This window comes from Medicago truncatula, chromosome 3 (genome assembly GCF_003473485.1).
Source record: "Medicago truncatula cultivar Jemalong A17 chromosome 3, MtrunA17r5.0-ANR, whole genome shotgun sequence".
Classification (NCBI taxonomy): Eukaryota; Viridiplantae; Streptophyta; class Magnoliopsida; order Fabales; family Fabaceae; genus Medicago; species Medicago truncatula.
The window spans coordinates 51,486,580-51,558,668 of NC_053044.1; the positions used below are offsets into that span (position 1 = coordinate 51,486,580).

General features: G+C 33.8%; 5 protein-coding genes across 6 annotated transcripts; 2 read left to right on the forward strand and 3 right to left on the reverse strand.

The window, feature by feature from the left end:
* Nucleotides 1–2,676: 2,676 nt before the first annotated feature.
* Nucleotides 2,677–7,083, reverse strand: LOC11432333 (far upstream element-binding protein 1). The gene is made up of 5 exons (XM_003603091.4): nucleotides 6,512–7,083; nucleotides 5,425–5,514; nucleotides 5,256–5,327; nucleotides 4,975–5,094; nucleotides 2,677–3,997 (listed from the first exon to the last, which is right to left on the reverse strand). Exons 1-5 carry the CDS (start codon nucleotides 6,983–6,985, stop codon nucleotides 2,936–2,938), a joined length of 1,818 nt encoding a protein of 605 aa, XP_003603139.1. The 5' UTR covers nucleotides 6,986–7,083; the 3' UTR covers nucleotides 2,677–2,935.
* A 5,000-nt stretch (nucleotides 7,084–12,083) lies between these two features.
* On the reverse strand, nucleotides 12,084–16,017 carry LOC11431403 (NADH dehydrogenase [ubiquinone] iron-sulfur protein 7, mitochondrial). Its single transcript, XM_003603094.4, has 2 exons — nucleotides 15,534–16,017; nucleotides 12,084–12,641 (listed from the first exon to the last, which is right to left on the reverse strand). The coding sequence occupies exons 1-2, from the start codon at nucleotides 15,929–15,931 to the stop codon at nucleotides 12,407–12,409; spliced, it is 633 nt and encodes a 210-aa protein (XP_003603142.1). The 5' UTR covers nucleotides 15,932–16,017; the 3' UTR covers nucleotides 12,084–12,406.
* A 17,494-nt stretch (nucleotides 16,018–33,511) lies between these two features.
* On the forward strand, nucleotides 33,512–35,092 carry LOC11430636 (probable transcription factor At5g61620). 2 transcript variants are annotated; one of them, XM_003603097.4, is made up of 3 exons: nucleotides 33,512–33,881; nucleotides 34,058–34,260; nucleotides 34,366–35,092. In XM_003603097.4, exons 1-3 carry the CDS (start codon nucleotides 33,614–33,616, stop codon nucleotides 34,591–34,593), a joined length of 699 nt encoding a protein of 232 aa, XP_003603145.1. In that variant the 5' UTR covers nucleotides 33,512–33,613; the 3' UTR covers nucleotides 34,594–35,092. The 2 variants fall into 2 exon arrangements, with proteins under 2 accessions (XP_003603145.1, XP_024634370.1); XM_024778602.2 differs by having other exon boundaries at nucleotides 34,058–34,132; nucleotides 34,366–34,729.
* Nucleotides 35,093–44,114: 9,022 nt separating this feature from the next.
* Nucleotides 44,115–48,094, reverse strand: LOC11432334 (zinc transporter 4, chloroplastic). The gene is made up of 4 exons (XM_003603101.4): nucleotides 47,861–48,094; nucleotides 47,711–47,765; nucleotides 46,929–47,602; nucleotides 44,115–45,316 (listed from the first exon to the last, which is right to left on the reverse strand). Exons 1-4 carry the CDS (start codon nucleotides 47,873–47,875, stop codon nucleotides 44,861–44,863), a joined length of 1,200 nt encoding a protein of 399 aa, XP_003603149.3. The 5' UTR covers nucleotides 47,876–48,094; the 3' UTR covers nucleotides 44,115–44,860.
* A 7,039-nt stretch (nucleotides 48,095–55,133) lies between these two features.
* Nucleotides 55,134–60,724, forward strand: LOC11434269 (uncharacterized). The gene is made up of 7 exons (XM_003603103.4): nucleotides 55,134–55,544; nucleotides 55,632–55,731; nucleotides 55,833–55,953; nucleotides 57,248–57,369; nucleotides 57,489–57,610; nucleotides 60,063–60,222; nucleotides 60,329–60,724. Exons 1-7 carry the CDS (start codon nucleotides 55,379–55,381, stop codon nucleotides 60,354–60,356), a joined length of 819 nt encoding a protein of 272 aa, XP_003603151.2. The 5' UTR covers nucleotides 55,134–55,378; the 3' UTR covers nucleotides 60,357–60,724.
* The last annotated feature ends 11,365 nt before the right edge of the window (nucleotides 60,725–72,089 follow it).

A 72,089-nucleotide genomic window follows, 5' to 3' on the forward strand; every position in this document is an offset into this window, starting at 1 on the left:
CGGTGGCTTGAGATGGGCTGATGGCAAATCTTGGTTGCTGTTAGTTTTTGTTTATGAATTGGAAACAAATGATGTTTTGTCATAATTGAGTTCATGGTGAACTGTAGATTGTGATGTGATGTTGTGTTTCTTACCTCCATTGCTTCTCTCTTGTTGTTACTGTTCTAGATCCAAAGAGATGGTCTCTCTTGGTGTTCAGTTCTTAATACATGTTTTGGTCCTTAACTTATTTTCGGATTTTATTTTGGTCCTCTAACTATAAAGTGTCTCAATTTGATCTCTTATGTTTTCTCCGTTACCTCTTTTGGTCTTCTCCCTTAGGTTGTTTTCAAAAATAGTTAACCCTTGTCCACATGTCATTTAAGATTGGAGATTAAGGGTTAGATTTAAAAAGTATACAATGAGCTCACAACATACAATCATTTCTATTTTTCTTGATTTTCCTAAAAATATAAATTTAAAATCACCATCAATCTACATCTTTTTATATATTTTGAAAATAATTTGTATCCAGATTTTTAAAAATTAAAATATTTTTCAGAATTTTGTAGAAAAAAATAAAAAAAAATCTGACCTTTTTTTTTAAAATTTCGTAATAAAATTATTTTTTTTCAAATTTTGAAAAAGATTTTATAAAATTCAAGAATAACTTTTTTTTCATATTTTATAAAAATCTGAATTTTTTTATATATTTTTCAAAATTAAAATATTTTCCAGAATTTTGTAGAAAAAATTAAAAATAACCTTTTTTTTCGAAGAAAAATATGATCTTTTTTTATAACCTTTTTAAATTCTGAATTTTTTAAATTAAAATATTTTCCAGAATTTTGTAGAAAAATTTGTATCCAGAATTTTAAAAATTAAAATATTTCCCAGAATTTTGTAGAAAAAATTTAAAAAAACATTTTTTTTCGGAAATCTGACCTTTTTTTGAAATTTCGTAAAAAAATAAATTTTTAAATCTTGGAAAAGATTTTAAAAAAATTCTGGAATATTTTTTTGGATAATGTTTTATGTACACACTTTTTTCCATACACACATTGTACCACTTCATGTGAGAGTGTGTGAGAGACAATACATTTGAGTTTTTTTGTGTGTGGGGGGGACCACAAGGACACTTGTCAAAATTGTATGTGGGTGTACAAGTGGTACATGTCACCTAAGGTGGTTTATGTATCACCACTCATTTTTTTTCCTTCTAATTTTAAAATATGAATTTTTTATATATTTTTCCAGATTTTTAAAAATTAAAATATTTTTCAGAATTTTGTAGGAAAAAATTAAAAAAACCTTTTTTTTCGAAAAAAAAAACTGACCTTTTTTAAAAATTTCGTAAAAAAATAAATTTTTTTAATTTTGAAAATGATTTTAAAAAAATCTGGAATATTTAAAATATGAATTTTTTAATATATTTTTTGCTTCAAAAAAATCAGGTGTTAATCATTCACCGTAGGCTACAATAAACCTACATGATCCAACGGTTTCTATTTGAAAAATAGATCAAAAAGTTAAAATGTAACGGAGAGGACCAAAAGAGGTAACGGCATAAGACATAAGGGACCAAATTGAGACACTTTATAGTTAGGGGACCAAAATGAAATCCGAAAATAAGTTAAGGGACCAAAGCATGTATTAAGCCATAAATTTATGAATTTTCCACCTTTTCTGCAGTTTCTTTAATTTTTAATCACTTAATTAAACTTAATTGATTTTTTATTTTAATTTCAAAAGTATATTTTTTTATTTTAAAAAATGGTTTTTAAATAATTAAATTGAAACAATTGTCATGTGGCTGCCAATTGTGCATAATTACACAGTCAGTGAATGTCACGTAGGCAGAAATGCGCCAAATCATCAATAAAATGGGGTCAAGGACTATTTTAAAATACAAAAAATTTTGCAGGGATGAATTTCAAAAAAGAAATTTACCAGGGACCAAAATCCAAACTCGTCATATTTGCAGGGATCAAAAACATATTTTAGCTTGTTATATTTGTTGAAGGAAGTTAATGCAAATTAAATTCGCTAAATAAAATCTATGATTTATTATGTCAAGAGAAAAGTCAAATAAATATAAGTTAATAACTTAAAATATATTTGATTTAAAGATATTGATCATAAACAAGTTATTTAACTTTACTAACAAAAAAAATTGCATTGATGATAATATTTAAAATGTCATGTTAATATAAATAAATAAAAAAACATTTTTTACACTTTTGTAATGCATAAAAAGAGAGAAAACCAATCAAACATATCTTAAAAGAGAGATGATCCAGAAGCAAAGAGGATACGGATTTTGTAATGCATAAAAAAATGAAAACCAATCAAGACTGCACAAATAATACATGGCATTTTTTTTTTTTGACGAAATACATAATGACATGTTGATCATACAGATTTCAGATATGATTTTGTTCGGACTAAGAAAATAACACCTATGCTGCATGTTGAATCAAAAGCTCCTGCTATCATAAGCTACTGCTATCATGTGATATCATACAGAGCTCTACTGAGATCTCCTGAAATATGTAACTTATACATATAAAATCCTTCTTACATTTTCAAAAAACTTAGGTTTATTTAAGTATTCTGTGTTCATTTTAGTAATGTCTTTTAACATATATTCCACGGTTGCACCAAAATTCTGCAAATGGCATGTAACTTCGCAGCTCATTTCAGGAAAATTCTTTCCTTTTGAAATGAAAGATACGGGGATCAAACCATACAACTTTTAAAAGGAAAATGCTAGTCTAACGCTGGATTCAGTACAATTTGTTAGCTCCTATTCAACCTTCCGGAAAATATTCAAGTACCAAAATAAGTTTGTTTTCATCTAGACACTGCAATGCCATATAGATGTTGCTATCAAAATGGGAGGAAAAAAAATTAAAACCACATCCCAAAGGACCATAATAAAATCACAAAAGACAAATCAACTCTTGGGTGAGACTTTAGCAACACCGCCCTGTGGAACAGCCTGTGCAGTTGCTCCATCGCTAGCATATGCTGGAGCCTGAGCATAACCAGCACCATAAGAACTATTTCCATATGACGCTGGAGTCTGGCCATAGCTAGGCTGGCCACCTTGAGGAGCACCATATGATTGCGGACCATACCCTGGTTGCACTGGTGCTCTCTGAGTTCCTAACTCTGGTTGAGCATATCCAGAAGGTGGGGCCTGGCTAGAGGGATATGCTGACTGACCATAGCCTGCTGCTGTGCTAGGTGACTGTGACTGACCATAAACAGGTGGATTTGCACTTGGCTTTTGAGAGGGAGGAGCACCATAACCAGTTCCATAACCAGACTGTGGTTGACTTCCATAGGTCGCTTGGGACGTAGGGGCTACCGCATAACCTGGTTGAGGAGTTCCTTGTTGGTTGGTAGCATAGCCTTGCTGGGCAACAGTAGTGGGTTGGGAAGTTTGGGAGGTATCTGCTTGTGATCCATAGTTTGAAGTGTGCCCTTCTTGGGTTGGATTACTCCCACTGCCATAACTGGGAGCAGAGCCATAACCTTGTTGCTGATCATATGTTTGTGGCTGACCATACCCAGATTGTTGCTGCGCATTATATGCACCATAGCTTTCCTGACCATAACCCTGTCCTGGTTGGCTATAACCAGATGAAGGGGGTTGACTGTAACTGTATGCAGACCCATCGGCTGGCTGTGAAGGACCCCCAGGATTTTGCTGTTGCTGGGGTTGTTGATTGTAATAATCATAACCACTTGCATGAGTAGACTGCTGGTGAGATGGTGCAGTGGATTGGTCCCAGTTGGCGGAATATCCACCGGGTTGCTGAGGAGGATAGCCTGTGTATGGTGGCTGAGGCGTGTTATACTGGGGTGATGGACCAGAGTATGATCCAGGTTGCCCATAGCCATAACCAGCTTGTTGCACAGGAGCAGCAGGAGGAGCCCAGCTAGACGGTGGTCGGGATTGGTAACCTTGCTGAGTATAACCACCCGAGTTCCCTGAATTTCTGAGACGATTCTGCAGAGAGAAACATCACAACCACAAATTAAAAAGGTGAACTTGCCCAACGTACCAAAACATAAAAATATATGAAGCAATAGATGTACACACAAAACGGGTGTCAAAATATGCACAACCTCATTTCCATTGATGCCATTAAAAATTAGTCATAATTTCAATAAGCTCATTGTCAAGACAACCGATATTTTACTCACTACAAGAGCAAGTATGGGAAACTAAAACCAAATATACAGACTGTATTTCACTAAGCCCCAAGTACATTGAAACAATCCTCTCAACCCAATCTAACACGTCAGCCTAAACAAACCATGAAATAAAAGCGAATAAAACTGATTAGCGAGAGCCATTATAATTGAAAGTGAATTCAACGTAGGAACAACAAACACATGCAAATAGTTATTCTTTGTATGTAGATGAGCACAAGTCCCAAGGATAAAACAATGCCAAATGAAAGTTGAGCAAATGACCCAACGATAAGAAATATTTTAAGTATAAGTTCTTACGAACAATCGACAGAAACACAGAAATGGCGTTGTTGAAGAGAATTTCAAACAAAATCTAACAGCCAGGACACAAATAGAGACAATAACCAAGATTCCTCAAAGTGTTGTCTAATTTTATGGCTGACATACACAATCAACAAGTCAAAATTCAAAAGGACATAAGTTAATAAATCATAGTTACTGCACTGAGTTATCACGGTTTCATTTGGCAAGCTTATGCAACCATACTTTAGAAACATGAGCACCTTATTTTTACAAAAGGCAGAGACTAAAAATGAAGAATAAATTTTGTAGGGACTAAACTCAAAAGGTCCATAATTTTATAAGGTAATTATACAAGAACTTCAAACATATTTAATCCTAAAACTAAACATGGTTATAAACCCATAATTTTAAACTTAAAAGAGAGTTGGCACATTCCAGCCAAAAATGACAAGCCAAATAGAACAAAAAATTGTGTTGATAACATACCTCACCAGTGAGGATTTGATTAACCAATTGCTTTGCTGATTCAATTTGATCAGGGGTCCCATCGATTTTTAATGTTCTTTCTGTTGATGTATCACCTGGGGGAGGATGCAAAGGTATCACCTGAAAAAATTGACGATATTAGTAAAAAGGTTAAAATGAATAGGAAATCCAAATCTTGAGAGTCGGGCAGTCAGCTTTTAACAGCATCTAACTTTTAACATAATCATGATTAAGAAACTATATATCGAACAAAAAATGAAGACAAAAGCACAAGAGAGAACCTGAATTCGTGCTCCAGTAGAAGCTTGCATACCCTTAATTGTTTCTCCTCCTTTACCGATTATAAGGCCAACCTAAAGATGCACACAAGAAACCACATCAACCCAATAGAGGATAAACAAAACACTGTCAAAAAACATGCCTGCAACTGCACATATTTCCTCCCCACACCTTATTGTTTGGTATTTGCATCACAAATTCATCCCCCCCAGATTGTGCAACCATCCGTCTAGTGCCACCGACAGAAGCCCCAGCTTCAGCCTAGTTAATAAACAACACGTATCAGTAATGTTTCACAAACAGGTCAAAGTTACACCAATTCCAACATCATTTGAGCATATTAATTCATGAAATACTTAATATTATAGTCACAGAATCAGTAGAAAACAACTCTTATCAGTGATGTCTCACTAACAGTTTACAGTTACAGCAATTCAACATCACTTTGTTAGAGCAAATTTATCGTGAAATATTTCATACTACAGATACAAAATCAGTTGAAACAAGTGATGTTTATCGAACAGATTAAAGTTTAAGCCACTCAAATCATTTTAGCAAATTCATCATGAAATAATTATCAGCAATGTTTTACTAACAGGTTATGATTAATGTCGTCCAAGCTTCATTTGAGCAAATTTATCGTGAAATACTCCATACTGCAGATACAAAGTAAGTTGAAAACAACTCCTATTAGTGAATGTTTCACTAAGAGGTAAAGTCACGGTCATTTGAACATCATTTGAGCAAATTTACCATGAAATTGTGCAAGATTTCAAGAAAACAACTCTCAACCACTGATACTTCACTAACAGATTACAGTTAACAGTTGCAAAATCTGTTGAAAACAACAATTTCACTAACAGTTTACCTTTACCGAATTGAAACATCAGTTGAGCAAAATTGATCATAAAGCACATCATATCACATATACAAAATCAGTTGGATACAACAAAATCAGGCTACGATTGCACCAATTTCTACATCATGTGGGAAATTTATCATAAAACACTTCATATAACGGATACAAAATCAGTTCAAACCAGCTCTAATCAATGATATTTCACTAAGGTAACAGTTACGGTGATTTCAAAACAAGAATTAAGCAAATTAATCACGACATACTTCATATAACAGTAAAAAAAACAGTTCAAAACAACTCATATCAATGATTTTCCCTAAAACGTAACAATTACAGTAATTCAAAAAATATGAATTAATCAAATTGTTATCAGTAAACACGAGTTTAAAACAAACAAACCTCGGCAAGGACTTCATTGATGAGTTTCTCAGCAGAAGAAACAGCATCAGGAGTACCCATAAGTTCAACCATCCTAGTCTGAGAATTAGGATCAGCATCCATATCACGAGTAACTTGAATCTTAGCACCAGATTGCATCTGAAGATACTTAATAGTTTCACCTCCTTTACCAATAAGAACACCAACCCTACCATTAGGTATTTCAATCTTCTTACTAGAACCATAACTACCACCTTGTTGTGAATATTGCGGCTTCAAATCGTAAGAATCAAACCCCGATTGTGGAGCACCGTTATCGGACTTGGTTCGTTTGGGATCGTAGGAGAGTGGTGGAGCGCCGGTGACGCTGAGAAGACGAGCGGCGACTTCTTGAGCTCGTTGTTTGGCGTTTGCGACTTCGAGTTCGATGTCAGTGGCGGTGGGTTGGTCATCGTATTTACGTTTTAGGGTTGCGTACTGTGCTTCTTCCGCCATTGAAACAAACCCTAGAGCGAAGAAGAAATTGAAAACACGGTGTGTGAAGGAATTGGATTAGGTTTTCAGAAACGAAACTCTGAGTGCAGTAGGAGTATATATATATATATATATATATATATATATATAGGTGGCTACTACTGCGTTGTCGTTTTATACTACTTAGTCAATACAAGAGTCACACTGCTACTGGTCCTTTCAGATACTAGAGACTAGGTATAATTATTCGGACTTAAATCTAATTTTTAATCATAACAAAAAAAAAAAAAAAAGAATCCAATAAAAAAATAATAATATAAGAATTTAATTACCATATTTTACAAACATAACGAAGATATTAGGTATATACCCGCGCGTTGGCGGGTTTAAATATTAATTTGTTTTAATTTTTGAAGTTGTGTTGAGTCGAGTTTTGATAAAATTAATCTTTTAAATAAAAAAATAAATTATGTCGTAATGTGTACATTTTTTTTTGAAACATCTAATATTATTCATGTCGAGTTTGCGCAAGACGCATAAAATCCCGTGGTAAGAAACAGATGGAGAAAAGGTACTACAAAAGTGCCACATATAAGCGTAACAGAAGGAAGGAACACACTTTAAGAACCTTAGCAGCAAAAACAGCAAGCACAAACAGTGAGGCTGAAGTATGCATAAAGCAAAAAACGACAACCAAAGAATTAACCAGGACAAAGGTTGCTCCCTCAAAAGCCAATTACGCATACCCCTGCATGACAATCAGCACTGAACTACAATAAGCAAAAGTTCCCGACCAAATTGTCGTCCCTAAAACCAACCTGAATCAAACTCTGTTGTTGCTTTTTTAAAACTAAGCAAAGCAATAGTTTACCAAGAGAACAGCTGCCATAGCGGACAACTCCAAAAACACAGCAGCACAATTAGGTGTAGAAACCCACCTCCCCAAACAAAAACACAACTGCGGAAGCAGCACACTAGCACCCCATCAACAACACTCATTATCTCAACAAACAATCAATTGGGTTCTAATTCCATTCGTAGAACAAACAAGTCGGAGTTTTGAGACTATTGAAACACCACCACCATGACAAAACCTTAATATCTTCCACAATTGACTCCACCTTTTTTGGCTCATTCTTGAATATTATTTGATTTCTTGTTAACCAAATACCCCAAATTGTTGCATGCCAAAATAGCTTAAGTCCTCCCCGGATCCTCTTACACGTTCCACTTGAATTCCAGCATTCCGAATGGACAAACAAGTTTGGAGGAATAATGAAATAGATGACCACCCACTGCATAACCTTATTTCACACTTCATTCACCTTATCACACTGAACAAAGAGATGCTAGAGATTTGTTCATCATTCCCACATAACACATATAAGGTTGAATCTTTCGGAGGCAAAACATTTTTCTAAGAGAAAGCCACCACTTTTGACGGTGTCATACTTTTTCAAATGTCCTCAAAAACCTTCTTCTCCTCCCCATCCCATTTATCCTCAAGAATCAGCAACCCTTCAAGCTTCTTATATTACAACTTTACGAAAAACATACCCCCCTCCTCCAACCTCCAAACCCAACCATCCTCATTATGGTCCCAACAATGTCCTTCCATGTCCTCTTTCAAACTCAAGAGAAGTTCATCCTCCCTCACAAATAAACTCCTCCGCCAAGAGAACAACCATCCATCTCCATCATCCACCAGTCCCCAGAAATCACAAACTTTTCCTTCTTTTTAATTTGAAATCTCAAATAGTCTCGGATATCGAGCGCAAAAAGGATCCCCCTGCCAAGGTACATTCCAAAAATGAGTTCCTCCGTCGTGTCCTACTTTCCTAATCACCTTTAAATTAAACCAATTATTACCCACATTTACCTCCAAATTAAGTATATCATTCCACCACATGGAAGAGTAACGAGGCGAAGACCCCATCCCCCCTCCATTAAGTTGGTGACGTTTGGGTCGTATTTTGCCACAAGAGTATTCTTCCAAATATCATCCTCGTCTTGTAGCATTCTCCATCTCCACTTTGCCAATAAACTCAAGTTAACCACCCTTATATCTCGAACCCCCCATCCCTCCGTTACACTTCGGTTGACACATCGTCTTCCATTTTACCCAACTAATCTTCCGGCCTCTCCTAGCCCCACCCCAAAGGATCTCTCTTTGGATCTTCACAATCTTCCTCCACACCTTAATCAACATCTTCATGAATGATAAATAAAAAAATGGTAACGAATTTAACACCGAATTTAAAAGAACAATTCGACCACCAAGGCTAATGAACTTATTCCCCCAAGAATTAAGTTTCGTAGTCAATTGCTCAAGAAGCAGCTCCTGTAACGCCCTATTTTATTATTTATTATTTTATCGAGTTTAGTGTCTTTTTGTTTAATTTATTTGAATAATGGGGATGTGTTATATGTTAGTAATTATTAGTAGCTTAATATGAGCATTATTAGTGAGGGAATATAATTAAATTAGATTAATGAGGCATAAGGGCAGAATTGGAATAAGAGATATTAAGTGAGAAGCAAACTCAGTTAGTGATTATAAATAGATGAGATCATTAGAGAATTATGGTTACAACAAAACAGAGAGTCAGAATACGTAGAAACTGCTTTTGGGAGAAAAAGAGAAAAAGTGAGAAGTCAGAGAAAGAGAAGAGGAGCAAGCTTGTAGAATCCGAATTCAATCAATCTAAGGTAAGGGTGTAACTAGCTTCTCTAATAATGGATTTATAATTTTGAAATAGGGTTTAACATGATTGTTGTTGTTTGATTTTGATGATTAGAGAAATTAGATTTTGATTTGGAATTGATTGTTAAAAAGGTAGATAATTCAATGAATTAGTGTACAATTTGATGTTCAAGTTGTAGAATAAACATAGGTTGAGTTTCCTATTGAATTTGGGATTTGGGTGGTTGAAAAATTGGGTTTTTGGATGAAAACTAGTTCTTCCCGTAGAGCTGTCTGTCATCGCTCGCCACGGCGAGTGAACCTTGCTCGCCTCGCGAGTGGCTTAGAGGTCAGCCCGCTATGGCGAATGTTCTTCTCGCTTGGCGAAGTGTTCAGTGATAAAATAATGATTTTGTAAATTAATGTTTTGGTCCAAATTTTATATGGTTTTGAGTGCCTTTTCATGTTTATAAATGTTCAGACAAGTTTTGGGATCAAATTTGGGCATAGGGAAGTTAAAAATGAGATTTTTGGGTGAAAAATGTCAAGTTCCCGAGACCTATCAGATTGAGCTCGCCATGGCGGATGATCTTTTTGCCTGGCGAAATGTTCAGTGGCGGACTGCCCTGTTTCGCGTTCTTGCGTCTGTTTCACACGTTTCTGTTTTGAGTTGATCTTCGGTGTAAACATGAAAGTTGTTGATAATTGTGTTATCTTTCCAGCAGTCTTGGTTTGATGTGAATATCTTTGTTGGATGATTTAATATTTATTATATGTATATGTTGATGAATATGATGTTGTTCATGATTGATGAAATAAAGTTAATAGGTCTTTACCCCCTGTGATATAGGGCACTTTTGGTTTTGCCCCCTGTAAAAAAAAATTGAATTTGGTCCTTGTAAAAAAAAATTATTTTGAAAACCCCCCTAAGCCAGCTGACTGTGCATTTTTGCTGATGTGGCATGTTGCGTCACCTTTTTTGGATTACGTAGCGCGCTGATTGTATAATTATTTTTATTTTTTATGGGGTACACGTGTACACAAAAAATTGAATTTGGTCACCTTTTACTTTTGGTTTAATAATTTTTAAAAAAAAATTCACAAATGCCACGTGTACACAATAAAAAAATAAAAAATATACAGTCAACGCGCCACGTCATCAGAAAACGGTGACTCAGCGTGCCACATTCAACGAAAAGGCACAGTCAGCTGGTCTAGAGGGGTTTTCCAAAACAAAAAATTTTTACAAGGACGAAATCTGACAAAAAAAATTTACAGGAGGGAAAACCAAAAATGACTTATATTGCAGGGGGTAAAAGCCTATTAACCCTTAAATAATTAAGGGTATCATTGTTTAACTTCGTACAACGAAACCTTTCTATATTTAATTATTTTAAAGTAAGTTTAAATATTGAATTAACTTTGCATTCAGATCACTAATATCCAATCGAAGTCCAAACCAGAGTACTAAAAAAAAGGTTTAAATATGATAATCATCCTTGTAAAAAAAGAAATTTGAAATATATTCCTGTAAAAAAAAATTTGTTTGAAAAAGGTCTCTGACCCTACTTCATGCCTGACTTGGCATGCTATTCGCTGACGTGGCAGTTGCTGACTGTGCAACTTTTGCCACGTGGCAGTCCACGTAATTAAAAAAAATTAAATAAAAAATTCTGAAAATTATTTTTTAAAATTTAAAAATTATAAAAAATTTCTGAAAATACTTTTCCGAAAAAATAAACTTTGAAATTTAATATTCTCGAAAACTTAATTTTTTGACAAAAAAACTGTTAAAATTAAATTTTCGAAAACTAGATTTTTTTCATTTGAAAATTATATTAAAGTATTAATTAATTTTCTTTTGAAAAAAATATAATATTAAAAAAAATGAATTTTATTTAGAAAATTATACAAAAAAAAAAATTTCAGAAAATTATTTTAATATTTTGAAATTTATTTTCAGAATTTACATTGTTTTTTAAATTTGAAAAACAATTTTCAGAATTTTAAAAATATTTTTAAAAATTTAATATTATGTGGCACACCACGTCAGCGTCATGCGGCAAAAGTTGCACAGTCAATAACTGCCACGTGGTCAAAACCATGCCAAATCAGCTGAATAGTTGAGCCAGGGATCATTTTCAAACAAATTTTTTTTTACACGAAAGTATTTCAAATTTTCGTTTTTTACGGGGACGACAATCAAAACGAGACCAAATTACAGGAACGATTATCATATTTAATTCTAAAAAAAAAAATTACATGTAGGTATTCATAAAATAGTTCGAAGTTTTCCCTATTTGTCGTCATCATCGATGAGGCTATGGGACTCAAGGTCACAGTTACCATCACTGTTTTGTAAACTGTATTGATTTTTTGGCATGGACACGTGGTGCAGGAGGAGGAGAGATGAATGGAACAAAACATCAGTTCCCATTCCAAAATAATCAAAGTTACACCATTAATCTGGAGTAAGCAAGACGGAGACTTATCAAAGCACACATTGTAACTTATGAGTCAAACACGAGTGGTTTGTTTAATCCTAGTACATAAGAAGCATTAATATTATAAGAAACATTCAATTTCTCCAAGACTTTAAGCCCCCAAAAAGCTCCACATAAAACATACAGCATAATACATCATAAGGTAACATATCAACAGAATATCCACCAAACAAAGGGTGATTCATAGCAAGGTAAAACAACCATGAATTGCTTATTATAAAGTAGATTGGTGCCAAGGAATAAACTTAATCGACCTCACTGAGTCCACCAATGGAGGAAGTCCTTGCGCCTATTGATCTTCTTCTGCAGTTGGAGGAGTCCATACAGTAAAGCCTCAGCAGTTGGAGGGCAGCCGGGAACATAAATATCAACAGGAACAATTCTGTCACATCCTCGGACAACAGAGTAAGAGTAGTGGTAGTATCCTCCTCCATTAGCACAACTTCCCATGGAGACAACCCATCTAGGCTCAGGCATTTGGTCATACACCCTGCAATGTTTCGTCAGCATTGACTTGAGAACTGTATATTTAACTGGCTTAATGGACCAAGTCCAAGACAGAATATTAATCAAGTTTCGCGGGTAACGGAATGTAGAAAAGCAAATTAAAATTAATTATTAATTACTAAAGGCAATCAGATGAGTGAAGTTCCACTCCAAATTTTCCAAGTGATTAAAAACAAATTCACAATAGAAATAAACACAATTTTAATATGACAAGGTCGCATGAAATTTTAAAATAAGAGGATCCACTCCTAAATCTCAAGTGATTAAAAACAAATTCACAATAGAAATAAAAAAAAAGAAGTAACAGAGTCCTATAAGTGGAACAGCAATCTGAGTAATGATACAATGATAGATAAAGATGGGCAGGCTAAAGTTTGGCATCATAGAATCATATTTTTCCTTCCGAAAAAGGAAAAATAGTATTATATTAAAATTAAAAAGAGACATAAATCACATTCTTTCTGCAACAATCAGATCCAACTGAACATTTTCGTAGAGATAGAATCCTCACACTTCACATTCAGTGTGAGACAATCATTATCCACATATGAACCTCTTCCGACATGCAGTCACATTCAAATTCAATTGAAATGATTTCTACAACAACATTCGAGCACATAGAGAAGAATGTCTGTTAGCCAACCGTTATGACTTAAGTGTGTATTATTGGGAAGAAAGACCTGTAGAAGGGAATTGGAACCTCATATGGGGGTAATGTGAAACAATATAAACAGGGAGGTAAATGGAACCTCATTTGGGGAGCACATTGTGATTGCAATAACCTGCACACTTGGGAGGTAAATGGAACCTCCTTCTGCTAGTGAAATGGAATGATAAGATATGAAAGAGAGAGGAGAGAACATTCAAAGTTTGAATGAGGATTGGGAAGGTAAGAAAGAAGCAGACTCTTCAAAGAGTCTGCAGACTACAGTGTCTGTCCTCATGTTTTTCTATTTGGTGCTTATCTTCGGTATTTTGATAATATTATTTGATACTATGCCAAAATCAACAGCAGCAGAAGAATCTGTTGTTTTTTATAGTATCAAAACATTGTCATGGGCTTGGTTTTTAGCTAGAACTGAAGCCAGAACATGCTTTAATTTCTCCTCTTGGTGCAATTACCCTTTGGCATGTCTTCAAAGTGGTTAACACTATTTTGTTGTAAACGGATTGAGTACTCCTAGTGATGTATTTTGCTTATAAAAAAAAAAAAAAAAAGCTTTGGAAGATTTCATTAATAGAGCGGTGGTGCTCTAATTCCTTTTCCCTAGCTGTTAGTCTCCGAACAGGCAGAATATATTGAAGCAGCCTATGATAAGATAATAGTCATTTTAGTCCCCGAATGTGTAAAGAGTGGCCACAATTGTCCTTCAATGTAACAAACTTCCAAAATAATATCTGATTATGCGCTTCATTAATCAAAATAGTCCATGACGTTAAAATAGTCCCTCAATGTTGACAATAACTCTTTTCATATAGGGATTGATATGACAACAAGCAAGTACTTATAAATATTGATATGACAGTAAGTATATTGAGGGACTGGTATGACAGTATTAACAAAACATTTTAACGCGAGGGACTATTTTGACAAACGAAATGCACAATCAGGGACTGTTTTGGAATTTCGATACATTCAGGGACTCATTACACGTTCAGGGGCCAAAGTGACAATTACCCCAATGATATATCAACGGTTGATAGATAAAGATGAGCGCCCTATAGTAATTAATAGCAAAATCATATAAACTTCAAAAGTGACATACATCACACTTTTCTTTAACAACCAGACCCAATTGAACATTTTTGTAGACATGGAAAGTTCACATTTCACACCCCTCATATTAAACGTGAGACAATAAATATCCACATACGAACCTCTTCTAACATGCAGTGACATCGCTCAAATTCAATTGAAATGATTTCCACAACAACATTCGAGCACATAGAGAAGACTATTTGGTTGCCAACCCCTATGACTTAAGTCTATATTACTAGGAAGGACAACTGTAGAAGGGAATTAGAAGCTCGTAGGGGGAAACAAGGGAAATATAAATGGGGAAAAGATAATTAGTTCAGGGGAGTGGATAGGAATTGCAATGACCTGCACACTTGGCAGGTAAGAAGCAGACCCTTCAAAGAGTCTGCAGACTACAGTGTTTGTTTTAAGTTATTCTGTTTAGTGCTTATCTTTGGTATTTTGAAGGTAGTGAGTGCTCTAATTTTTTCCCCTAGCTATTAGTGTCCTACAGGCAGAATGTGTTTGTTTTAAGTTATTCTGTTTAGTGCTTATCTTTGGTATTTTGAAGGTAGTGAGTGCTCTAATTTTTTTTCCCTAGCTATTAGTGTCCTACAAGCAGAATATACCGAAGCAATTCATGATAACATAATATGGAATCAAAAGAAACGAAACATTATAATTTTCACAATTAAATCTTATTTGAGAATTGAGCTTATCTATTAGGACAAACACTTGCAAAACTAATTCGGATACGAGCTTATGAAACCAACTCATGACATGTCCATAAGCTGTTTTCAGCTTATTTCCATAACCTCCCCAAGATAGCTAATGAAAACAACTTTCATCTATATGAAGGAAAAAAAAATTGACTTTTCGAATCTTTTGTTATACAAATAGTTTACACACAAGCACTTAAACAATAAGAGCTTAATTATGTTGTTTATCCAAACAAGACCTAAATCAAGAGGGCAATTTAGAGTTTGAACATTCTTCGTCGTAGATTCAAAATACACATTTCTAACAAGATAAACAAATCAACTCTTATATTGGGGGCAAACAATATGAATTACGCCAACAATAAACAAATCTCAATAAGAAAGTAAAAAACCCTAGAAAAGGGGGAAGGAAACATACTTGCGAAGAGCAGGAGCCATCTTATTGGTAAGAGTACCAGCAACAATCATACAATCAGATTGACGAGGACTAGGTCGAAAAATGATACCAAATCGATCCAGATCGTAACGAGCAGCACCAGTATGCATCATTTCAACAGCACAACACGCGAGTCCGAAAGTCATAGGCCAGATTGAGCCAGTACGAGCCCAATTCATGAGATTATCAACCTTCGAGATCACGTACTCCGCCGTCTTCGATATTCCGACGGGAGAGGTAGTCGATGGAGGAGGCGGTGGAGCATAAGGGGTGGGTGTGGTTGATGAGAGAGATGGGAGGGTTGTGTGAAGAGACGCTATGCGTTGTGGTGATGACAATTGTGAGAAGCGTGAAGATGTTCGAGTTAGAAATGCCGCCATGGTTGTTTGTTGCTTCGAGAGCACCGTTCTTTCTCCCTCGTTCTTCTTCTTCCTTCTGTTTGTTGTTTATGGATGGAGAATGCAACAGCCAAACTGTTTTTGTTAGGCGACGTGGTGCACCGTGCTCCATCACTAATTTTTTACAAACCGACCCCCAAACTTTACAATATTGATTTTATGTAGCACATTCGTTAGAGAAATTATATTTATACAATTATTTTTTGATAACTTTTTTTTTTCTCTTTTAAAAAATAATATCAGAGTAATTTAAGTGAATGTCAATGTAAAAAAATTATATTATTTGTATCCAAATTAAATTTTAAAAATAAATATTTTAAGTAAAGAATATTTATAAATCTATTTTATAAAAAATTTAACAATCATTTATTTTTTATATCATTTTATATTTATTAATCGCTTCAAAAGATTAATTTTATCAAATAATTTAATTTTAATATGTCCTTTTTTTACTAAACCAAAACTTTATTTGACTTGGTCACTATTTTTTTTTTTTTAGGAATTGACTTGGTCACTTTTGAAACTTGTATTTCATAAACACTTAGATAATAAACTATTTAGAGTTTATATCAACATTCTCTCTTCAATTCAATCATAAATTATATAAATATGATAAGCAATCCTAACGAAAATAAAAATCTTCAATTTAATCTTTATTATTAACATGTTTAAAATTAATCAGGGTCGTATCTGATGTGGGGCCGAGTAGGACGATTCTAGGCTCCAAAATATAAGTACGAAATTTAGGTCCCAACAAAAAAAAAATTAGAGGTTCATTAGGCCCAAAAAAATTACTTAAATTCTAATGGAATGTGTGGTTGATAGTAACGAGTTTAGTTCTTTGTTGACCCATTTATAATTTATCGTGATGTTAAAAAGGAGGTTCAAATTTCTAGCCTTCCACCATCCCAAACTCTTCCTTCAAAATCAAAAGAAGTTTTTCGAAGTTAAAATTATTGAAAAATTTCTCAAAAAATTAATGTAATAAGAAAGATTGAATGCCATTTTTTATATTGAGAAAGATATGATAGAACATATTGATGTTGCCACAATTATTAATCATTAGTCACTTTGCATCTAAAATATTCATTAGTCACGTTGCATCTATAATTATTACCCAAATTTTGTATAAGCATTTGAATATCAAATAAAAAACTTTATATTTTTTTTTGTATGAATTTTGATGTTTTTACTAGATAATTTTTTAATGTAGTAAAAACTATCCTCTTTAAGGCTGTGTTTGTTAACCCAAAAAAGCTAGCTTATAGCTTGTTGGATTAACTTATAAGCTCGTTAGATGAAAACGTGACGTGTTTGGTAACACGTTTTTTTCATGAGCTTATAGCGTTTTTTAAAAAGTTATTTCAAGTAACTTTTTAGCTTATAGCTGGTAGCTTTTTATATTTTCTTCCAACTTTAACCTTATTAATTTAAATTAATTATTTTTTTAATTAAACAACTATTCATGTTCATCTTTATAACCGCCCCATTTTTTTCCTTAAAAAAAATGTCACGTTGTTTTTTTTTTAAGGAGCACTTTATATATATATATATATTTTAAGGAAATGTTTTATATTTTGCTATAACTAACCTGCTGTACACCACACAAAAAATAACTAGCCTATTTTTTCTTTTAAAGGAAAAAATAACTAGTCTATTGTACGTTGTAAAATTTTATATATTCTAGCTCACATTTTGTTTCCACCTTTCTTTTATTTTTGGGATTCATAAAGCAGAGATCAAAATTGTCGGTGAATTTTTTTTTAGGATTAAAGGTCGAAGAATTTTTTTATGGAGACTAAGACCAAAAGTTTGAATATTTACAGGGATCAAAAACATATTTAACTATAATTAAAAATATTAGAAAAAAAAACATTACAAAAAAATGTGTGTGTCTATATGTATATTAAAAAAAAAAAAATCCTTTTCAGCTATAAGCTATCAGCTATCAGTCATCAGCTATCAGTTAGCTTATAGCTTATTTTTACCAAACTGAGCCTAAGTAAATTATTTTCACACTTTGAAAATTTAAATTTTCCTATGTAATTATTATTAAGGATCCAAGTTATAGGTTCGTCCTAAGCCACCAAATTTTAGAAACGGCTCTGGGACTAATCGACAATGTTTTATGTACTTGGAGACGACTTTCATATACTTTATGAGTATTTGCAAATATGTCTTTGGAAACAACACAACAACATGATCCGGAATAGCAAAGACATCTAACTAAGGGTTGTTACGAAGAAAGTATTTATTGGAAGATTGGCGGGGCGCAAAAGTTTCGTTCGAAGCAAAATGTTCCAACTTGTATTTTTGTTGACGGTGGGAAGAAACTAGATCCAGTTCAGTTCAAATGCAACATCGATGCATCATTTTCAACTCAACTTTTTTTTTTTTGAGCAAATTTTCAACTCAACTTAAAAGAGTTGGAATTAGAATTTGCATAAGAGATGATAACATACGGTAACTTCTTTCTTGCCAAAATGGAATGGTTTTCTTCACTAACATAGAACTTGTTGGTTTTGAGAAGGACTTCAAAATTACGGTGGACAAATTTCGTAAGGAGAAACTTTGAGTTAGGTGTCACTTTACTAGATCGTAGTGCTCTTTTCTTTGAAATAAATTCAAAACTCACATGTTGAGTTTATTAGGAGGCAAGCTAATGAGGCAACTGTCTTGTAAAACAATCACATTTTTAGCTCACATCCATATTTGATTGATATTAACACTTCTATCTTGACGTTATTATTAATGAAGTGATATAAACATCTTTACATAAAAAGTCAAAATTAAGGCGAATTGAAAACAAACAAGTCAAGCTTGCACTGACTTTGTGAGATGTCTCCTCCTGATACTTGTTCTCTTCTTGTTTCATTTTCTTCCCCTTCAAAAATGTAAATAAGTAGAGCTGGATTCTCGATTCGTACATCTTCTATTATCATAATACTCCATCCAAAAAGAAATATAAGCGAATTTTAACTATTTCTCTCTTATTTAATGATAGTATTTCTTAATTGCATTTAATTTTATTCAATTTTGATTTTCTATGAATCAATTTATCATCCACGAAGGATAATTTAGTCAATAGACATAATTTTTTACGAGAAATGTAATCAGCCGTCTTTCTTAAGTTTTACAAAAAAAAAAAATACTATATTTCTTTCTTTCTTTTTTGAGGAAAAAATACTATATTTCTTAAAATGCACAATTTTATCAAATTTTGCTTATTTTCATTCGATTTATTTTTGGGTTGGTCAATTTATAATTATTGAAATTGATCTAGAGATTTGTTTTTTTGACAAAATAAACGATATTCATTCAAATTGATAGAGTATATCGATGCAATGCAAATTCGTTAAAAATAAAAGGTTAAACTGCAGTTTTAACCCTCTAACTTTCACAATGGTGCGATTTTGGCCCCCTATTAAAAAAATGAAAATTTAAACCCCTATGTTTTAGCCCATTTGCAAAAGAGACCTTTTGGTCAATTTTGACCGGGTCAACGCGAAGGTGTCATGCCACATGTGTATTTTCCCATTTATTTTTATTCAAAAGGCCACTTGTGTAATACTTGAATAAAATATATATATATATATATATATATATATATATATATATATAAAGTGTTGGCACGTGAGAGCACGTGAGAGTTCCCGACGGCAAAAAACTCCAACCTTAAAAACCCCCCAATTCTTCAACCCTTCTTCTTCATCTGTTCTTCTTGATCTTATTCGACCATAACCGAACCTTCATTTGTTCTTCTCCATAACCGAACCTTCATCTGTTCTTCTTCAACCATCTTATTCAACCATTCTTCTCCTTTCTTCCACATCGATTCTTCCTCTACCTCCTTTCTTAGTTCCACATCGATTTGTTTTGTGTGTTTGCAGATCGGAAAACAGAAAATGGTTGGTAACAATTCATCTTCAACTGTTTCTGGGTCATCAAGTATGGCCAAATCAAGGTTGGTTTGTTATTGTGGTGTTGAATCACCTCTAGTCACGGCTTGGACAAATGAAAATCCAGGAAGGAGGTTCCATGGTTGTGGAAAGTATTTCCAGAGAAGAAAAATGCAGTTTTTTCAGATGGTTTGATCCAGAAGTGCCTGAGAGGCAGAAGAAATTAATTAGAGGACTTTTGAAGAAGAATGATTCAATGAAGAAGAAGGAGAAAAAGTTGGAGTTAACAATTGTAGTTTTAGGGATGTTGTTGTTTTTAAGTTTGTTTGTGATTTTCATTAAGCTTGGTTAACTTATGGATTGATGTAATATTGGTATGATGTAATGTTTCAGTTATGTAATGTTGCTATGATTTTGATGTAATCTCTGCTATTGGCAAAGAATTAATGAAACAGGTTTTATGTTTTGGCAAAGTTTAGTGCATTATAGTACTTAAATACTTGACATTCAAACGAAGTTAACATAGTATTACTTCACATTCACCAAATACAAAATACATGAAGAGTATTTAACATTAGAGTACTTAAGATGACATAGGTTTAAAAAGTGCATTAACCTTACATAACCATAACCAAAACAAAGAACTTAACCAAAAGATCATAACCAGTACTTTAGAGTACTTAACCTTACATAACCAAAATTAACCAAAATATAAGATAAAGAGTACTTGACATTAAATAACCTAAATTAATCAAAATATAACATCAGTCTCATTGTCATTAATTGCCATTCCTAACTTAATTTTTGTTCACTGATTGTTGAGTCCCCACAGTTGCCATCTCATCACTTTTCCTTTTAGCTCCAGCAAACCTTGACCTTCTAGGCACAAACAAGGATGAATCACCAACAATAACATGCTTACCAGATGTGTTACTGGTTGTAGTAGTTACATGAGCAGCAGTTACAGAACCAGCATGGTTGTTTGTACCAGCAGTAGCAGTTGCAGGTGCATTTGAGTGTTGTGCATTTGAAGCTTGTGCATTTGAAGCCTCAGGGTGTTGAATATCAGTATTATCCTACAATATCACAAAGTGTGTTATATATCAGATCATGTGTTATCTATCAGAAAGTGTTATAACAACAGAAACTGTGTTATTAACTTGTTCCCTCCAGGTTTAATTGACCTATCAGTAGCTGTTTTACCCTTACAAGTCCTCATGTTATGTCCAAGTTCCTTACATCTTGTGAACCTCACAGTGTCCTGATTTCTCTTTCCCTTCTTGCTAGTTGTTGACTTAGGCTCATCATTATCCTTCCTTCTAAGCTTCTTTGGCCTCCCAGGTGCCCTTCTGACTGGAGGTGGCAGTATTGGTGGAAGGTTCACTTCTGGCCATATCTTTCGTCCATTTGAAGGCATGATAAAATTATCATATGTATCCAAGAAAGTTTGCTTCCTGTCATGTGAAACCAACCAAATTATACTTAATTAACCACTTAAATTAAGAATACATAAAGCATATAAAATCACAACTCACCTATACCAATGTGCCACATATTCATCTGGGTTTTGGCTATCGTAGTAGATTACTGCAACAACATGTGGGCAAGGAATACCACTTAATTCCCACCTTCTACATGAACAGGTCCTCTCTTTGACATTAATCACATACATATCACTTCCATCAGAAGCACTAAAGTGAGCATATTCTCTATCACCATGCCAAGTTGGTGACCAATTATTTGCATCCTTCTTAGCCTTGTCAAATATCTTTTTGATCATTGGACAAATATCACCAGAATACCTCAACATGTAATCCCTTAATCTAACTATCATATTAGTTATATAAAACTTTAGTCCCTCAATAAGTGAAATAACTGGTTGCTATCTTAACTCAATGATTGAAGAGTTAAATGCCTCACACATGTTATTGACTTGTAAGTCAGAACATGTGTGAGTCTTGTATCATGCCCTACTCCACATACCTGGTGGATATTGTTTCATCTCATCCCAAGCTACCTCACTAAAACTTTTCAGTTTGTCCATAGCCCTGTTAAAATCAGGCATAGTATTTGCCCTAGCTGCAGCCCACAAAGCTTCTTTTAAGCGCTCACCAGGATGTCTTTTCCTAAAATTCCCAAACAAATGTCTCACACACAGTCTGTGCTCAACATTATCACCAATAGAAGCTATTGTATTCACCAAACCCTTCATCATTACAAACAATACAAAATTAATCTACATAATATTAAGATAAGAGCATAAAAATAAGTAAATAGTTAGAAAATTACATTCTGCTGATCTGATATGAAAGACCATCTTTTGCATTGAATGCCATTCAAATCTGAAAGCAGTAGTTCAATAAACCAGTCCCAACTCTCTTTGGTTTCAGCTTCCACAATAGCAAATGCTATGGGGATCATTTGATTGTTACCATCTTTCCCAATTGCTGATAGTAACTTTCCACCATACCTCCCTTTCAGAAAACAACCATCCAACCCTATCAAAGGTCTGCATCTTTGGACAAAGGCCCTCTTGCAAGCAGCAAAACAAACATATATTCTCTGAAATGCAAAACCCCTAGTTGTCTCTTTACATTTAATCTTCATAGAACTCCCATGATTACTTCTTAAAAGCTCTTCTGCATAGTTTCTAAGATGAGCATATTGCTCTTCACTAGCCCCATGTATCATCTCTAAAGCCTTCAATTTTGCCATATACATCTGAAATCTAGTAAGAATCACATACCAGTTACGCTTACACAAATCTTGTAGTGCCTTAATGGTCATATCAGGTGTGTGTCTCAAGGTTGGTACCAGCTTCTTAGCCAGCAACTTTGTTCTTAACAGTCTTACTCTACCAGTATTAGTGCATGTATGTGCTGAATTATAACTAGACAACACATAAAAAGTTTGAGGTGGAACCCTACTGAATCTCATGTGATACGGACATCCATCACTACACTTCACAATAATTATCATTTTCTCACTTTTCTTCAAGTGAACATTCTTCTTGTTCTGTAGAGCATATTCTTTCACAACATTTTTGATTAACAAAGTAGTTGCAAAAATCTGTCCCTCTTCAAATATCACAGTCTCATCATTTCCAAGAAACTTAAACCTATTGTATTTCTTCTTTTTCCTTTCAATACCATCATCCTCACTTGATTCACAACTTTCTAGAAAATCAGAGTCTCCATTCTCATCTTCAAAATCTAGCTCAGTTGCGGCCTTAGTGTTCCTTGATGCTTCAACACCAACAATAGCCTGACAACAGTTGGATGACTGAGCAACAGGAGTTGGGTTCAAAGCTTGTTTAGGCAGCACAAAAGTCCAGTCCCATTCTTCATCAAAATCACTGTCATCAATTGGCACCCCATCAACACTTCCAATTTCAGCTTCAGACTCATGCTCATCACCCTCATCATCCCCATCACCAACATACTCAGGATCAGATTCTTCTTCCTCTTCAAGTTCAGCTGGTTCTTTCCCTTTATCTAACACAGCAACTTCTTCCTCATCACTCACATACCTACTATCAAGTCCTTCAAAATCCTTATCAGCTTCCACATAAAAATCAGCAACTCCATGATTTATATGATCATTTATGAATCTAATGACATCCCTATCAGTTTTCAACGGCCTAAGACCATCACTCAACTCCCAACCTGGACTGACATAAAACAACTTATACTCACCTTCCACACCAACCTCTCTCACTAGTTTGTCCAAATCTTTGAGGTTTGTCTCATCTATGTCTAACTCACCACCAAATTCATATACTTCACCCTTCTTGTAAGCTATAATAGGGTCAGAAATGAAATAACCTTTGTGGTGAAACCTTATCTTCAATGAATGGTCCTCAACAACCTTACAAAGATTGATTAAATATCATTTAATATTTAATTCATAGTGTATTACAACTGTATGAATACTGTATTTTTATACCGTATTTATTCTGTATGAATACTGTATTTTCATATGATATTTATACCCATACTCCTTTCATAGCAATGTAAACCAAAAAAGCAGTATAAAATTATCATTTTCCAGTTTTCAACTGTGCATAATTAAATACAGTATTCAATACTTCCAACAACCCTTTTTTTATTCAGAAATAATGTAACATGAGCTTTGCTTTATAGTTAAACAGATATATGAAACAAAAAAAAATGCTTACTTTGAAGCATCCATGTCGGGAATCTGTCCAGAGAACACGTTTTCTTGAGTTGATAGAACTTCCATATTCGAATCTTTCGTCTTCTCTGAACCTTTAGTCGCCATCGCATCGTTCTTCTTATTCTTTGTTCGTGTACTTCCCGTCACATCTTTATTCTTCACCATAGAACCCGTACTCGCCGCCGCCTTTCCATCTTCTTTCCACTTCATTTTCACAACAAACAGAGATGAACAATCACCTGGAATTCGATTTGTGAAGGATATTTGATTTCGAAAACGATTTTCGAAGGAGATTATGGATGAAGAACTGATTTGGAAACTTAAGGGTTTGTGGTTTAACCCTAGAATCTGAAAATGATGAAAGAAGCTCGCACGTGCCAACACTTTATATATATATATATATATATATATATATATATATATATATATATATATATATATAGGGCATATCAAGTGAGAGGACTTTTAAAATGAGAGGGTGAGAGGATTAAATCTTGTCCATTAGATTAATATCAACTGTCAGGATTAAAGTAGTCATAAATATTGCAAGTGCACGAGATCACTTAAATCCAACTATCTTCTTCCCTCTCCTATTCTCTGCCTGTTTCCGTTAAATACAGATGTAAAAATAAAAACAGCATTTGTATTTTGGTGAATCCATGGTGAGTTAAAGATATTATATATTAATCCAATTATTTTCCAGGAAATTGGCGCAGAACTCCAACAACAATCATCCATGGCTGCTACTTACAAAGAAATATATGTTCTATATTTAAAAAGAAAGATGAAACACATAATCATCTATTAATTTTCTGAATCGCTCAATTCTCAGATCCGGTTACCTGAAGCCAAAACGTCGGCAACCTTCAATGGTTGCCGGAAACAATAGCATCAAAATTCGTCACGCATATAGCTGATTACGTAAATACGACGTTGTCGCGACTTCAACGAAACGAATCACTAACTATATTTGAGTTTTGGAAGCAAAGGAAGGATTCAAAAGGTGAGGAATTGGAAAAGTTTAGAAAAGAAATGAAACGCGTAGAGGAAGGAAGTGCTAAAATAATTCTGATGTAGTTGTGAAAACCAGAGATCATGGTAAAAATTGATCCAAGGGTTATGATTTAATCCTCTCACCCTCTCATTTTAAAATTCCTCTTACTTGATATGTCCTATATATATTATTCAAGTATTACACAAGTGGCTTTTTGAATAAAAATAAATGGGAAAATACACATGTGGCATGACACCTCCGCGTTGATCCGGTCAAAATTGACCAAAAGATATCTTTTGCAAAGGGGCTAAAACATAGGGGTTTAAATTTTCATTTTTTAATAGGGGGCCAAAATCGTACTGTCGCGTCATTTTTCGGAGGTCAAGGCTATTTGATTAGCTTTTGACTCACTAATTATTTCACGACTGAACATTTAATTTTTTAAGAAAAAAGGGGAAAAAAAAGTTCAAACCACCCCATATTGAAAAGATTTAGGGTTCGGGGGTTAGTTACATAAAGGGAAGGTGTTAGCACCCTTTATGTCTGTAGTACTCTACGGGAACCTCTTGATTTTATTTAATTTAATGTGCTATAACTTGCTTGCTTATTTTGAAAAGAAGGAATTAAAGTGGAAAAAAATAAAGACCTAAATATCTACATTTTTATTGTTTGGAAGGACATGGTCCTCTGCATACGTACCCGTGAGGGATCAAAACCTCGTAGTTCGGGGTAGAAATTGACGTTTGATTTGTTGAATGTTTTTTATTAGTTTTGAAAAAGGTTTTAAATTGAAAAGGCCAAGTGGCAAATAAGATTAGGTTTGTATTTTTTAAAAGAAAATGGACTCAAGGTATGATTAAATTGATTGAAAGTTTGATTAAGAAAAATAAAATAAAAAAAAGGATCACTTGATTTTGGAATCAAGGTTTATTATGAAAATATTTTTGTGATTTTTGATTATTTGCATGTTTTTGTTGTTTTTGGAATTTTAAATGAAAATTAAACTAACGGAGTAATAAAAATAAAAACGCGTGGATTTTTGTAGTGACGTTGGATCACCACAAAATCCCTAATCTAATTTTTTTTTGCATTTTTGGATATATATAAGGCGGTAAAGAAATAAAAGGACACACACACCCACACACTTTTCTCATTTATATTTACATTGGATCTAAATACATTCTAATTGCTGAAAAATAAATAATAATAATTAAAATGCTAAATAGAAATAAAATAAAATGCAAAAATGCTAAAAAGAAATAAAATGCAAGAAAATAAAAGAAATGGACAATCGAAGGGACAAAAATTACCGAAGCGACAAAATTCCGAAGGGACTTTTTCCGAAGGGACAAAAAAAAGGGGAGAAGAAAAGAATAGCTCGTTAACACAAGCTAAAGAGGGAGAAGAGAGAAAAGTTCTTTGACAACTCAAGAGAACTTTTGGTGTGTGAAATTGTGTGGAATGAGGGCTCTATTTATAGTTGAAGAGGTTGATGAAAAATGGAAAATTGGTTTAATGGAAATGATGAACAATTATGGTGAATTTTGAAAAAGGAATGTTAAAGTTGACTTGAATTTTTTTTAGACCTTGTACATTTTATTTTTGGACCTATTGACACTTTGTTTTTTTTTTACACTAATTAATTGAAAAGAAATAAAATAAAAATAAAATAAATCTAATACGAAATAAAATAAAAAGAAATTAAACTAAATTATGTAAAGAAAAATAAAATTAAAAGATGGAAAATAAAAATTATTAAATATAAAAATAGTAACTAATCTTAAAATTAAAATTAATAAAAGATGGAAAGAAAATAAAAAGAGAAAAGAGGGCCCGACTCGGAATAAAAAATGAGGTATTTTAAAATATCTCCCTGCCGAAATTTTTTTTTCACTGAAAAATCAGTGATCGATCAGAGTCAAGTGACATGTGTCAGTGAGGCCTTAGGTCAAAAATTGGGGTATGACACGTACCATTGTGAAAGTTAGGGGGTTAAAACTGCAGTTTAGCCAAAATAAAAAGGATAAATCTACGAACAAACTCACAACATTCATGTTAGTAGCAAGTGCAAAAGTATTATTCACATAAGTCTTTGGAACATCCATCTCTCCGGATCTGGAACGTGGACGACGCAAAAAGTCATTGATTGGATTTGCACTAGATCGAAACTAATCTGACAATCTGAACCGAACAAATACCTGAACGAAAAGAACGCCGCACAAAGACGACCAACCCAACCAATGTCGCACTAAAAACTTTTTTTTTTTCTCTTAATTACTTGACAATTTTTTTATCAGTTCAACCCTCTTCAACAATGTTTCTAAAAGAAAAATCATATATGTCGTCATTAAGTTGTTGCCAGTGTTTCAACTTCGATCAGAATTTAAGAATTTACAACTTCATCCACAGTGGATATGGTGATAATTTAGATCAACGTATTTTGATACACCACTGCACCTATATCTCATATTTCATACATATATGTCAACAACTTTGTGTTTGCATTTTGCATGAGATCTGATCTAAGGGAAGGATTGATAAAATTACAGTGTCGTTCACTAATATTTGTTGGAGATATTTGTCCTCTATTCACCCTGAATCTCTTCGTATGACATATAAGCTGGATAAATGATTTAGTGCCTTAGTCAAGGTTTGTGACATTGTTCTTGTCCGTACAACTTTTAAGGACAATATTGTCGGTGCATTATTGCAGAATTAAGCGTGCAGGTCAATTGTAAAAAGGAAAAGTGATTTCAACTAAATGTTAAAACATGACGCAGAACTTTTAAAAAGAACCATTGAGCAGACTGAGGGACTTACAAAAGGAAAAAAGTAAGAAAAAAATAATAACAATCTATAAAAAGAAAAGTGAAGATTCAATTTTGGTTCCTTATAATTATCTTACGGTCCAATTTAATAAAAAAATAACATCAAATTAGTTATTGTCTTATTGACATTTTCAAATTAATCTCTCCCTTATAATGCTATAATGAGTTGGAAACTAATTTGTCCTCCACGTAAAATTGTTAGGACTAACTTGGATATTATTTCGACTATTACTTTTCCCACCCTATTGTCTTCTTGCGCGCCTTGCAAAATTTCCATAAATACTCATAGTTTGGATTACATAATTCGGGTCAGATTGTTAGTGTTTTTGGAATATATAATCCGAACCAATACGATATGAATATTTTGTATCTTTCTTTGATGTCAATGGTCTCTATTGACCGTTATATGACCCCCGCATGAGCTGCAATACAATTGCAGAGGTCGTATGAGCGGTCAACAATGACCATGACACCACTAACACTCCTAAAATCTACCTAAAAAGCTAATTTTTTTTTTTTTAAAGAAAATGTAAGAAAGGAGGGTGAAGAAGAATGAAGGAAAATGTTGAAGATTCAAGCCTTTTTATAGCCTAAAACAAGTCATAGGTAATTTGGAAGTCAAGGAAAACTTGTTTTTCATTCAAAACCGTCCAAAAAAACGTATTAAAACTCCACTAACCGGCATAACCTTTGGTGAAACGTCACAGGCCAAAATATTACTGAGGGTTTCCGGATTTTATAATCCGGAATGCATGAAGCTATTCCGGATTTTAAAGTCTGAACTGCTTCAGACCCTTTTGTTTGGATCGTTTTCGTTGCAAATGCCTTGGAAGAAAAAAAATAGAACAAAGGTACATAACATAAATTGAAGCAACATGAGACAAATAAACAATTAAAAAAAACCATAATAACATAAATGATGAATCTTTTGGGAAAGTGTTTTCAAGAGGATTTCTTTGAGTTAGATCTTGTTGTCTTGCCAAATGACATATTCATCTGGCAGACAGCAAGATCTAACTTATAACAACCTCTTGATATTTTTGAGTTATCTGTGTATCAAGGAGGCATCAAAGAGTATCTATATATTTTTGACAGCATGCTGATGATCTTCATCATGCTGTTATATAGAGAACTATATATTTAAAACAACATGAGAAAGATCCTCAGCATAATGACAAAAATTTGAATGGTCTCTTTGGTGTGCTTGTTTGTATTTTTGACAGCATGCAGAAGATCTTCATCACGCCGTCAAATAGAGAGCTAACTCATATATTTGCGACAACATGAGGAAGATCCTCAACTTAATGACAAAAATTTGCATGGTTTTCTTTGTTGTGTTTGTGTGTTTTAATGGTGTTGAAGCTGAAAACCGGAGAGAATGTATTTATAGAGGTCCTTGGATGTCGTGGACCACATAAACTCTTGGTGCAATGTGGTCCATACAAAAGAATCCTATGCTGAGGTATTCTGGATTTCGTTTTCTGGAACACACATACGCCCTAGGCAAATCCGGATTTCGTAATCCGAAAATCATATCTTTGGTTATTTTATCGAATAAATGAACATATTTGACGTAAATTAAAACATAATGAAAGTTTAAATAATATATATATATATATATATATATATATATATATATATATATATTATTCAAAACATAATGCAACACCTTAATTCAACAACACATAACCAACACTCAATTAAAACAACATAAAACACGCGATTAAGTAAAACATAACATACTATCACAGATCATCTAAACTAACTTCTTCCTCCTCTGGTCCCTCCATCAGAGCCCGGATCTCTTCGTAGTTCCTGGTCCGATGCAAACTTTTCAGAATTTTTTCAGCAGATCTAACCAACGAAGCGTCCAACTTGATCGGTCCTCTTGTGCTGACCAAAGACAGAGAACATGGTTCGCACGTCGTCGTCGTTCTTGAGTTTCATCCGGCTGAAGCGAAGAGATCCGGTTTGAGTCGGACAACGGGCATCGATATTCAACTCCGATCACCCTCCTCGTGTCTTTGTGGTTGAGTTGACGGTTGATTTGATCCAGCTCATCCTTCAGCTCGGAGAGGGTGACATCGTCTCGAATCCTAAACAGATGGGATGGTGTTCCACCGTTGTAGTAGATGATAGATTTTTGGCAAGTGTACCAAATACTATCGAAGTAGTAAAAATATCGTTCCCACAAGGACTGGTTTTAATCTCAATAATTCAATTACGTTGTAAATTAGGATGTATAAAGGTTCTTTTAATTTTCCACTAGGCAGATGATTGGTTTGCATAAGCAATGACAGAAAATAAAGATTGGTTTTAAGAATAAGAGAGAGATGAGTTTGGGTCGTTCGAATCATCTATGTTCCCCTAATTGGTATACTGCATCTATTCTTGTGAATGAGTCCCTAGTTTTACGATAGTTAACAAAATAGTCCTAATCAATCCCTTGAGTTAGGACCCTCTTCTAGGGTTACAGCCCCTAATTCCTTAGGTGGTCTAATAACCGTTGAAGGTTTAAGCACGTTAACCTAATATCACTAATAAAGGATTATCCATTCATAGACTAACCATGTTTATTAGAACAATTCAATTAGATCTAAGTCGAAAGCTATGGTCAGTAGTCATTCGTTCTCACTAAATCATGTTTATATTTGATCAGGATATAAAAAGCATTAAGAACAATTGAATTGAATAAAAACTATATTGTCATTCACAAATAATAGAGTTTCACAGCAACATAAGTCAATTAGGGTTACAAAGAATCATCTCAGACCTAACCTCTAATGGATTTAACTACTCATAATGGTGTTTACAAATAACATAATCATTAGAGGAATCAATACATACATGACCTGGTAAAAGAGTGAAAAAATCGCCCTTCTTGTCGTCTTGTAGTCTCAAAATCGCACTTTGCTCTCTCAAAATCGTCACCCTTGTCTTTGGAATAGACTTCAGCTTAAATAGGCACAGAATTCCGCCTAAAATCGTGCCACGTTTTAAGTAAATCGTGGCATGATTCTCCTTGAATTGCAAATATCTGAATTAGGGTTTCCTCAAATCGTGTCACGATTATGCCATCGTGCCACGATTTCTTCAATGTCGAAGCATGATTTTGGTCTTCTAAAATCGTGTCACGTTTTCTTTTTTGTATTTTCTTCAGTTTTTCTGCTCTTTTTGCTACATAAGTTGCCTTGTGAACTCCACTTTGTGATCAAAATACATATAAAAATTACGCAATGACGAGATGTCATCAGTAGACTGCCGCTAGCTTGGTGTTCGGATCAAAGCTAGGGAATTCCATGTTTTTTTGTCTGATGTAGTTTACTTGTAATGAAAACAGGGCCCCCTATTTATAGAGGTATGTGGGCGTTGTGGACCACAAAAAATTGTCGGTGCAATGTGAGACACACAAAAGAATCCAATGCTGAATAAATCTGGATTCTAAAATCCAAACCAACCCTCACCATACTCAAAGTCTCAAGTTTCCCTTGGTTCGCCCCAACATCGTATGTTTCCGGAATATATATTCCGGATTATACATTTCGGATTACACCAGAAGCTTTTGGCTGGTGGTCTGCACCACAAAGAAAACGTTTTTCAAACGTTTTGGACGGTGGTCAAGTTGAAAAGCGTGTTTCTACACGTTTTTTGACCGGAATTGATGGCTTCCCCACGTTTTTTTAATCCCCCTCCGCTATAAATATGGTTCATTTCCTCAAACATTTGCACACCTTCTTCTTTCTCCTCTACAACGATGTGTTTCCGTCGTTGGCCTTTCATAGAAAGAGGCCTATTTGGAAATCCATCAGGGGTCATATGATCGGTCAATAGGGAAGGGGTCAGTCTGGGTGTGAGGTTGGTTTGCCTAGGTGTCATGTTGACCATCATGATCTCTTCTTCCCTAGAGGCCCCTGTGCCCCCTATGTCTCCCCACCAACACCAAAGCTACTTGTATGTCCTATCAGACAACATTGGTTTCTTCTTTCCCGCCATCTTCTTTCCTCCCCCCCTCTTTCCTCTCCACCGGTGGCTGGAGCCACCGATATTGCTTATGTAATAAGTTAAGAGTAGAAATAGATTTAGCATCTTATGTAATAAGCTTAAAAAGCTTGAAAATTATTGTAATGTATTGTTCATATATTAATAAAATGAGTTGTTTTTATGTTTGTGTCTTTTTATCTCTGCTTTTTATTTTATTTGCATTTTATTTTACGAATTTTGAAGATTAAAATTGTAAAAGTTCTGGTAAAATATTATTCCGGATTTTCAAATCCGAAAACATCTGCAAAATTCTAACAATGCAATCCAGAAAACGAAATCCGAACCAGGGGTAAAATTGAAAAAAAAAATAGAACGCGTGAGGAAAGGCATAGGGTGGGAAAAGTAATAGTCTATTATTTCTTGTTAGAAACTAAATTAGGTCATGCAAAAATTAGGATGAATCAAATTAAACCTTTATTCTGAAAAGAAACTGAGTTACCAAAACCAGTAGCTGAAGAAGAAATCATGAGGAAACGAGAACTCTCTTGCTAGATTCACGGCAGTTTGGTCTTGTGCGGTTTAAAAGCACTTGTCGTACACTAAACCTTGAGGAGTCAGAAATCAATAATAAAAGTGAAATTGTTGGGCAACATAGATCTCTCATCTCTGGCTCCATACAGTCCAAACTAGCAAGCAACCAATGATCCAACAAGGAAAACAATTCCAAAAGAAATGTTTAGAAGAAAAAAAATCCAATTTAATGATGTTAACTTATGGAATAAGACTTTAATAGAGAAACGACATGGGATAAAGTAAAGTCACATGATTAGCTTCTTTGTCCCTCAAAAAAAAATAAAAATGATTAGCTTCTTTGTTAGAATCGAATAAAGAAACTATCAAAACACAAATAGAAAGTGCATAATCTTTGATAACAAAGTTAGGTCAATTTTACATACTCCGACTTCATAATGGATGCATTTAATTTCTATAATACAATCGGTGAAAGATTAAGATCGATTTACAAATATCTTGTATATAAATATATTACGGTTCAGAAAAACTTGTCCACTTATTAGTACACCTATGAATCATACTCATCATCATTATCATCATCTTATTTTATTAGGGTATCAAATACCAGATTAAAACAAGATATGATAAATTATCCTATTTTATCCGTCTTATCATTTGCCACCATACGGCCTAAAGGGTTGGGGGGAAATAAAAAACTATGTGATTAAAAGTAATCTCATTCTTAAACTAGAAAAATATTCAAATTTACTGTTTAACTGAAGTTGCTGATGCAGTCACAACATGATATTAATATTTACCAAGAAAAATTGTCTGTCCCGCATTCCCTAATGTGCCGCTTGAAAATATGCTTTTTAGAAGTTTGCCCGATTGATTAATAAATGAAACTATGAAAGTAAAGCAAAGTACTAGGATTTCTGTTTTCCATTGCAACTGCAAAACCTTGGGTAGGATAGGTCCAAATAATGAAAAACCATGTTCTTTATTTGTACTAGACTTTCCTTAAATGCACCTTTTTACAACCACTTTGCCACCATAGACCGCACAATAAAATTAACAGAGATTGTGATATCTACTGCTTTTGTTTTGTTTGTGAGTCTCTAAAATATATAATATTGGATGTTCGGTAGTGTGTGTGTATATATATATATATATATATATATATATATATATAAGTGGGATGGTGCCTGTTTGAAGAGTAAGTACATTGCACAAGTAACATGTACTAGGTATATTCTTTGTCAAGTTATAAGAAATGAGAATAGCTAGGAAATGCTCATATTGTGGAAACTTTGGTCACAATTCAAGGACTTGCAATAACAGTCTCAAAGAGCAATTTCATCTTTATTCTTCTTCACCTTCATATTTGCCAACAAAAAGGAGTATCAGAAAGAACTACCTGCCATCATCGCGGACCTCTTTGTCAATAGCCTCCTCCTGGCCTACCCTGTTTGGTTCAAATGAAAATTCAGATAGTTGCGTAAGAAACTGGCACACATCAACAATTAGACCCAGTAAAAAAGGTTATAATTATACTATTGTCTCATGTTCAAAATCCGGCCAAGTGAATACTCCAGCTAATGAGAAAATTAAGCATGGACATTTCAACTAATTATGATTTAACATTTGATATACTCTAGAACTGTGAATTGTTGCTTGGAAAAGAAATTAACATAATGTACATTTTTTTTGTGATCAGGTATGCCGTGGACCGAGGAGGAGCACATGATATTTCTTAGAGGACTTGAGAAGCTTGGGAAGGGTAACTGGAGAGGTATATCTAGAGATTTTGTAACAACAAAAACACCAACCCAGGTGGCTAGTCATGCACAAAAACATTTTCTCCGTCAGTCTCAGAATAGTTTGGTCAATAGAAGAAAACACCATCTTAGCCTCCATAATGTTAAGTAAATTAAAATATCTCTGCATATAAAAATAGTTACATGCACAGACCTTACTTTAAACTTGTTTAATTTTCACTATCTTATTCTATATTTAATTTGGCAGGTGGGATGTGAAAAACCAGGAATAAATTTGACTCCAAATGATATCAGCTGCATAAGCCAACTAAGTGGAAGTAGAAATTTTCTTTCTCAGTTGCTTTCTCATCCTCAACATTCAATGCTGAAATGGCCCAACTCTTCAACATCAACGAATTGTACTCCTCATAGTGCAGCACCTGATTTAGAACTCAAACTTGCAACTCCCATGCCATTAGAGCCAACATCCCCTTAAGCTAACCAGTAGTGCATGTGACTACTGATTTGGAACAGTTGTGCTAATTTATGTAGCATTGAATTTCATGAAATAAAATAGAGAATGGAAAGTATACCATATTTTAAAATAAAGAATATAATGGAATGATTTGAGGTCTTGACATTTGCAAGTTATAGAATGGAATGATTGTTTTTTTTCCAATCTATACAAACCAATATAATTCATTTATTATAAATACTCTCTTGGTCCCAAATTGTAAGCGAAATGAGTCAAACAATATTGATATATTTGATTTGAAATTTTAAACCCGATATGTACTAGTACCTTGTGATTGTTTGACTCTTCAAAAAACAAACTTCACTATCCTTACCTTTGAATGAATTTGAATATTGAAAAACAAACAAATAAATAACAGACAGAAGTAACCATAATCCAACTATATATAATATTCAACTGTATTAGGATAAGATTGGAATTACGAATAAGGTTGTTTTGAGTGTAAATAAATACCAGTAAGTTAATCATCCCATAGATCATTGGAGTAACTTATAATTAGTAGCAGAGCCAGCATTTTAACTTAAATAATCCATAAATGCCACAGAGGCTTTGACCCATTGCTCGGTGCAAAAATAATAGGAACAACTTCTTTCTACCCTTGCATCAGCAATAAGAAGCTGCAGATTTTGCAAAACTCGAATTATCTCGTTCAAGGAAGAATATGCAAACTTTCATGGAGTAGTAGCTAGTAGGAGAAAGCTTAATCCTTTGGTGTGTATAAATGTGAATGGAGTTAGGGTGGAAGGAGTAGAAGGTACTTGAGAGCTTACCTTTTAAATCTCTTTATGATGGTGATGTAAAGTCTTTATTGTGTCTTTGGTAATTGAGAAGGAAGTTAAGCATGCAATTTGGGATTAAGATAGTTTCAAGTGCTTCATGGGGTAAATTTTAGTTAGATTTCTAAAAGAATTTTGGGATGATCTTAAAGATGATTTATATGTTTCTTGAATGAATTTCATGCTAATGGGAGAAAGGTTAAAGGGTCTAATTGCATGATCATTGTTTTAGTTCATAAGGTAGATAATCCCCAACGATTATCCGACTTTAGGCCTATTTCTCTTGTGGGGTGCATGTGTAAACTCTCGTCAAGGTTTTGGCAAGCAAGCAGGCTGAAGAAGGTCATTACGTCGGTGATAATTTGGAGAACAGTACCATGTTGGTTAAAGGGAAATAGATTCTTGATGGTGTTATCAGAGCAAACAAAGTGGTTGATGAGACTATCATTTTTAAGGTTGATTTCAGAAAAGTTTACGACTCAGTTGATTTGAATTATTTGAAAGGTGTCATAACTAAAATGAATTTTCAAGATAGAGAAGATGGAGAATGAAATGTGTAAGAATAGTAAGAATGACGATTTCAGTTAATGGAAGCTCAACTAATGAATTTAGATTGATCGTCGTCTTTTTTTTTTATTTGCAGTCGAAAAAGATATTTGACTTTTGGATCGGTCAATGTTGGTTTATTTTCTAGATTTCAGTTTGATGATAACTAACGAATCTCTATTTAATATTGTCAAAAAAAAACGAATCTCTATTTAAGGTGACTTATTTGCAATTTGCAAAAGATACCTTAATAACAAGAAATAAGCGTTGGGCTAATATTTGTGTCATCAAAGCTATTTTGCTTGGGTTTCAATAGATGTCGGACTTGAAAATTAATTTCCACAAAACATAACGTGTGCGGATTAATGCAACTAAGTTCTTGTAGTAGTAATCCTCGTTGGATCAGTTTCTTAAACAATGTCTATAATACTTGTTAGCATTATCCATAAAATTTCTACCAATAAAATTTTTAACCAATACTTTTAGAACACAAACTCTTTAACTAAAATAAAATGACACGAGAACACCATATGCAAAACTGCAGGACATGTGTATAATTTTCTTGTTAGGATTATGAACGGTGAGACTGTCCGGTAGGCATATCCGAACAAAAAACTGACATAGACAAGAGCAAGTCATAAATGGTTCATTTATGAAACTTAGGATTTTGGTGGGATTGCGTTCCTCCATTAAATAGAACTCACCTACACCAAATGAATACAGTCCTCGCCGTTTAATAACATGAGATCTGGAGTGGTGGGAATTGGAAACTAGACATCTTGATAAGTTTGATAACAAGTGCTGTAAAAATAATTTTAAAACTTTGTATTTATTAAAATGAGAAATTGATATTTCACATCAAAATTTTGATTCCAATTAGAATGCTTTTTTTTGTGTGTGATTAAATTGTTAACACATGTAAATTATAAAAAATAAAATAAAAAAAAGAGAGAGATAGAGATAAACGTATACACTATTATATATTTTATTTGCTCACATTTATCAGTAAATATTCTTTTTTCAAATTCAATAAATAAATTATGTATTTTTTTTGAAAGAAAATAAATTATGTATCTTGACTATATTATAAATTATATACACACATTTCACCAAAAAAAATAAAATCAAATATGCAATCAATATAATTCATGATCATTTTAATTGTAATTTTACCACTTTAGCTATTGAATGAATGACGTGTCCCTACATATTACAATGAATTAACACTATCAATTGAGTTAAACTCACGGTGACGGAAGAAACGACCTTTACAAGACATGTTCTTTAATCCTGGGAGTTGGTATCCGTGCTTGCCGAAATAATTCTCTTCATTGAGAACCCTCTTAATTTTTCACGGATGGAACAGGTCCAATCGGTCAAAGGACAAGATCACCAGCCTCAAAAAATATATTAAAAAATACATGGTAAAAATGTCTGATATTCTACTAAACTTTGTTTTGAAAGTGTTTTAGGGCACTTGTTAACTAAATTCATATAGAATTTTTTTTTTTATTAGTAATAAAAAATTGTATATTCAGAGAATAAAAAAGTTGGAATTTTAGTAAATAGTTTGTTATTTTACTTTTGTATTTTGCTAACTAGTACCCTCATTCATGACATTAGTTAAAAAAAATAATAATACTATTTACGTTGAAATATCATTTTTTACACTTTTAAAATTTTAACTATCAAATTTCAAGATACTCATACTATTCTATTTGTTTTTCTTAACTAATGTATAAAAGACACTAGTTAACATCATCATTTACTTTACTACTTTACGCCAATTAGCATGACTTTATAATAAAGAAATATTGATGTTTTGTTGAACGGTGAAAATTAAATTGATGTTTTGTTGAATAGTGAAAATTAAAAATGAAGAAAAATCAAATAAAAAGAAAGCACAGAGTTTTTTTTTAATATTTTCCCATACATGGGAAGTCATGTTCCAAATAAGGTTTTTTTTACATTACCCTCTCTTGTTTAGGAGGTATTTACCCTTTTAAGATATCAACCAATCAAAATATAATATACAAATGTAACATTAAATGTCAGATAAATGAGTCAATTTTGCAATAAAAAAAAAAATCAATTTTAATAAGGTAACTTTTAATTTTTATTTAATTATATTTATGTATACAATCTTAATTAATTTACACTATAGGGCTTGTAACAGTTAAAATTTCACATCAAATTCAACCCATCATGGTTGTGTTTGTTAACACGAATAAACTAGCTTATAGCTTGTTGGACTAGCTTATAAGCTTGTTTTGATACAATAAGATGTGTTTGGTAAAAAGCTTTTTCCACTAGCTTATAGCGTTTTTTGAGAAGCTATTTCAAGTAGCTTTTGAGCTTATAGATGGTAATTTTTTATATTTTCTTCCAATTTTAACCCTATTAATTTAATTTAGTTATTTTTTAATAAAACAATATATTCATGGCTTAAAAAATAACGGCCAAGTTCATAGCTTATTTTCTAATAAAACAACTGCCACGTTTTCTCCTTTGAAAAAAATTGTCATGCTTTATTTTTTATTGAGGAAAGCTTTATATATGTGTGTTTGTGTGTGTATATATCTTAAAAGAAATGTTTTATATTTAACTATAATTAGTCTATGGTACGTTGTAAAATTTTATATATTCTTGCTTACATTTTTTTCCACCTTCCTCTTATTTTTGGGATTCATGAAAGTAGAGATCAATGAGCTTTTTCCCTCTTTTGTACAAAAAAAAAAAAAAAAACTGAGATCAAAATTGTCGGTGAAATTTTATCGGAGCTAAAACCAAAAGTTTGAATATTTATAGGGATCCAAAACATAGTTAACCATAAATTAAAATATTAAAAAATAAATACATTAGAAAACATGTCTATATATATATATATATATATATATATATATATATATATATATATATATATATATATATAAACATGTCATTTTATGTTATTTTATACTTATCAGCCACTTCAACAGCTAATTTTACCAAACACTTCAATTTTAATAAATCAGTTTTTCAGCTACAAGCTATCAGTTATAAGACATCAATTATAAGCTAACTTTTCAGCTTTCAACTAGCTTATAACTTATTTTTATCAAACACACCCCATACACGTTCATAAATTTTGTTCAATTCCAAACCCTAGAACACACATAACGTGCAATTTCTTCTTCATTCTTTTTTCCATCTTGATTGTTCAATTCTCTCGTTCCAGAATTGCCGCCGTTTCCAATTATTGTGAGATTCGCTGCCAACCTTTTGATTCCAGACATTGAGAAAATCGGTGTTGTTTCCATAATCGTGACTTGATTTGATTTTTCATTTTCGTTTCTTTCTCACTACTATCGTGACTTGATTGCAATCGTTTCACACTTATAATGTGATAGTGGTGACTTTCAACCTTGGCATAAATTCCAATGATGCTTCCATTTTTATTTGGGTTTTGAGTTTGATTGAGTTGTTTGAGATTATATAAAATTGTATTTTATCACAATATTTTGCGTTTGATTAAGATAAATAGATCTTCAATGTGTTGATTATTAATTTTATTTTTGGTACAATATTGATTATTAAATTTACTTTTGAAATTTGTTTTATTCAAATCGTTATATTGTGTTGTTATGTTGTTTCTGTTCCGGGTGAATTTTGTGTTGCCGAAATGAACATTTGTTGAGATTGTGAACACGGTGTGAGGTCGGTTAACGCTATGGAAGAAAAGACAAAGTGAAATAAATAAATAAATAATAAATAATGCTAATACAAACATGAATTTTATAAGGTGAGTGTTAATTCATGAGCAATTCGTGGATATAGCTTTTGGAAACAGCGACGATCTCACGATGTCTGGAATCAAACGGACGGCAACAATTTTCACGATAATTGAAAACGGCGGCAATTCTGGAACAAGAGAATTGAACAATCAAGATGGGAAGAAGAATGAAGAAGAAATTGCACATTATGTGTGTTCTAGGTTTTGGAATGGAACAAAATATATGAACGTATATGATGGGTTGAATTTGATGTGAAATTTTAATTTTTACAAGCCCTATAGTTTAAATTAATTAAGAATGTATACCTAAATATAATTAAATAAAACTTAAAAGTTACCTTATTAAAATTGACTCATTTATTTGATATTTAATGTTACATTTGTATATTACATTTTAATTGGTTGATATCTTGAATGAGTAAATACCTCATAAACAAAATAGGATAAAGGCCGGAAGACCAAAGTGACTGCCTCCTATGCTGTTGAATTGTTCCCCAGAAGCATCTCACGAAAAAAACATATGATAAATATTTATTTTTAATTACAAAAATTTGTCTATTTGGATTTGAGTCTCTAGCATTTTACTTCCTCTATCTCTAATTATAAAACTTTTCTAATAAAATTAGGTAAACAACAAGTACATATATTTCAACTAACTAGTCACAACTCACAATGTAATTTTTTGTAATTAGGCTTTTAATTAGTTAATTCCTCTTTAATTAACAACAAAAAGGGAGCGAAGAACAAAAAGAGAATGAAAAAAGGGCAATGTAAAACTAAGTTGCATCAACAAAGATGAAGATATATGCATATGTAACTGCTAGCTATACTTCATAGTAGCTTATTATAGCTAATACTCTTGTAATGAGTACAGCAACAGGTCTCATATATTTTTTTTTTTTATACACTTGATTAATTAAAATCAAAACCACTCACTAGTGTCCCCAACCTTAATATTCTGACTCCAGTTAAGCACCCTTGCAAGCCATTCATCGTCAAAATCACCTTCTTCGTCTTCTTCCATATATTTGTATTCTTCAACAAGTTCATTAGCATTTGCATTGGAGTGGAGATCAACCACCGGTGAAAACTCCTCCACCTTCGATATCAATGGTGTAGTTGTGGAAGGTTGTTCGGGAAAAGCAATGATCTCTTTGTAGAACTCTTGCATGAGTTTTTCTATTGTTTCTTCTTCGAAACAAAACTCACTTACCTCATCGTCCGAGTCAGGAAGAAGCTCATGGAGCTTTCTGGCGAGAGCTTCGGGGGTACACTCTGCAGTTGCACTCTCTTTTTCCATGAAAAGCTTTCTCTCTCAATAACGTCAAATCAGAACACACGAAGACTAGACTAGACAAGAGAAGAAGGGTTAAAATATGATTAGAAAGTGAGATATCACGTTGGCGTTATACTAGGTATGGATGGGTGACGTGGCAGGTGTTCTTGTTGTTGTTGTTCTGGGGAAGGTCCATGTGATGTGATGAAACGTACAAGTCATCGCACATGGGACTGATGTCAGTCTAAATAGCATCACCATCACAATGGCTAAAATAGTAAATAATAGCGACAATACATTTCAAGAGACCATATTAATTTCTGCTTGTAAACTTTGATGAGTCTCCCTGACATAAAAGTTAAAATCAACCGTATGAAATTGAGTTGAAGTCATTAATAATCTTCGTCAAAAAGATAAGTTGTTCAACATAATTTGAGTTTGATTTTAATTTATTTGAAGTTGGTCTGGGATCTTGAAGTTTGTTCATCTAAAGATCTCAGCTTCACGAATGGGCGATGAGTTTGGTCACATCGAATTGATCGATTTTTTAATCGAATACCGGGTTTTTAAAAAAAAATATTGACCAAATTATATTTAGGTCACCATCAAACTCTAAATTACTAAGATCACATTCCTCTACGAATTGAATGGTTAAAAAAAAAAAATCAACATGGGTACTTATTTGCTTAATATTCATGTAAAACTTGAAAGTGATATCTAATTTAATAGAAGAGAAGTACGTTATTAAGGAACTGAAAAGTACTGCAATATTGTAATTGAAAACAATAATTTTTGCACTTTATGAATTTGAATATACAACTTTTGAGGTAATATTTTCCATCTTTATTTTATTATACTAAAAAAATGAATTTGAATATACGACTTTTGAGGTAATATTTTCCTACTTTATTCTGTTTTACTAAAAGAAGAAGTGATAAGTTTGCCTTTAAAAAATTGCAGATAAGTTTTGCACAATCAACTGAAATCAGCCACAAATACCCTCATTAATATGTTAAACATAGACTTCTAAAAAAATAAAATAGCTAATAGAGTACAAATGTTCAATTTTAATTGATAATGACTAACTAATCCACAAAGACAATAAAAAAATGTCAATTGTTTTTATCAATCATACATAGTGTTTATATTTTTTTGGTGTGAATCAATGTGCACTATTACATAGACGAATAACTAATAATCTGAATAGCCTAATAGCAATGATCTCATGATAGCAAATGTTCTGCCGAATTTTGAATAGATCATAATAACATTTTAAAATTTGAATTGTTTCTAATGTAAATTGTAACAAAACTAGCTTGTAAAGTTAAGACCTAAGAGTCATCGTAAGCTTAGCTCAATTGGTCAAAACAATGCAAAATATATGTAAGGTAGGGTTCAAACATCGACCATAAAAAAAAAAATATATTGCTCCCTCACTTTTTGGCTCAATTTTTGGGAATATAGTTGGGGTTCATTTAGGAAATTTAAATTTATTATTGTATATTTTTAGGTTAATAAACCTTTACCCCTATAATATAAGTCACTTTTGGTTTTCCCTCCTCTAAAAATTTTGTGTCAGATTTCATCCTTGTAAAATTTTTTTGTTTTAGAAAACTTCATAGACATGCTGACTGTGCATTTTTGCTGATGTGGCATGATGCGTCACATTTTTTTGATGATGTGGCGCGTTGACTGTATAATTTTTTTTTTATTAGGTACATGTGCCATTTGTGATTTTTTTAAAAAATAAGAATAAAAAAATTTAAAAATACCGAAAATATGGAAAAATTAATAATGATTAAAAAACTTTGGTAAAGTGAAAAAAATCTGGAAAAATGAACAAAAATTATAAAAAAAAATCTGGAAATATTTAAAAAAATTGTGAAAAAGATTAATATATATTAAAATTTTCGATTTTTTTTCTAGAATATCATATTTAAAAAATTAAAAAGATTAATCATTTTAAAAAAACTAAATTTTCGGAAAAAATTATGGAAAACATTTAAATAAAACTTCTTACTTTTTTCCAGAATTTTTTAATTTTACTGGTATTGAAAAAAATCTGGAAATTTGATTTTTTTTTTCTAAATATATTAATTTTTAGAAAATTTTAATATATATTAATCTTTTCCATTTTTTTTTAAATATTCCCAGTTTTTTTAAATTTTTTCATAAAATTTCCAGAATTTTTTTATTAGTTTTTCAAGATTTTTTTTTATTTTTATTTAAAAAAAATCACAAATGCCACGTGTTCCTAATAAAAAAATAATTATATAATCAGCGCGCCACATCATCAAAAAAAGGTGACACAACATTCTACATCAACAAAAATTCAACAAAAAATATTTTCAACATGAAATCTGACTAAAAATTTTTACAGGGAAAAACCAAAAATGGAGCATAAAGGCCTATTAACACTATATTTTTCCATACCACCGGTTTAAAATTGAACAGTTGACCAATAGTTAAAAAATTCAAGCATATATCGTTATACTGTGTTTTGATACTGTCCCTATGTATTGATACTTTTTTTTTTTTTTTTTTTAAGGAATTGATACTGTGTTTTTAAAACCCGAATATTAAAAGCAACATTCTTTTACCATATTTTCATTATTTATTTTCTAACACTATACTTTCACCTCTAAACTGTATTGGGGTTGTACATTGAAAATGAGATTAATGTGAGTAAAAAAGGTAGTTAACAGCACACTCATTGTCACATACTTTTTTTAAATAAAAAGTTTACATCTCATTAAATTTATATGAGACGGTCATAATTTGGTGAAACACATATTTGGTGATCAATAAAAAAAAAAGTGTTGAATAGTGTGTGAGCTTCTAGGTAACCTTCTAGATGAAGATCATATGGTCAAGGTGATTTCTAGAATGTTCTTTGACTAAAACTCATAACTAAGTACAATTGCCTCCAACAAACAACAAGGAATGCAGCATGTGAAGTTGTTTGGATAGAATACTTGTTAATTTGATAAATAAATAAATTAATCAAAAATTACTTAATAAAATAATATGTCCATAATCAAAATTCGTAAATCTCAGGCACAAAGTTTACTAGAACTTAGAGATCTGAACATTTCCATCATATAATCTAGAATTTTTTTTTTTTGTTACATAATTTTAGGGTGAGAGAATGGTGTCCCATGCAGGGAAGACCTTCAGGCTCAAAGAGCACTTACAAAGATATTTACATTTACCTTCCTCCAAAGGCACTAGTGAGGCTCGAACCCGAGTTCTCTCGAATTCAAGACCTGTCATTTTACCACTAGACCAAGCCTTTGAAGTTTCTAGAAAACTTTAATTTATCGAATCACATAAATGTCTTCACAAATCGACCTTCAAAAAGACTTTGCTTATGTGATTTCTTTGTAAAATCCACCACCTTGTTCTTCACCAACACCCCATCCAACACTTGTCTTTCCCCTATAAGAGGAAACTTGTGAGAAGAGATAATGGAGTATAACCAATATCAATCTTTTTAACCAACACATTTCCGATGAGTTTACACAATAATCAAGTCCGTGCACCGATACCATTTCTATTCATAACAATCATGCACCCACCAGATCCACCAATTCATAACATCCACAAAATTAGAACAAAGAACACAACCACCAAATACTAGATTGGTGCGGGATCACACTTTTACATACGCTGTCCAATGATAATCAAGTGGTTGAGTATTAGTAGGCCGTAGTGTTAACATGACTTTTCTTGAGAAAAGAAGAGAATGGTACTAATTAATTAAAGCTGATTAAAAAAGAGAAAGACAGATCTACCAAAATTGAATTGGAAGATCCCTAAAAAAAAAAAAAAAAAAAAAACTATAATTGGAAGAAAGGCTCATGCCCATATTGCTAGTGAAGACATTAACCCAGCTCCAAGGAAAAGCATACAATATGATACTAACTGCAGCCTAAAGTTACAACTCATTCTTTTGCTAAGAAAATCAGCTGCTATCAAGTCTACTAAAGCCATGTACACTAAAATTCCTGCTGACAGTGCATCCAATATACCTTCCGCTATGAGTGCACCAGGACTATAAGGGTTATAAACTGAAGCAATGCCTGTTCCAATGCCAACACCAATAGGTGTAGTCAGTGCAAAAAAACAAGCCATTATTGTTGTCGATGAGGCCTTGAATTGAGCTTGAGAAATGCACCCTCCAAGAGCAAACCCTTCAAAAAACTGATGGAAAGATAATGCAGCAATTAGAGGCCTTATGGCACAAGGGCTTTGTGAAACTCCCAAAGACAGCCCAATAATCACAGAATGTGATACGATCCCAAGCTCTAACACCTGCAACGCACACATATGAGGTACAAATGTCATGTTTGTCATCTTCACTAAGGACAATATATTAAACACCAATAGATGAAGACTAGAAATTGCTGAATCAACTGCTCCTCCAGAATGGCCGGTAATATCACTTAAGGGCGGATAGACCGTCCACCCAGTGCCGCTACCCAATGAATGGTGATCCTTTTAAGGTATTTAAGGATGACTTTATCCCCCCCCCCCTAATTATTTCCTATCAAAATTATCATTACACACATTTTTTCCTATTCTCACATAAAGTATGAGCACTGCTGATTTAGAAAGAAAAGAAATGTGAGCACAATGAAGAAAAAAAAAAGGTAAATATTAAATTATGTCCTTAATTTTACATGACAGTAGTAAGCCAGTCCCTTAATATAATTGTAAAATGTTGTTAATTATGCCAGTCTATCTATTTGGATCTGCTGAATACTGCTAAATAGATTCCTAGGAACGAATCTTGTTAAAATTTTACAGATTATTAAAATTTTGCAATTTGAGGGATCATTCTGAAACATCATATGTGACTTAATTGACAAAGTTGATTTATCAAACAAAGGTAAATAAACTATCAATTTAATCATTAAACTATTACTCTCACTTCAATTTAGTCTTTAAACTATGTAAAATTTATCAATTTAGTCTTTGCTATTAAAATGTTACAGACTAAATTGATGCTTTTTTATGTACTTTGAAGACTAAATTGATTATTAGATTTAAATAATCCAGGAACTAAATTATTAAAGATTAAAGAGATAGTGATAGTTCATGGACAAATATATTACAGCTTCAGGTAAGAGTATCCCTTAAAATAGGGATGGCAATGGGTACCCAATGGGTAGGGTACTACAATGCCCATCCCCATACCCACATTTGTAAAAATTATCCGTACCCTCGTGGGCAACAACTTTAGTGCCCTTCCCCATATCCTATGGGTACCTAAGTGTCCATACCCGCACTCATTACCCGCACTTTAACTATGAAAAGACAATAAAAATATCACAATTGAAATAAAACTATGGTCTACATCTTTTAAAATTAACTCATAAAATAATATGAATCGTAGTATTTAGTCAAATTAAAAACATCCAAAATATCTCTTAAAAATTGTACACCGGAGTTGTTATTGTATTAAGCAATTTTCTGGTTTAGGTTTTAGTTTAGGCTTAAATAGCTAAATAAATTATTTAATTATACACTAAAAAAAAAATTACTTATGATATTAAATAAATATGTATATGCGGGGCTGGGCATTATAGTACCCTTACCCGTGCCCATACCCATTTAAATTCGTGGGTATTACCCGGACCCGTCCCCGGTTCCTTGATAGCGGGGTTTTACCCTACCAATTGTGGGTATTTTATGCTGGTATCCATTGGTCCTAGGTCCAATTGACATCCCTACTTAAAAGCATTTTTGCCATAATTAGTATGTTTATATGATAATGCAGACTATGCAGTATAATCTTTTTAATAATTGAGTTGAGTTATGTGTTTTCTAATTGTAAAACAGAGGAAAATTTATAATTGAGTATAATCTTAACAAAACAGAATAATAAAAACTAAATTTTTAAATATTTTTTGTAAATATATACCTGAGAAACAACGACGTGTCGTACATCAGTTTCTTCATTAGCAGCAATGAGTGCATGTGAATGATCATGGCCATGCTCCTTCACAATACCACCACCGTCACATGCATCACCATGGGGATGATTATGCCTATGATGCGCCGCGTGTGCATGCATCCCCACAATATGCATTCCACCACTCTCCTCTTCTCCAAAAACCTTCCCTACATTCCCTTCTTCCGAAGTTCCAACCCTAGCTTGCTCATCCACCGCACGATTCATCCCTTGTTTCCTCTCATAATACTGAGTCCCAACGAAATCAAGCAAAAGAGTAAACAACGCCGCCATCATCGCGAAAAAACCGGTAAACGGAAACTTCGACCATGGAAACTCCGGTAAACAAGGACTGTTAAGAGCTTCTGTAGCATCCGATAACATGTGAACGAAGCCTGTAGCGAGAATTACACCGGCAGCGAAGGCTTTTGCAGCGACGAAGAGGTTTCCGTCGGTGCGAAGGTATCGGCGATGTTTTCCGATGAGAGGGATTGCGATTCCCGCCATTCCGGCTAAGAGGATTGATGCCATGGCGATGAATTTGAGAACGAATGCGGCGGGTTCGTCTCGGCATAGGTCCGATTCAGCACCCCCGCATGTTGAGTTCGTCATTGATTCTTTGAGTCTGATGAATGATTCCTTTTCTATGAAATAGAATAGAATTTAGAAAAGTGTGTGAGAAATTGAATTGAAATTAGGGATTTCAGAAGAAAAAATTAAAAAACAGAGAAATGCAAAAAAGAAAGTATTACCAGAGAAGAAGCGAGTTTTTTGAAGGAGGTATTGAAGCAGTAATTGCCAGAGATCCTGAAATGAATAGAACAAGAGTGATTGTGAATTTATATTGAAAGCGGTGAAGAAAAAACAAAGAAGGAAGAGAGAAAGGATTAATGGGAACAAACCTCGAGAAAAAACATGGATAAATAAAGAAAAAAAAAAGAGGAAAATGGTTTTATGGTTTGTTATTATAGGATAGGATAGGAAGAAGAGAAGAGAAAGTTTAAATAAAAAGAGGATAAATGATGAGCGATTGTTGAAGAAAGAATGAAGAAGAGTGTCGACATATTGAGGACAGAGGAGAGGTAGAAGAAGAGATAGATGGTTCGGTTGTGAATTTTTGCAATGTAATGAGTGTGATAGTGTCGACATTTTTTCATCACCTCTCTCTTAATACTTCTCGTTTTCGTGTTTTATACTTTTATTCCACCTCTATCCAAATAAAACGACAATTTTATTTTATTTTTGTTTTTTTGAGAGGAACAATTTATTTTATTTATTTGTTTACTTCTGTACAATTTTCAATTATTTATTTATTTATTTTAATATTTTTACTACCGAGAGAGAATATATCTTTTTAAAGAAAGACAGAGAATATATCTGGTCGGTAACATTTTTACTTAACTCATCTGCTTGTTGTGACGGGTTTTACTCGGTGTTCTTATTCTCTGTCGAGCTTTCACATGTAAAGTGGTTAATAAATAAACAATACTATGATTTTATAGTTTCTAAATTTTGATTAACTTTCTAATAAAAAGTTTACATATGATTTTGCAAATATGATAAAAACAATTGTTGAGATCAGCTTAAACCATAGACAATGGTAGGTGCTTCACCAATTTAACATCGAGTTAAATAGGCACCTCCATTGTAAAGTGATATTTATTGGTGTTTATAGAGAAGGATGCCTATAGAAGTAGGGATGTTTGCGATCTAATTTGGATCGGTTTTTAGGCAAAAAATCAACCGATCTAAAATAAAAATCAAATGCGGTTCGGTTTGGATGATTATTCTAACAAACATCTAATCTGATCCAAAAATATGCGGTTTAATTTGGATCGATTTTTGGATATCCAAATACAACATGTAATTTTTTTTATTAATATTACACATACACAGTAAAATAATAGGCTTGATGTAAAATATAACACAAATCTATTAAAAAAATAACATTACATAATGAAAATTATCGATTATATTTGAAACATACGATGTTGTAATAATATAATTAATACAATATATAAGATTAAACACAAACAAACAATATATTAATGCAATATATAACACTAATAAAATAATAAATAAGTATTAAAATATAGGCTTAAATGTTCTTTTGGTCCCTTAAGTATTTAATTGGTATCACTTTGATCCCTTAACTAAAAAAAGATTGTTTGAGTACTTTAAGTTTTTTTTAGTATCGTTTTGGTCCCTTATGTTAGGTTTTCGTTAGGGTTTAAAAAAAAGTTAACTCCTAGACACGTGTCACCTTGTCATTAATTTTTTTTTTAAAAAAACACACATATATATATATATATATATATATATATATTTTTAAAAAAAAAATCTAAAAGTCAATGACAAAGTGACACTTATCACCTTAAAAATATATAATATATTAAAAAAAATGTAATAAAAAATATTATTAACGTTTTTTATATATTGATATTTTGGTTAAATTATTCAAATGGTCCCTTAACTAATTCTCAGTTTTCATTTTGATCCCTTAAGTTTTAAAATCATCATTTTGGTCCCTTAACCTTTGCTCCGTTATTCAATTTGGTTACTGGCGGTTAACTTTAACCACAAATGTCTATGGTGCACTAACCTTAAGAGTGGTCTACCATAGATCCTATTAATTATTTTAATTTAAACCATTCGATCTATATTTTAAAATGAGGACTGTTGGATCATGAAGGTCCATTGTATCTTATTGTGAGTCAAAAACATGAAAACCAGCTCATGTTTTCCCTTTCTTCACCAAACCTCCACAACGTTTCCTTCATCATTTTTCCAGAAAACCCACCTCAAAAATCCAAATCAACATAAACTCAAAAGTCCAATTTCACATCATCTTCTCTCGATTCACAACTTCCAGATCATGAAGATTATGAAAAAACCCAAAAAATCTCTCGATTCAAACCCTTAGATTCACAAAATCTCAAAATATTCCTTCTCAATCTTTAAGATCTTCACCATCAACCTCATCAGTGACTATAGAGAGAAGATCTGAGAGAGATTTGCATTTTTTCACCTTCATCTTCATCTTCTCTCATGAATTGCAATTTTTTCTAAAAGTAAACCCAAGACATTTTTTGGGTTGCCCTTAAAAAAATTGATTACGGCAGAAATGTTGGTGATGGGATTTCAAACAAATTTGAAGTGATAATTTTCCACATCTTTTGGGACCTCAATCTATTTTTCTAAATGAAGGTTTATGCCATGAACTACAAGTAGCAGAGTTATTGAATATTGGATAGTGAAGCTGATTGTTCAATACGTACATTGTTGTACAAAGTTAGGTAGAAAACTATTGAATGGAAAACCTTACTTTTTCTGTCTATCTTTTGATAATACAACACTTGGTGTAATTCAAAGGATATAGTAACCTCAAAAGATGCCTAATGCCAAAAAATTCTATGTTGAAAAATGGGGTAAATTGTTATAGTCTGTCATGTGTTCCGATCTGTCATGAACTACAAGTATAAAAAAAAGAAAAAATTGAATCTAAATGAAGGTTTTTCTTAGTGGAAAATGTGTACAAGGTTGTTGGCATTAATGAATATGTGTGTTTTGTTGTTGTTGTTGGAATCCGAGAGAGAAGAGAGAGCGGGGTTGTGTTTATGTTGATGTTGTTGTTGTTACTGATTTGAATGAGGAAGAAACAATTTTTTGGATTTTAATTTAATTTTTCTGGGTTTGTTTGAAGCTTTTGACGAAGATATGAATATGATTGATAAGATGGGAAAAGTTTATTGTGTTGTTGTTGCTGGAATATGATTGTTGTTTTTGAAAATTTTTGATGAGTTTTGTATGAATGTTCATGAATATGATGTTGAAGATGATGAAGAAGAGAGATGATGGTGAAAAGTGAAAAAATTAGGTGTCGACCTACCACATTAAATACAATGGACATTCAATCGAATGGTTAAAATCAAATCAAAAAATGGCACAGTTACTTATGGGTCAAAATCCTCTCCATTTATGTCCTTCTCCATTTCTACCATTTGGAGAGATATAGACACACAAAATTTTGAAAAAAATAAAAAATAATTAATGATGATGGGACCCACTTAGTGGTTGGACCCACCATCTATTCTTTTGTGTCTATCTCTCCCCAAATTGCAAAACTCAATTTATTTTAGCAAATGGAGAGGATCTTAACCCGTTACTTATTTGACGGAAAGGACGTTTTTGAAATTTGTTTCAGAAGTTGAGGACCAAAATGATGATTTTAAGACTTAAGAGACCAAAATAAAAACTGAGAATTAGTTGAGGGACCATTTGATTAATTTAGCCGACATTGAAATGCTCTTTTGATCCCTTAACTATTTAATTGGTATCGCTTTGGTCCCTTAACTAAAAAAAAGATTGTTTGAGGATTTTAAGTTTTTTTTTAGTCTCGTTTTGGTCCCTTCTGTTAGGTTTCCGTTAGTTTTAATAAAAAACGTTAAGTGTGGACACGTGTCACCTTGTCATTGGCTCTGAGATTATTTTTTTTACAAAAAAAAATATTATTTAAAAAAAAAACTCAGAGTCAATGACAAGGTGACACGTGTGCAGGAGTTAACTTTTTTTTAAAACCCTAACGGAAACCTAACAGAAGGGACCAAAACGAGACTAAAAAAAAACTTAAAATCCTCAAACAATCTTTTTTTTAGTTAAGGGACCAAAACGATACCGATTAAATAGTTAAGAGACCAAAATGAAAACTGAGAATTAGTTGAGGGACCATTTGATTAATTTAGCCTAATTTTTTTTATATATTTTTTTTTTTGTAACAAAAAATTCTCAGAGCCAATGACAAGGTGACATGTGTCCACACTTAACGCTTTTGTTAAACCTAACCGAAACCTAACGGAAGGGACCAAAAGGATACTAAAAAAACTTAAAGCACTCAAACAATCTTTTTTTTTAGTTAAGGGACCAAAGCGATACCAATTAAATACTTAAGGGACCAAAAGAGCATTTAAGCCTAAAATATACTTTTGCGGTTTGGTTCGGTTTTGAAAAAGTGATCCGAAATCCGATTTGATACCATCGCTTTTTACAAAACAACATCCAAACACATTTAAAATATTTGGTTTTTTAAGGTTTTTGGTTTTTTTGAATCCGTTTGCGGTTTTATTTTGGATTGGTTTGTATTTGAACACCCATATATAGAAGAACTTTCTCTCTCTTTAATTTTTGTTTGAATTTTATTTAATATTTTATAATGAAATAAATGAGTGTTTTAAAAATGTAATAATATAGAGTTATTAATGGGATCTATTAATAAATTTTTGTTGTGGTGCTGGTTTGAAGGAATTGAGTGTTTAATAGGTATTATCATTAAAAAATTATAAAATGAATGATGTGTACATGTGAGATCCACTTAAGCACCCAAATAGGGAAGCTCCATTATGGATGGTCTTAGCGGCTTTCTGAAGAGTATTCGCTTAGCTCTTAATCTCATTTGACTCTCTTGTGTGTGAGTGATTTAAATCGAAAGAAATACTCGTGTTTTTTAATAAAGGAGACTTCATTACAACAAATACGAATACAATTAAGCTGCAATCTTATTGGTTGTGACATATGTACACAACATAAAATAATGCAAAAAATCAATTAATTTTTCATTGAGACATTTTATCAAACACCTAGAGTTCAACATAAAAATTACGAGTACATTGTGTCATTTCAATCTCTAAATTACCACATTGCTGTCAAACTCAATGTAATCAACATTAATCCAATTTATAACTAGTTTCATCATTAACATGAAAAAATCAATAAATTTTTCGTTTAGACATTTAACCAAACACCTAGAGTTCAACATAAATATTATGAGTTTATTGCGTCATTTCAATCTCTAAACTACCATACTGGAGTGAAACTTACTCTAATCAACATCTAAATTATAATTTCTAACTTATTTAATCATTAATATCCAAAAATTCTAACAATTTCATCAATCCTAAAAACCTAACATTTCATAATTTTATCGAAAAAAGTCTAACATTTCACAATTTTATCGAAAAAAGTCCATCATTTAAACAAAAAAAAAACCAATGTAAAAGGATCATAAACACTTAGTTGTAGTTGAAGTTGATCTGGTTGAGTTTGATGAAATTCGTACAATTTGAGAATAAATTCGATTTCTTAGGTTTTGAAACACAATGAATTATATATCAATTTGTGTTTCTAAAACGAAAGTTAAGTCACACTAGTTCTGAGCGTGAGTTAACTCATGTTGGGGTTGTTTTAGCAAGTTTGAGGTGGAAATGAGCAAAATTTTGAAGAGCAATTTTCAACCTTTTGGATCATCAAAAAGCCCAGGTATACCCAACCCAACCCAAGTTCACAACGGTAAAGAAGGGAGGAATTTAGCTCGTCAAATCCGACTGCGCAGAAATTTAATAATTTTCAGAATGCTGCTCTTCACCTAGCACATTTTGATTGCGCCCTGCAGCCATGTCAAAAATACCCTTGCGCAAGTTAAGTCACACTGCGTGACTTAACTTGCGCACCTTATAACCTCTGCATGACTTAAGTCACGCACCACTGGCCTATGCGCGAGTTAACTCACGCACGTTGGCCGGTGGTCAGAACTGACTAACAAACGTTTTTTGGACGGTGGTCAGGTTTTCAACCTTCAATCCACACGTTTTCTACAAACTTTACACATTTTTTTGACCACATTTATGGTGGATATAACCTACACTACCATTCCCACCTATAAATACCCCTCCATACTTCCCTATTTCCTCACACCATCTCACTTTCTCCCCCTCTTCACTCTCTCCCTCTATTTCTCTTCTTTCTTTCTTTTTTCAATATTCTCTTTGGGGGCAAAAGTGATCAAACTTCTTCAGGGTAAAATAGTGAGTAGCCCTTGGGATAAATTTAAATATGCTTTTTTTTACTCCATAAACTTTTTACCGTGGATAAAAAGATTCTTGTTGGGGTATAACCACCATAACTTTTTGTTAGGCATTCATGTTTTCCTTTGAAAAGAATAAATTTTTGTTAGGCTTGCTTTAGATGATGGTATTCAAGTGCCAACGAAATGAGGTCCATTCCTTGACACTTAATACCTTCATCTAAACCAGCCTAACAAAAATTTATTCTTTTCAAAGAAAAAACATGAATGCTGAGCGAAATGCTTGAGTCCTGGCCGTTTGGCAAGTTTGAATTACCCCATTTTAGAGGTAAGACAATTGTTGTAGTTGGAATGCACCTTACCCTAATTAATGACGATCTTCTGGTGGAATCAAGCTGTTGATGATATCTTCAGTTGATCTCAGCAACGTTACCCGCATATCGATCCACTGGAATATGTTGTGCTCCCAAAACATGCTCGTCACGTTTTCGTCGTTCTTTAACTCCACCCAGGTGAATGATACTCTCCCCTCGTCGAGCGTTGGACGTTTATACCGAACTAATTCCACCATCCTTGTGTCTTTGGGGTTGACTCCTTGGTTGAATTCATTCGTTTGATCCTTGAGACCTCTTAACGTTACATCAAGGCACCGAACCTTCAACCTCAGAGATTCTCCGCCGTTGAATTCTGCATGAACGTGGATCCATCCGACTATTGCTTCAAATGTAATCTACACAATAAGAAATTAAACACAATCAATGAAAAACTCATTCCAACATTTTATCAAACACTTGGAGTGCAAATTATACATAAACCCTAAAAATGATAACTACAACATAAACATGCAAACATCTAAATAATTAAGCAATATTACTCATTTGCATGTAACATTGTATCATATCTTGCAAAAAAAATCAAAATTTAAACAAACCCTAAATCTAAAAAAATTCTCTAAAACTCAAAACTACAACATATACATGCAAACATCTAAACATTTAAGCAACACAAATCATTTACATGCAAACATTGTATGATTTCTTGCCAAAAACCCAAAATTTAAACAAATTCTAGATCTAAAAAATTTCTAATTCAAGAGAAAAAATCTAACATATAAACATAAAAAGGTTAATGGTGTTTGATCATGAAAACTTACTTGTTATTGGAGTGTTGTTTAATTTGAACTTGAAGGAATTTTGAATTTGAGTGATTTGAGAGAGATTTTTGAGATTTTAGATGAGAAATGATGAAATGAGGTGCTCTGCCTTGTTTAAGAGAGTAGGTAACGTGTTTAACTAACGCTGCTAATTTTATCCATCGAGAACGAGAAAACCAACGTGGGAGTGGGTCCTACCAGAATCAAACTGAATCAAAACTTCCAACACGACCACGACGAAGAAACGAACAAACCAGTTTGGTTTCGTTTCTTTCGTAGTTTCCGAAGTAAGGAAGGAAGTCAAATCAAGATCAAACATTGCCTTTGCTTTCATAGAGCCACACTCACTTCTCTTCTGTTCTGTTTATGTTTCTTTCTTTTGGTTGGTGAAGTGAAGTGAGAAAGAGGAGAATGATGGATTATGTAACGAATCACCGGTTCAAAAGGTGGAAGAGAAATCATCGCATATGGGGGGCAACTGCAACATTTCTCTGTTGCATTTGCTTATTCTTGTTTACTCCTACAATCCCTCGTTCTTCCAATCAACACCAATTTGCTGACGTGCGCAATCTTCTTGGTAACCACCTACTTCTTATTTCTGCACCAAAATTATATTTATGTTTTGTTTTGATTGCTCCATCGTGATTTTGTTTTTAACACACAGGAGTACCAAACACATTGAATGTGATGACAAATTTCCCATTTTTAGTTGTGGGTGTTTTAGGCTTTGTTTTTGCTCTGGATGGAAGTTTCTTCAACATAAGGTTTTGATCGATCCTATTATTATATTAACTAGTTGTAATTACTAGCCACAAATTATTACTGTCTAATGCTTACAGTGTTTGCCTGTAATTATTTGTTGTAGTTCTCAAGGAGAGGTGTGGGGTTGGGTAGTATTCTACGGTGGAATGATAGGGGTGGCTTTTGGTTCTGCTTATTACCATTTGAAGCCTGATAACCATCGTGTCTTGTGGGACACTTTACCGGTTAGTGTTACGTTACAACTCATCTTAGTGCATTGTTGGTTATGTGGTGACAGAAATTGATCTTATAAAATTGATTTTACTTAAAGTGAGTAGAATGTAAAAATTACGTTTAGACTCAAAAACGACAAATCCTAGCTTAAGGTTTGAATCAATTCTTGAGGCAAAATTAATTATACTCGAGAGCAACCAAACATGCCAAAATCAATTTTACACTTCCAAAATCAATTCTGGATGCTCCAAATAGGGATTCAAACTTATGAGTGTGCGTTTCTTTCTACAAAAGTTGATTTGAATAAATTGATTCTTTAAAATTGATTCTAGTTAAAAGTGAGTTGAATGTAAAATGATTTATGATTGGATACATTTGCATAAAGTGGGTTGAACAATAACTTTGAGGCTAAAAATCATTTGTAGAGGCAAAAGCTTCAAGTTCTAACTTCAAATTAGAATTGATTCCGGAGGTAAATTCAATTTTACTCGAGAACATCCAAACGCGAAACATGTCTAAATCAGTTCTATACCTCTAGAATAAATTTTGACTCCTCCAAAAGTGAAAACAAACATAAGCAGTGGGGTTCATGGGTACTGGTCAACCTGATCATGCAACACAATTTGTAGTGTTTGGTTTGATATTGTTGTTGTTTGGGTTGAGCTCGAACCAACCAACCAGACTTGAAGTTGTTTGGTTGGGCTAATATGTTTAGGATTTAAAACCCGCAAATTTAATTTGTTGAAAGAAAATTTTAAATTTGTTACTGTTGTACATCTAGTTGAAGAATTTGGTGTTGAATCTATAAGTATTTCCATTTGGTTCACAATGTTGGAATTTTAGATTATCAAATTTATTCTAAATCGTATACTTTTTGTGGAATAAAATGTAAATTTATATTTTTTGAATTTTAAAATTATTTTATGCATCATGAACCTAAGACCTGAACCAACTGAATGTTTGGGTTTGACAAAAAATACGATTTTTTATCCAACTTGAACCGGTGGGTTTTGATTAGCTTGGGTAACAGGTTTGATCAAAATCAACAAACCTAACCCGTGTACACACATAGTATTATGAAACATGGCATCCATGGAAGAAGTTGAGAGAAAACTAGAAAACTCTTTGCATTGCTGGTACGTTACAAATGAGGAAGTTAACCTTTCATGAGGTGATTACATCTATATATAGGCACCACTAAGTACCAGTTACTACTATCTTTTAATACATACATCTAACCATATTCTTTGGTTCTCTACTTCTCTTTGTTAGTTCTTCTGATTTCTTATTTTTCCTCTCATTAAGATGATGGTGGCCTTCTCCTCGCTTATGTCTTGTTTGATTTTTGAGAGATTCAGCCAGAGGACTGGTTTGTGTTGTATGTCTGCACTATTGGTTTCTGCCATTCTTTGTGTACTTCATGAACGGTTAGTTTCTATTTGTGTATGTTTTCGTTTTTATTTTATTTTGTGCCTATTTTGTACGTCAAGTGATTGATGTCTTCAAGTTTTGTGCTGAATTCTGTATGCTAGTTGGTTGGTTGCAGAATTTATAATGATATCCGGTTCTGCATGATGTTCCAGTTGATTCTTCCTCTAGCTATTCCGGCAGTAGCATTTATGTACCGCTCCAAATATACTCACTCAGGATACTGGTTTTTGTCTACAGGTAAACTAAACCCTGAATGTTTGTATTCTTCTGTCTTGCTTAACAAAGTTTCTTTTTGTAAACTTCAAATAATTCATGCAAAGTAGGTGCATGTTTGGATTGAGAGTGAGTTTTGGCATAATCACACCGTGTCACCGTGACTTTGGCAAATACTACATTTTGGAGCTTCAACAAAATCACGGTGCCAGTGTGATTTCGCCAAACTCCACCAGTCCAAATATGTACTAAGTTTTCTTGTCAGTGTATACGGGATGAACTGCCTTAGATACTTCTGTAAAAAAAATTATATGTGGAGCCTTTGTTTTCAGTGACTTGGATAAATGCTTGAATCTTATTGCTTTGTTTGTTTAGTGTTTATATATGTACTAAGTTTTCTTGTCAGTGTATACGGGATGAACTGCCTTAGATACTTCTGTAAAAAAAAATTATACGTGGAGCCTTTGTTTTCAGTGACTTGGATAAATGCTTGAATCTTATTGCTTTGTTTGTTTAGTGTTTATAATCTCGCTTGTCACCTGCCGTCATTGCTCTGATGAAGGTAGTAAATGCAATTAAAATGGTTTGAGCTCAAGAAAAAAGTGTATGGTTCTCATTGATTGAAATTGGTAATACAAGGTTATTACGTAGATTATAGAGTTATGACAGATAACCAACCAACTACCCTTTCACTACTTTGTTAACAATTTTGATAAAATAAAAAACTACTTTGTTAACGACTTTAACTAATTACATTGCATAAATGCATCTGTATGTGTGCGGCGTGTGTCATAGACAGCTTTTGAAATACATTTTCTACCCATCTGGTTTGGGTCGATATCTCATTCAAATTTTTGAATGATTGAAATGAGAAGGGAACTGCCATTCCACCTCTTAGTTACGATTGTTAAATTGGATGCCTTTTAAGGATTTTGTATTTGAATAGAACCTATAGGTGTTTATTTATACATTGGCTGGAATTTGAGAAACAAAGATTTTCTTCTATTTGATTAACCTTAAGATTCAAATAGAAATTCTGCTTTATTGTGCAAAGAAGAAATCTTATCAAAGAGGCTTCAATCATGATGTAGTCCAGTATTGAAGTTGCATCAGCAATCGTGTTCTGGCTTTTAAATATTATGGTGTAATTGAGTATCTAGAAGACCTGGAACTTCTCATGTTAGGAGCTTAAAACACACATCAAATAAAAACCAGTAGGATTCAACTAGAAATTCTGCCTGATTGTGCAAATTAGAAATATAGAAACCTTATCAAAGGCGCTTCAACTTCAAGTCATGATGGAGTCGAGTATTGAAGCTGCATCAACAATTGCTTTCTGCGTTTACATATTGTGTGATTTGGATTTGGAATATAGTTTATGATTCGATGTGTTCTAAGTTCCAAACATGAGGAGTTCCAGGGCTTGTCGACACTCAATGCCGTATTAATGTCTTTCTACGTTTATATTCTTTTACGATTCAAGTAGAAATTCTTCTTTATTGTGCAAAGAAGAAATATAGAAATCTCATCAAAGAGGCTTCAAGTCATGTTGGAGTCTAGTATTGAAGTTGTATCAGCAACCGTGTTCCGGCTTTTAAATATTATGGCGTGATTGAGAATTGATTAGCCCTGGGACTTCTCATGTTAGGAACTTAAAACGCACATCAAATCAAAACTAGTAGGATTCAGCCAGAAATTCTGCCTGATTGTGCAAATAAGAAATACGATAACCTTACCAAAGGCACTTTAATTTCAAGTCATGACGAGTATTGATGTTGCTTCAACAATTGCATCCTGCATTTAAATATTGTGGTGTGGTTTGGATTTGGAATATAGTTTCTGATTTGATGTTTCTAAGTTACAAACATGAGGAGTTCCAGGGCTTGTCATTACTCGATGACGTATTAATGTCTTTCTACTTTTATAGTTTTTAAGATTTCAGAATTATTTGTACAGACTCTCATAAACAATATTCTTGATTAGTTCTGAAGGTCGAGATCTATTTTTTCATGTTTCTATGATATAGCTCCTATGTTTTGTGCAAGCCCTCTCAGTTTTAATATATCCACCATACTTCCATAATTGCTTGCAACAGACTCTTCTCAACACACACTTGTTAGCTGGTTCAAATTCCAATGGATCCCACTAAATTTATGTGGGACCTACATGATTTAGGGAGACCCATTTGAATTTCAACCAATTAGAGAGTGTTTGAGAAGAATGTGATAGAGTTTGTTGGTAGCACTCCTCACTTCTATATTACTTCGTCTTATTGTCTGCGAACAGCTCTTACCACCTATTGCATCAGTTAGCTTAAGTAGAATTGTGGTTTTAATATTTATGCTCTAGTACTATTTTATATTTTCAATCTTTTTCCCTTCTTTTAGCTTGTATCTGTTAATGAACGAATATTAAACAACCAAGTTCGCTTGATTATTGTGAATATGTTTTGAAACTATCACTTTTTTTGGCTCAGGGATTTATCTGCTGGCAAAATTTGAAGGTGTTACCGATAGGAAGTTGTGCCGTATAAGCACCTACTTTATCACTGGGCATTCGTTAGAGCACCTGTGTTTAGCGCTGATCCCAATTTCTCTTGGCATAATGCTCATCTACAGGGAACTCAAGTTTCAAAGGTATTTTATCAAAATGGTTCCTTATAAAATTCAGCATATCAAGTGATAGTACTTGCGATTCTATTTATATTGAATTGTATTTTTCACCTCACTGGCTTGATGACAGGTTAGTTGATCATAAAGATCGGCTGTGACAAGTCATAGAGAATCGATGATTGTTCAACTGTTTTGGAGCTAAAGTTATCGCAGTAGCGTGATCAGTAAAAGGGCCTAATGATTATGAAAACCATGGTCAGATACCTAATTGAAGTTATCTTCTGTAACTTGGAAGCCTAACTTGTTTAGCTGTATAGTGAGGTCAAATTCCTTTATCTGTATATATGACACAATTTCTGTTAACATCAAACTGTATTTGAATTTTTTATTTTTTTTTTGTCATTGATCACCGACCTTGTGAATATTGGCGCTATTGTTGGAGCATTGATTCATCAATGTGATTATGTGACGCATTGAAAATTCTGTATTTAGTCAGTATTTAGTTTGTATTCACTCTATTTTTTTTTTTTTAATTTACTTTTGTTTGATATGAGAACAGCTAACATGGCAGAGTAGAATGGTTTGTTAACTTGTGATCTACTTAAGATTATGATCTTTTATTCTATATTTTCTGTTTGGATTTAATATTATTGATGAATCCAACAGGATTCAAATAAAAAAAGTTCATGGCACGTGTTGGCAGTTATAGACTACTTGGCAAATATATGCTTCTTTCACATGCTATTGCTTTGTCATTTTGAATAACTTTATGTCTGCTTTCTTTATTGATGCTCAGTCTTAACATAACATATTCATAACCATGTGGCTGTTTATTTATTTGTATTCGTTCGGTGATGTTTCATTTTGTTTTGGTTCATTTTGGGAAGATCAAATTTGTTGTTTAGAGTCTGTTTTCTATTTAAATTAGAGTGTTACTTTTTCCACCCTACAACCTTCTCGAGCGCCCTATGATTTTGACCAAAATACTCTTTGTCCGGATTGTATAATCCGGACAAAAAACGGATCCTATAATCCGAAATGGTTAGCAAATCACCCTGATTCATGTGGCCTGTGATACTTGGGCTTGGTGAGGGTGAAAGGCTATCCGGAAAATATAATCCATTAAACTGGCAATCCGGAAAACATAATTCGTTAAACTGGCAATCCAGAAAACATAACCTGAGTAGTAGTATAGGTGATTTGAGTACAAACTGGCAATCCGTTAATAACATGCTAGAGTTGCAACATACCGCAATACATGCTTCATTTCATACGAGCATAATAATGCTTGAACATAGGTTCAAAAGAAAGTTGTTGTGGTCTAATTTGATCCGGAACATTTCAAGGGAATCTTTACATCATCTCGTAGTGGAGTACAATAAAGCACTTGAAATTGGTACAGATAAATCAAAATGTGGTTGTTTGAGTTTGATCACTTACGGATTACCGTGTGCGTGTATGATTGGTTTGAAGATAAAAAATGGAACCGCCCTCCGTTTGGATGAAATTCACACCCATTGGAAGAGGTTGATGTTCGAGCACGAGGTTGACCCGAAGTTTCCAAAACAAGAAGACATCTCTCTATTGCCATAATGGGATATTCTTCAAGTAATTTTTTAAAAAAACTGTGTTACTTTAGGTTCTGCCCAGGATTTTCTGTTTTAATTTCCTGTACTGGTGCAATCTGGATTTTATACTCCGGACAATGTTAATGACTTCCGAATTATAAAATCCGAAATGTAGCATTTACGCCCCATGCAAGCGCATTTAAGGCTCATGCAAAGGGTGTATCGGGAAGTTCCAGATTTAATATTCCGAATTAGATAAGTGAGTTTCGGATTTTAAAATCCGAAATGTATAATTGCACAGACCAGAATGACAGTTTTCTTGCAGGCTCGGTTCAAGGACGCCGATTACAACATGAAGTTGCATTTGAAGGAACAATTCGGGCAATTTGTTTTACCAGAGACCACCTCTATGCGTCCACCGCCAAATAAGGTCACCACCAAAGGAGCTCCTGAGAAAGATAAGCAAAACATTCGATCGACTAGGCGGTCCCCTTCGCTATGGAAGATTGTTGAATCCCAGGAGCAAGAGACACAGGGTTCACAGACAAGATCAACTGGGACGAGTAAGAAGAGTGCACGGAAAAGCAACATGTCACCTACTCCTCCTAAGCCAACTCCAAAAAACCCTAACAAGCCAACACCGGTTAAAGTCAATATATCACACAAAGACCAAATCCTAATTTGGATGCATAAGTTTATTGAAAAGGTTACAGATGTACCCGATGATGGCCATTGTGGGTTCCGAGCAGTTGCGGTTCTACGTAACTTGACTGTTGATGATCACACATTAGTCTGGTACAACCTTTAAAAAGAGCTTATCGGTGTAGAAAATGTGCGCTATCGGACGATGATTAATAATGATAGGCGGTATAAAGAGGTCTTAGGTGCTCTATCCTACGCCGGTATTAGCAATTCACCACGGGATGAATGGATGACCATGCCGGATATGGGTTTCCTCATCACACAAAAATTCAACCAACCAATTGTTGTGCTGTCCACTGGGTTAGGGCCATCGACAACCTATTTCCCTCTATGTGGTCCACCGCCGCCGCCAAGTATCTCTCCGTTGATATGTCAGGCATATGTGAATGACAACCATTTTATGGCTTTGGATTTGAAGGATGGTTGTCCGATTCCTCCTTCTTGCAATCTATGGAGACGACACCACCGAGAGGATGCAGACAGCTGACCTAATAGATATGCCAGCCGAATGGTAGATTATAATGAGCGCGAGAAAAGACATAGGGTGGAAAAAATAACACTCTTTAAATTAAGGCACGATTGCTTTGGGTTATTTTATATTTGCTTAAAGGAAGATATACACACATGCTTTGGGTTCATTTGTCATCAATTGAATTCGTTTATGTGGTTGGTTTTAAAGGCACACAAAATTTACCATTAGGGCAACTGCTTTATTTTTTTTTTGACAGATTGTTTTTTTTTTTTAGAGAATATTTTGTTTTGTTGTAATCATAAAAAAAAAAAAAAAAAACATTACTACCAATATGTTTAACCATGGTGAATATATTCAATGAAAAATTTGACGCGTTAGACCAGAGGCCAGTCACAATTTATGACCAGCAAGTTCAGGCGCATTTTAAATATTTGAGACATGAGTTTATTCATTTTTGTACCAGAAAACTCAATTTGAGTTTTTCAGAATTGGTTTCAAAGGCTTGTAGAAACTCTACCAAATGGTCAAGGGTAACTAAATAGTACTACAAAGTATTTTACTTTCACAATTTTTCAATGATATTCATTTTCAATTGGATGTCCCATGATGGATTGATGGTTTTAAATACTGTTAAAGGCACACGCAAATTGTACCCTTTTGTTCACTTCTTCGAATAAATTTATTCAATAGACACTTTTTTCTTATAAATATAAAGAGAAACGTTAAGAATACTCTTTTGTAAACATTCTCTGTAACACTCATCTTTCTATTCAATAAAACCTTTGTATCTTACCGTTTTATTTGGGATCCATTTTTAAAAGGCGATACTCATAAATTTCATCTAATAAAAAGTGAACGTTAAAAAGAGTTTTAGAAAAAGAGTGTCTCTAACACTCTTCAAATAAGAATAGACTAGATGGGGAAGGGGTTGGGTTGGGGCGCTAAGATGGTGATATGGCCCCAATTAGTATTTAAACGGGACATCGTCCATGGGCCACGTTGGCTCAGATAGAATTAGGTAAGAGCATCTTAAAAATTACTTTTTTGATATAGAATACTTCCTATTGACACAAGTAAATGACCAAATTACCCTCAGGGGTAGTTAACTGCCTATGCCATATGCGCCGGCAGGTAAGTGCCGCTGGCTCCTCAAGAGGCAGTTAACTACCGCTGGCTTTGCTGCTTTTTATTATGATTTTACGCGTTTCGGTAAAAAAATCAAAATAAATTGAAACTTATTCAAAATTCTACGAAACTTTATAGACCCTCTATATATATATTTTTTAGAGCTGTCTGCAAAAAACCAGATCAAAATTCAATTTCTAGGTCGACGTTTTGATGTTTTGGTTTCTTGAGTTATTGACACATTAAAAATTCATATTTAATCCATCCGTTGTCAAAAAATTCTAATTTTTTGCGGGAAATGATTTTTTTATGTTCTTAATATGTTTACAAAAAATAATGAAAAAATTCAACCTCTATATAACTTTTCCGGACGCGCAGTTAGAAAAATATTGCAATTTTACGTGTTTCGGTAAAAAAATCAAAATAAATTGAGGATTACTCGAAATACAAAGAAAATTTGCAGATCCTCTATATGTATTTTTATAGAGGTGTCTGCAAAAAAAATAAAGACTTATTCGGAATGTTACGAAACTTTTCACATCATCTATATGTATTTTTATAGAGGTGTCTGTAAAGTTTCGTAGAATTCTGAATAACTTTCGATTTATTTTGATTTTTCTACCGAAACGCGTAAAATCATAATAAAAAGCAGCAAAGCCAGCGGCAGTTAACTGTCGGCGCATATGTCAGAGGCAGTTAACTACTGCTGGAGGTAATTTGGTCATTTACTTGTGTCAATAGGAAGTATTCTATGTCAGAAAAGCAATTTTCGAGCATGTTCAATGGGGGGTCCTTATTGGAGAAAGAAAAAATGAGTCATTATTAAGCAACATATCACTATATAAGGACTCATGGCAACTAACGAGTCCTACGTTTAAAAGAACTAATAAAATATGTACTACTTAGTCCTACTTGTAAAAGAAGTAATAAAATATGTACTACTTGGTCCTAATTAAGTATTTTTTATTGGAGTCCTTATTAATGTATTGTCATTGGAGTCATTGAATCCTTAATACGTATTTTTATTAAAAAAAGTTATAAATAATTGATGTGTACACGTGAGATCCCTTTAATAAGTCCACGTTAATGAAGCACCATTATTGAAGCTCTAATTGACTTTGGAGTTGAGTAATGCATTGCAACAATGAAAATGATATCAGTCAAAAGAAAACAACAAATTATCAAACTAATAGTAGTTTATAGATTGCTACACTGTCATCTGTCGATCATCAGTGACTTGCATTTAAACAAAAAAATCTTCTATAAAAATAATATTTTCTATTCAATAGTATTTTTTTTTGTAAGGATCTTCAATACTAAATTGTTATATGGAAATTATTCAAAAAATGAACATTGGGGAACTTTCTCCCCGTTCCCATCTATACAGGGACAAATTTCCAACATACAAGGTTTTTTATGGGGTAGTCCCCGCAGTAAACTCCGCTCACGAGTGAAGAAACCTCCTTAAAATGTTTGTTTTCAAGTTTCAAGCTGTGTAATCTGACTATTAACATTTATTTGGTTTTTTCTACATTATTATACGTTCATTTGAATTTATTTATTGACATATCTATTAGTTTTAAAATTTTAAGAATTTCAATTTGACGGTTGAATTAATAAAGTTCATTGTTTATAACGGGTTATCAAGCATTACTCATCTCATAGTTACTCTTGGAATAATTGTAGCCCCACTCTTTATATATAAAAGAGTTTAATGGCTATGCTACAACATCTAACATATTTTTACACCGTCATTTAATTGTAGCTGAAAGACGTGAGTATTCTTTGAAAATATGTAATGTACTGTGTTGCATTCTCATATCAATAAGGGTACATTTATACAATCATAATATGTTGGTCAAACTTGGGAATAATGACAAACATAAATAAATTTAATTACAAATAATTACAAATATCCTAAGGCTTAATGGCATGAATATTTTATTCTATCACACCCCCGCAGTCGAAGCGGGAGGTTCACGAACACTTAGACTGGTTCGAAAATCATCAAAAAGAACACGCGGTAGGCCTTTGGTGAAGATGTCAGCAATCTGGTGACGAGAAGGAACATGAAGGACGCGTGCCTGGCCACGAGCTACCTTTTCTCGAACAAAGTGAATGTCCATCTCAATATGTTTAGTGCGCTGATGTTGTACTGGATTACCAGAAAGGTAAATGGCACTAACATTATCACAATACACCAAAGTAGCTTGAGAGAGTGGGAAATGAAGTTCCAAGAGAAGGTTACGAAGCCAACAAGATTCAGATACCACATTAGCAACACCCCTGTACTCAGCTTCTGCACTAGAGCGCGAAAGTGTGGGTTGTCGCTTGGAAGACCAGGAGATGAGGTTGTCACCAAGAAACACACAATAGCCAGAGGTAGAACGACGGGTGTCTGGACATCCACCCCAATCAGCATCAGTATAGGAGATAAGTTTCTCAATACGGGATGGATAAAGATGCAAACCATAGTGTAAGGTGCCCTGCACATAACGTAGGATGCGTTTGAGGGCAAGCATGTGGTCGGTGCAAGGGGCATGCATGTGAAGACACACCTGCTGAACAACATAAGAAATGTCAGGACGGGTGAAAGTAAGATACTGCAAGGCTCCTGCAAGACTCCGATATAAGGTGGGGTCATCGTATGGAGTGCCAGCGGAGGTACTGAGCTTCTGTTTGGTGTCAACTGGAGTAGCAGAAGGTTTGCACGAGGCCATGCCTGCGCGGGCAATGATTTCACCAACATAGATACTCTGACTAAGGAAAATCCCACCAACATGTCTAGTCACGGCAATGCCCAAAAAATAACTCAGTGGACCCAGATCCTTCATAGCAAACTCAGAGGCAAGGAGTGCCATGATGGATTTTCGAAGCTCATGGGAGGAGGTGATGAGGATGATGTCATCAACATATAACAAGATGTAAGCCAAATCAGAGCCACGTCGATAGATGAAAAGGGAGTGATCTGAAGTGCTATGCTGGAATCCAATGGTGGAGACAAAGTCTGCAAAACGCTGGTACCAGGCACGAGGCGCTTGCTTTAGACCATACAGTGATTTTCGCAAGCGACACACATAATCTGGGCGATCAGGATCACGGAAACCAAGTGGTTGATGCATGTAAACCGTCTCATGAAGGTCACCATGTAAAAATGCATTCTGGACATCTAGCTGATGAATAGGCCAGGATTTGGACAACGCAATGGTGAGAACGGTACGAATCGTCGTCGGTTTTACAACAGGACTGAATGTCTCATCACAATCCACACCTGCAATCTGTGACCTGCCATCACCGACAAGACGAGCTTTGTAACGCTCAAAACAACCATTAGATTTCTTTTTATGACGAAAAATCCACATACAGCGAATAACATTAACATCACAAGGTCGTGGAACCAAATCCCACGTATTATTTCTAATAAGAGCATTAAATTCAGACTGCATTGCGGCTTTCCAATTAGGGTCAGATAGGGCAAGTTTTGGATTTTTGGGAAGAGGTGAAATAGTCGGATCATCAATGGTAACAGAGAGGTTAAAGAGCTTTTTAGGTTTGTAGATACCCTGCATGCTACGAGTGGCCATAGTCCGAGTGGGAGGTGCAGGCTGGGCTAGTGGGGCAGGTGATGAGGAGGTTCCAGGTGTATGTGGTCCGACTCGTGAGGTAGACGGAGGGTCAGGTATAGGAGGTGATGGACTGGGAAGGTCATGAGGTAGAGGTTGCAAGGTGGGGTTCGTCCACTGATGGATAATAGATGGGTGTAGGTCATCAGTGAAACAGTCATAGGCGGTGGGAGGTAGGGAAGGCATGTGGGCAAAGGGAAATTGTGTCTCATCAAATATGACATGCCGGGAGATAATGATCTTTCTGTGCGACAAATCAAAACATTTGTATCCTCTGTGATTAGTGGGATACCCTAAGAAGACACACGGGGTCGAGCGTGGTTCTAGTTTGTTAATGATAGTGGATGGAAACAGGGGATAACAAAGACAACCAAAAACGCGAAGATGTGTGTAGGAGGGATCACGATGATACAAAAGTTGAGTAGGAGAGTGATTTGACAAATTCTTTCGAGGAAGAATATTAAGAAGGTAAGTAGCCATTTGAAGAGCATGATGCCAAAATGAGGGAGGTACAGACGAATGAGCGAGAAGAGTACGAATCATGTTGTTAATGGTGCGTATTTTACGTTCCGCTTTGCCATTTTGAGATGAAGTATGAGGACAAGAGAAACGGAAAACAAGACCATTATCATCACAATACTTATGAAATGATGTATTATTATATTCACGCCCATTATCACATTGAAAACATTTGACAGTTTGAGAAAATTGTGTGTGAATTTGATTGGAAAGTAATGTGAACATTTCAAAAACTTGTGATTTGTTACTTATAGGGAATGTCCACAAAAAATCAGAATAATCATCCAAAAATAAAACATAATACCGATGACCAGAGGTACTTAAAATCGGTGAAGTCCATAAATCACTGTGTAAAATATCAAAGGGCAATAAAGTAACATTTTTGGAAGAATCAAAGGGCAACTTAATATGTTTACCAAACACACAGGAATGACAAATAGTTTTAGAACTCAAATGTTCACTACTAATGAACTTATTACTATGAAGAGACTGCAAAGTGGAAGAACTAGGATGACCGAGACGGTTGTGCCAGAGACTGGAAGCAAGACCAGCAAAGTGAGAAGGAGAGGTGACTGGGTATAGGTCGCCAAGACTATTACATCTCATGAGAGGAATCCCCGTCTGAAAATCAAATATCGAGAAACCAAATGGATCAAAAGAAACAGAAACATTATTGTCAGTAGTGAGTTGTCGCACAGAAATCAAATTTTTAATAATTTGTGGAGTATGTAAAACATGGTTAAGGTTTAAGGTCTTGTGTTTGTGAGATGTAGGTAAGGTTGTGTGACCAGACCCTAGAATTGGAATACCTTGTCCACTGCCAACAATCAGTTTCTGATTTAAATTACTCAAATTAGAATAAGACGAGAGATTACCGTGAGATGCCGCTGTATGGGATGAAGCTCCAGTGTCCATGTACCATGTGCTGTCCGGAGGAGTGAGAGACATGGTGTGCATAGCAGCTGCAATGTCTGTGGGAGCTGGTGAAGCCGTGGTAGTGTGAGCCTGAGGACGCTGACCTAGAATGCCTGGTTGCCTTGAAGGACCGGCGGGGCGAGTCCACTGAGAAGTAGGATAGGGGCAAGGAGGCACACTCCAAGGAGGTGGGGTCCAACCCCAAGGAGACCATGGTGGATACTGGGGCTGCTGCCATGGCTGAGGGGTCCAGGAGGGACCATCGGAACGAGAACCACCACGTTGTCCACGCCCTCCTGTGCGAGTTTGATTGTTGCGGTTGCGGCCGGAACCAGAGCGATTGTTCTGACGACGATTGGAGCGCTGCTGGGAGGAATCATCTGAGTCTCGTGGAACAGCAGTGTGCAAAGCGGTGGGAGAACTAGTGTTGTGCATTTTTGCCAAGCCGGATTCTTCCAAGGTGAGCATGGAGCGAGCCTGGAAAAATGATGGCAAGGGGTTGCTTTGGCGAATCAAGGTGGCAACCCCACGGTACGGCTCAGATAGTCCGGAAACCAGTTGAAGGACCAAGCGGTGACTACTGACTGGTGCCCCAACATTCTTCAATTGATCAGAGAGTTGTTTGAGACGCTGACAATATGCAGAAACATTAGAAAAATCCTCCATTCGAGTGGATGAAAAATCTTGTTCAAGGGCAACAGCACGGGAGTTTTGATTGTCCTCAAATATATCAGCCAAACGGTTCCAGGCAGCCATGGCAGTGGATCCTTTTTCCATAATGGTGGTAAGAAGATCAAAGGATATGGTTGAATAAATCCACTGAAGAACCGTTGAATCAAGAATTGTCCACATTTCAAAATTAGCATCCGTGGAAACAGGCTTCTCTTTTCCGGGTAGAGGAATGATGTGGTCAATAACCTTGTGGGCACGAGCATGAACCTCAAACAATTCAGCCCACATGGTGTAGTGATCCTTCTCCATCTCCAGCACAAAGGGAATGCTGTTTTTGATGTTGGTGACGGCAAGGGTCGGATGAAAGTCGGATTTGACGGAGGATGACGTTGCAGGAGTAGAAGACATGTTGATAGCAGTGACGGTGTATCGACTGAATCGAATCAAAAAGAATCCCAAAGGAATGGGTGAGATTCGCGTGAACAGTGCAGACGACGGGATTGGCCGGAAATAGGAAGCGACGGCGGAGGCCTGTTGTTGAGAGAGAGCAGATGACGGCGGCAGTCTGTTGCTGAGAGAGAGAGCACGACGGCGGCGGTCTATTGCTGAGAGAGAGAGAGAGCACGATGACGGCGGACTGGTGGTGAGGAAGAAAACAGTCGGCGGCTGTCTTGTGTGTGTGGTCACGCTGGAAGGGCAGATCGTGATACCATGAAAGACGTGAGTATTCTTTGAAAATATGTAATGTACTGTGTTGCATTCTCATATCAATAAGGGTACATTTATACAATCATAATATGTTGGTCAAACTTGGGAATAATGACAAACATAAATAAATTTAATTACAAATAATTACAAATATCCTAAGGCTTAATGGCATGAATATTTTATTCTATCAGTAGCCTCACTTAATTTGTAACCATTTTTTTAATAAATTACTAAATATATTATTTATATTGAACGTTAATGTAAAAGTAGTTTATAGTGACAATGCATATCTTTATCTTTATTAATTTTTTTTGCTGATAACGTTATCTTTATCTTTATATCTCTGTATGTTAAACCGTGTTGCAAGCAACTCTAATTAAGGATGTGTTTGGTAAAATTAAGTTATAAGTTAACTGATAGCTGAAAAGTTAGTTGATAGCTGATGGCTGATAGCTGAAAAGCTAACTGATTGAAATTAAAGTGTTTGGTAAAACTAGTTTTTTAAGTAATTAATAAATATGAAATGACATAAAATACGTGTATGTTTAATTTATATAAGTTATATGTATAAACATTTTTTTCACCTAAAAAAATGTATAAACATTTTTAACTAATATATTTATGTTTCTTAAAAAAAACTAATATATTTATGTATTTTTCCTCTTGAAAATTATAAATATGAAATATAAACTTCATTGAGATATTTTTTTAACTAAATCTGCTCAACTTTTAATCATATCTTTCAATTTTTTATGAAAGATTGTATGTTTTATTATTTTACTTTTGAAAAATTTGTATCTTTTATTTAATATGATAAATATGCGAAAAGAAAAAGAAAAAAAAAGCTAAATAAGTAATAGGAATTTAACAGAAACCGTTTCAAACATAAAATCAAGAAAAAAGAGCAATGAGGTACTGCAGCAGTTAAAGAATAAAAGCGTGGGTAGCTTGTATTTTAACGTGGCCAGTTTTTTTGTTTTAAAAAATAATAAAATAATGTTAAAGGTTAAAAATGGAATAAAATGTAAAAAGCTATCACTTATAAGCTAAAAAGCTACCTGAAATAGCTTCTTAAAAAAAGCTATAAGCTCGTGAGAAAAACTTGTTACCAAACTTGCTCTGGCTTTAAACAGGGCCCCCACAAGTGGGCGGTGAGATTGGTCCCTTCGGATTAGTCGATTCTTGGATCGGATACCGAGTTTAAAAAAAATAGTTATTTTGGTGTATTAATTGTTGTTAGAACTTTGATTGCACGGGTTGAATGACTTATATTAAAATACATAATTTGAAGTGATCTAAAGATTCGTCGTGATTTTTAGATTCTTTTCCTACTCTAAATTCTGTGAATTGATCTTTTTTTCTTTCTCCTTTTTTTTTATTGTTTGTTTCTATGCATGTAAAATTGTTTACAATAATAGTGATCATAGTTAAATATGTTACTGAATTCCAAATACATATGAATTAACAAAAAACTCGTGCATCATACGGGTTAGAGTCTAATTCTTCTTTATCTTTGTCATATGCTAGGGAACACTAAAAAGTTTTATATTGCTTAGTAATCAAAATTAGAGTAGTTTATATATAAAA

Bases quoted from the DNA above. Each gene is read 5' to 3' on its own strand.
- LOC11432333 (XM_003603091.4), bottom strand. From the start codon at position 6,985: ATGGCGGAAGAAGCACAGTACGCAACCCTAAAACGTAAATACGATGAC. The intron at 5,328-5,424 runs GTGTGGGGAGGA...GTGCATCTTTAG, and splicing joins TGCAAATACCAAACAATAAG to GTTGGCCTTATAATCGGTAA. The intron at 3,998-4,974 runs GTATGTTATCAA...TTCTCTCTGCAG, and splicing joins ATCAAATCCTCACTGGTGAG to AATCGTCTCAGAAATTCAGG.
- LOC11431403 (XM_003603094.4), bottom strand. From the start codon at position 15,931: ATGGCGGCATTTCTAACTCGAACATCTTCACGCTTCTCACAATTGTCA. The intron at 12,642-15,533 runs GTATGTTTCCTT...GAAACATTGCAG, and splicing joins ATGGCTCCTGCTCTTCGCAA to GGTGTATGACCAAATGCCTG.
- LOC11430636 (XM_003603097.4), top strand. From the start codon at position 33,614: ATGAGAATAGCTAGGAAATGCTCATATTGTGGAAACTTTGGTCACAAT. The intron at 33,882-34,057 runs GTTATAATTATA...TTTTGTGATCAG, and splicing joins AATTAGACCCAGTAAAAAAG to GTATGCCGTGGACCGAGGAG. The intron at 34,261-34,365 runs GTTAAGTAAATT...TTAATTTGGCAG, and splicing joins ACCATCTTAGCCTCCATAAT to GTGGGATGTGAAAAACCAGG.
- LOC11432334 (XM_003603101.4), bottom strand. The intron at 47,603-47,710 runs GTAATACTTTCT...TCTATTTCATAG, and splicing joins AAAAACTCGCTTCTTCTCTG to AAAAGGAATCATTCATCAGA. The intron at 45,317-46,928 runs GTATATATTTAC...TGTGCGTTGCAG, and splicing joins GACACGTCGTTGTTTCTCAG to GTGTTAGAGCTTGGGATCGT.
- LOC11434269 (XM_003603103.4), top strand. From the start codon at position 55,379: ATGATGGATTATGTAACGAATCACCGGTTCAAAAGGTGGAAGAGAAAT. The intron at 55,732-55,832 runs GTTTTGATCGAT...TATTTGTTGTAG, and splicing joins GGAAGTTTCTTCAACATAAG to TTCTCAAGGAGAGGTGTGGG. The intron at 57,370-57,488 runs GTTAGTTTCTAT...GGTTGGTTGCAG, and splicing joins CTTTGTGTACTTCATGAACG to AATTTATAATGATATCCGGT.